Source organism: Moschus berezovskii, chromosome 6 (assembly GCF_049115385.1).
Source record: "Moschus berezovskii isolate FMDL1 chromosome 6, NW_MosBer_1.0, whole genome shotgun sequence".
In the NCBI taxonomy this organism is placed as follows: Eukaryota; Metazoa; Chordata; class Mammalia; order Artiodactyla; family Moschidae; genus Moschus; species Moschus berezovskii.
In genome coordinates, this window is record NC_142465.1 from 6,695,680 (window position 1) to 6,767,768 (window position 72,089).

Consider the following 72,089-nt stretch of genomic DNA (forward strand, 5'->3'; position numbering starts at 1 on the left):
TGGTTCATCTATTTTTCATTTCTGTATATTATCACATTGTATGAATATACAAAATTTAATTATCCATTATTCTGTTGATGCCTGTTTCATTCATTTCAATTTTTTGGCTGTTAAACTGAGTCTAGTGTTAACACATTTTTTGTCTTTTTCATGCCCATATGTACATATATTTCTGTTGAATTTATCTATGATTCTAATTTCTGGATTACAATATAATTTTGATTTTTTTAAAATAATGACCAGTCTTGGTGATTTTTAACAGTTGAACATTTTCTAAATATTTTCTTTCTTTTCAACTATATTTGTATAACTTTCAAAGATAGTACCATTACAAAATTATTGCAGTAATCTCTCTGTAATAATCAGCACAGGATTTTTTTTCAATTATATTGCTTTCTTCTAGACTCATTAATCTTTTTGGAAGCAAAAATATAACCCAGACTTGCACTTCCATCACAATACATCTGGATATGATGTGCCATACTCCTCACACTACTTCTTGTACAACCACCACACAACCAGAGTTTTGCTATCAAATACCATTCTTGAGTTTTTGCTCATATTTATGTTTGTTAATAGCACAATGTACATAGTACAGATAGAATTATACATACATCACTTTGATTCTTTTATAATCTGCTACAAAGTTGTAAGCTCTGCAATGGCAGGGATTTGATGGTATTTCTCCTCCAACTTTAGATCCCTAATGCCCAGAACAATGTATAGGACATAGTAGGCACTGAAAATAAATTGTTATTGAATGAGTGCATTCACGCCTGAATGCATGAATAAATGAGTGTCATTTACTCTTTGTGAAAAACTCTCTTTCCTCTTCACACTCCCACGTTGTTTAGCTCTTCACAATGCATCATTTATGTCTTAGCTTATGCATTGTCGACTGGCATTTCTTTTATAAACAAAACTTCAGAAAATTGCCCTTTCACTGTGTTTTGTGTGTGCCTGAGTGCCTGTGTGCTAAGTCGCCTCAGTCATGTCCAACTCTTTGCGACCCTATGGATTATAGCCCACCAGTGTCCTCTGTCCCCAATTTCCTAGCAAGAATACTGGGAAAGGATACTGCCTTCCAACAGGGGATCTTTCCAACCCAGGGGTCAAACCCACATTTCCTACAACTCCTGAATTGCAGGCAGATCCTTTACCACTGGGGCGGCACCAACTGTGCTTTACTTGTAATCAAGTCTTCCTTATTCTAATTTAGCATAATATGTAGGAATGTCTATCTTTTGTCACTATTTTATAAGCTCCTGTGATAAAATCTGTATTATGTTCACAAGAAAACCCCAGTTCCTGGAACAATTACTAAAATAAAGTAAAATAACATAAAAGTTTTTTTTTTCCTGACTTGGGTCTAGATATTTTCATTTAAAAAATTTAAAAACTGTCTTCATTTTTATTCAATATGTCATATGATTTATTAGTACATTAGTTCCAGATAATAAATATGAATTATTTCAAGCATGACAGTGTCAAAAGTAATTCATTATTTAAGAAGTAAGATGAAGATAAAGATGAAGAAAGTAGGAGAAAAGAAAGGACAGAAAAGGAAAGGAAAGGAAAAGTAAAAAAAAAAAAAAACAGGAAAAGAAGGAGAAAGAGGAAAAGAGACATTTGTAATGTAAAGATTAAAAACTACTTTCTTTATCTTTTTCTCATTTGTACTGACCTCAGTCTTCAGTATTTCTAATTTTCATGAATTTTTCACTCTAAAACTCCAACAATAGATTGTTATAAAATATCAAGGAAAATATTTTTAAGTATTTGTAATTCACCTCTAATGTCCAAAAGCCCTATTCACCTATACATTTCTGGAAAAAGGAATGGATACCCATTCCAGTATTCTTGCCTGGAGAATTCCATGGACAGAGGAGTCTGATGGGTTACAGCCCATGGGGTCACAAACAATTGGACAAGACTGAGAGACTAAGCACACAAATACTTTCTAAGATGTATATAGGACCCAGGATTATTCTTGTTATGTTTTCAAGGGTATTTCCTTAGAAACTGAGGGTAACAGCTACCTCTCTCCTGTGTAACCATCAAGATTCTTTTTTTTTTTTTTAAATGGCATTTTCTTGTCTACTGTAGATCCTCTTACATTTAAGGTGGCATCTGGTTCTCATTGTATCACTTGAAGTATAATAATTGGGACAAAAGGAAAGCAGTACAATTATTGGCTGTAAGTAAATAATATCTTTTGCTTCAGAAACTTCACTTCTGAATTTAGGATAATATTAGCAAATAAATGTATATAAAATATGTTCAGAGAGTGGTATATATAGGAGTTACAACTCTATCTGTATTATTTTAACAAAATAAGGTCTTAACTATAAATACGAGTGTGTTTAAAACAGTTAAAATAGTTTAAATATGATTGGACATACAGTTATTGCTACATTGGTCCCAAAATTTTAAAACTGATATAAAAAAAAATAGTCCTTTTGAATGAAATGTTGGTAGAAAGCACAGAAAAAAACAAAACAAAACAAAAATCAGTGGGTTAAAGAAAATTTTTACCTTCATACACACATTTTTACATGGTGGAAATATGATAGCAGTAATTTCACTCCAAAATATATATTAAAAAGTTGTTTGCTTTTCAAGTTAGGATGATGAACTGCTTTGTACGTATAACCTTGTAGAAAGTAGTTCATAGAGTATTTAATATTCTGATTTGGGGACAGCTTCCTTGGAAGACTATAATTTTAATAAATGTTTCTTTATAAAATTCTTTTTTTCTGAATAACACTGATTCAAAAACGGCTATTATTTTCTTAGAATTAATTTTAAAGCTTTGGAAGTGAATGAGTTTGCCTATAAGGATAATATTGTCATGAAACTGGCAAAGAGGCCAAGTGATTTTGCACTCAAGCAATTTGTATGTCACGTGATGCTCACAGAATTCTAAAATCCTTATTAAATAAGGGATGATATGGCCATTTGCAGCAGATAACAGTGCTGATTTCCAAATGGGAACTTCTCCAAATGAGGATAACTTCCCTTGAATAATTTAATTAATAATCGTGCACCCACAGTTAATCTATTAATTACTTGAACTGCTCCCAAACCAAATCATCAGCCATTATTTTAACTTAAATATGATTTCAGATTTACCTATTGGTATCTATTAAGGGAAAGGAAAAGTTTAATCATATAGCTTGGTGATTCTTAACTCATTAGCTAGTATACTCAGTGCATCAGTTACTAATGCGTTCAGCCAGAAATAATAGAACATGGAAGTTTATATGAGTCACCAAAAAGAAATCAGGAGACACAGAGTCCAGCAGTCATCCTGTGCAGCTCACGGGTACAAGTGGGACCCACAGTGTTTTCACTTTTTTCAATAGTGTGCAAACTTCTATTCCCATGTGTAATGGTCTCCAGATAGCTGTTGCTGTTCTAAATCCTACACTGAAGATACAGGTAGAAAACAATGACAAAAGAGGGCAAATAAATATTGAACCCAGATTGGGGGGGTGGGGAACTTTCTATAAATCCTCAGATTGCATTACATTGGTCAGAAGTGTGTCATATTCGTCCCCTATCTAAGTAAGTATGAAAAAGATAGCAACTTAGGCTCAGAATATTGTTGCACTATGCAAATCTGAAGCCACTCCAGTACTATTGCCTAGAAAATCCCATGGATGGAGGAGCCTGGTAGGCTGCAGTCCGTGGGGTCGCTAAGGGTCGGACACGACTGAGCGACTTTGCTTTCACTTTTCACTTTCACACATTGGAGAAGGAAATGGCAACCCACTCCAGTGTTCTTGCCTGGAGAATCCCAGGGACGGGGGAGCCTGGTGGGCTGCCATCTATGGGGTCGCGCAGAGTCGGACACGACTGAAGGGACTTAGCAGCAGCAGCAGCAGCATGCATATCTGAGGTTCTGTTAGTGAAGAAGAGTGAGAAATTGACACTGGACGACCATCCCAACATTATAAAATAAATATATTCTCTGGGTCACAATAAATTTGAATTGTAAAAAATACATCTCATTAAGAGGATTTTATTTTATGTTATATAGCATAAAAATAGTTCATATAAATTGATGGCATGCTACTTCAAACAAAGATATCAATTCTTTAAAAGTGCTAAATAATTAAAAGTAAACACTTTACACGATGTAAAATATTACTCCAGGTATACAAATGAGGACCTGAGACATAAAAACTGGCTCATATTACTCAGCTGCTATGTACTGAATCAGAGGATTAAAGTTAAGCATTAAATTTCCTAGCCTCAATGTTTTCTTCAGTACAATGGAGAAAATAATAGTAACACTAATAGTGATGTCAGTTCACTTGCTCAGTCGTGTCCGACTGTTTGTGACCCCATGGACTGCATCACTCCAGGCTTCCCTGTCCATCACCAATTCCCGGAGCTTACTCAAACTCATGTTTATTGAGTCAGTGATGCCATCAAACGATCTCACCCTCTGTCATCCCCTTCTCCTTCGGCCTTCAATCTTTCCCTGCATCAGGGTCTTTATGAATGAGTCAGTTTTTTGCATCAGGTGGCTAAAGGGTTGGAGTTTCAACTTCAGCGTCAGTCCTTCCAATGGATATTCAGGACTGATTTCCCTTAGGACTGGTGATTTGGATCTCCTTGCAGTCCAAGGGACTATCAAGAGTCTTCTCCAATGCCACAGTTCAAAAGCATAAATTCTTCAGTGCTCAGCTTTCCTTATAGACCAACTTTCACATCCATACATGACTACCGCAAAAACCATAGCTTTGACTAGACGGACCTCTGTTGGCAAAGAAATGTCTTTGCTTTTTACCAGGCTATCTAGGTTACTCATAGGTTTACTTCCAAGGAGCAAGCGTTTTTTAATTTCATGGCTACAATCACCATCTGCCGTGATTGTGGAGCCAGAAAAATAAAGTCAGCCACTGTTTCCACTGTTTCCCCATCTATTTGCCATGAAGTGATGGGACCAGATGCCATGATCTTAGTTTTCTGAATGTTGAGCTTTAAGCCAACTTTTTCACGCTTCTCGAAACTCTTTAGTTGTTCTTCACTTTTTGCCATAAGGGTGGTATCACCTGCGTATCTGAGGTTATTGATATTTCTCCCGGAAATCTTGATTCCAATTGTGCTTCATCCAACATCGGCATTTCGCATGATGTATTCAGCATGGATGGAGGAGCCTGGTAGGCTGCAGTCCGTGGGGTCGCTAAGGGTTGGACATGACTGAGGGACTTCACTTTCACTTTTCACTTTCACGCATTGGAGAAGGAAATAGCAACCCACTCCAGTGTTCTTGCCTGGAGAATCCCAAGGACGGGGGAGCCTGGTGGGCTGCCATCTATGGGGTCGCGCAGAGTCGGACACAACTGAAGGGACTTAGCAGCAACAGCAGCAGCATTCAGCATGTAAGTTAAATGAGCAGGGTGACAATATATAGACTTGACATACTCCTTTCCTGATTTGAAACCAGTCTGTTGTTCCATGTCAAGTTCTAACTGTTGCTTCTTGACTTGCATACAGATTTCTCTGCAGGCAGATAATGTGGTCTGGTATTTCCATCTCTTTAAGAACTGTCCACATTTTCCACAGAGTCAAAGGCTTTGACGTAGTCAATAAAGCAGAAGTAGATGTTTTTCTGGAACTCTTGCTTTTTCAATGATCCAATGGTGTTGGCAATTTTATCTCTGGTTCCTCTACCTTTTCTAAATCCAGCTTGAACATTAGGAAGCTCACAGTTCACTTAGTATTGAAGCCTGGCTTAGAGAATTTTGAACATTACTTTGCTAGCATGTGAGATGACTCCAGTTGTGTGGCAGTTTGGTCATTCTTTGGCATTACCCTTCTTTGGGATTGGAATGAAAACTCACCTTTTCCAGTCCTGTGGCCACTGCTGAGTTTTCCAGATTTGCTGGCATATTGAGTGCAGCACTTTCACAGCATCATCTTTCAGGATTTGAAATAGTTCAATTGGAATTCCATCACCTCCACTAGCTGTGTTCATGGTGATGCTTTCTAAGGCCCACTTGACTTTGCATCCCAGGATGTCTGCCTCTAGGTGAGTGATCACACCATCGTGATTATCTGGGACATGAAGATCTTTTTTGTACAGTTCTTCTGTGTTTTTTTGCCACCTCTTCTTAATATTATCTGTTTCTGTTAGGTCCACACCATTTCTGTACTTTATTGTGAGTTCTCAGTAAACTCCAGCTATGACAACTATTCAGCTGCTTTGTCAAATATTTTAAATAGTCTGAAAAAAACACAAGTGCCTAGATTAGCATTTCATATATATTCAGTTCTACTTTTAATCATTTAAAAGCATTTGTGCATACTAAATCATTTCAGTCATGTTTGACTCTATGACCCTAAGGACTGTAGCCCACCAGGCTCCTCTGTACATTGGATTCTCCAGGCAAGAATACTGCAGTGGGTTGCCATTTCATTCTCCAAGGGATCTTCCCGACCTGGGGATAGAATTGAGTTTCTTCTGTCTCCTGCATTGCAGGTGGGTTCTTTAACACAGGCATCATCTGGGAAGCTCTAGCCCAAAAGTATTGAAACTTTACAAAAGTATACTTGAAAACAGATTCATTAAAACATTAAGGTAGTTTAGATAAATGCACAGAGCAAAAAGACTACAGAAGTTGATTTTCCTAGTGATTATTTTTAAGTAAACTTTTTCTAAAAATTCTTGCTAAAGTACTGAAAAATACAAAGATATCCGTTTTAAAGCACTTTCATAAAAATATAAAAACTTTTATTTAATCTTCATGATAACTAGCAAAATAAACATTTCAATTGTTCCCATTTCTACTTTTTTTAGAAATCTTAAATTAAAACTCTGCATGATTAAATAATTGCCTAATTCAAAAACCTTTGAAACTGCCAGAGGAGTGACCAGAACCCAGTCTGCTATACTAAATTATGAATCCAGTGCTTTAAATATAATTTGCAGTAAAATCTGTAATGACATCTTACCTTCATATTCATGTTGATTCAGAAATAATATAACAAGAGCATTCATTCATATGTATAAAAATGAAAATGCTTTCTCTTTTTGCCTGAATAATTTTTGAATATTTTAATTGTTCATGTGAATACAGAATGCTTTTTGTACTACAAAATAATTTAGACTTTTAGCTTTTATGTGTTGAAAACAGCCTGACAAGAACAAGTCAATAGAAAATTAGCAAAATAATTGAAACTTAATTTAAATATTGCTTCTCCAATTGATTTGATGAATGGCCTCAGGAAAATTTATATCTGTTTCTTCATTTGTAAAATTGGAAGTAAAATGTTTACTTTCCTACCTCACGTGGGTATTATGTGAACTAATTAGTCAGGTGTAATTAGCAGGTACAGCATTTTCTGATTAGTGAGTTACTTCTATAGAACAGAGAATTCTGTTCTCTGTCAAGCTTATTAACATTTGCTAAAAAGTAATATTGACTGAGAAACAATACAGGCTTATTATAAGATATGTTAACATATTTAAAACTCATTTGCCAAAAGAAGTAAATTCTGAAGTTAGTTTGTTCTTGAGACAGAATATCCTAGTGCTTCTGGTGAGTTATGGAAAAATCACAGCCAAATTTCTCTGTTACAAATATTTGTAAGAAATCATGGGACATAGATTCTTGGCACTAAAATGGACTTTTTATTTCATCACATTCTACCATCATCTCATGTTTGAAACTTCTCTTTAATTTACCTGAAAAATCCATTTTTATTTTGACTATTTCCAGTGAACATGTTACTACATTTAAACATGAATAGTTGTTTTTATGACGTAAAAATACATTATCAAAATTGTACAAAATATAAATGCATAGCTCATAAGCTAAAGCTCAGTGAATCATTAAAAAGTGAATCACATGTAACATACTCTAATAACAAAAAAACTTTTAGCATCAAGCAAGTCTCTCTCAAACCCCTTCCCTATCCACATCATCTACAGTTTCCTTGAAGTACATTTTGTTGATAAAATACAAAATGCAATATTCAGTATATAGTAAACAGAGTTTCATTGTTTACCTAAAGTTTAAATGTACCTTGGCATCCTGTATTTCTGTTTTCTAAATTTGACATTTTAAAATACGGTCTCTTCTCCTTAATACTAACAACATAGCTTAGTTTGGCCTTCAAAAAGATAAACTTTATGTGAAATGAAATCAGTTTATTATGAATGTTTTTCTCTGTGATTTCTTTAGCTCTGCTTTGTGTGTGTGAGCTTTACCCATTGTTCATTTTTATTGCTATATTCTATTTGTCATCATTATAATGTTGATGGACATTTGAGTAGTATCAAATTTGAGCAATCAAAGTTAATGATGAAATTAATGTTCTTATCCTTAACTGTTGGTGCTCATGTGGATAATCTTTATGAAACTATAATTCTTTCACATCATCTAATTGCCATTCAAAATTCAAAATTCCTGAATTACCTCAAAAATGGCCTTTTACAGATGATTTGTTCAAGGCAGGTTTCAAAAAAGATACAACATTGCATTTTGTGGATATTTCCTTTATGCTCTTTTCTCCATTCTTGTTGTTTTGTGGTGAAATACATATAAAGTTAACATTTTAACCGTTGCAGGAATACAACTGAATGATATCAAATACCTTCCTAAGGTTGTACTACTATCACAACATCACTTTTTTTAAAACATATTTGGAAGTGAAATTGCTGGGTTAAGAAGATGCATATTGAATATAGAAATATCCAAAGAGCTATCCAGATCAATTAAACTAAAAACTGATTAATTAAAATTAAAATTTTAATTAATTAAAATTGATTTATTAATTAATGTTTTAATTAATATTTAATTAAAATATTAAAAATATTTTAATAGAAATATCCAAAGAGCTATCCAGATCAATTAAACTAAAAACTGATTTTCTGTAAAGGTAAAATTGACAAAGCTCTAGCTAATCCAGCAAAGGAAAAATAAGATTTAAATAAATAAAATCAGAAATGGCAGGGAGTTAGTGATGGTCATGTAAATGATGTTATATTTAAAATGGATAACCAACAAAGACCTACCATATAGCACATGGAACTCAGTTCAGTGTTACATGGCAGCCTGGATGGGAGGGGAGTTTGGAGAAAAATGGATACTTGCATATGTATGACCAAATTCCTTCAGTGTTCACCTGAAACTTGCAGGAAGAGGGACCCCTTCCAGGGCCCGAAACTGGGCTCTTGTCTAACACTCAGAAATGAATTGTCTGAGAAGACACATGTGCTGACAAAGCAAGAGATTTTATTGGGAAAGAGCACCCGGGTGGAGAGCAGTAGGGTAAGGGAACCCAAGAGAACTGCTCTGCCACTGCTCTGTCTTGGGTTTTATGGTGATGGGATTAGTTTCCGGGTGGTCTTTGACCAATCATTTTAATTTAGAGTCTTTCCTGGTGGCACACACATCGCTCAGCCAAGATGGATGCTAGCAAGAGGGATTCTAGGAAGTGGACAGATACGTGGTGTCTCTTTTGTGACATTTCCCAAACTCTTTTGGTTGGTGGTGGCTTATTAGTTCTGTATTCTTTATCAGGATCTCCTGTCATAAAACAACTCATGCAAATGGTTACTATGGTGCCTGGCCAGGGTGGATGGTTTCAATCAGTGTGCTTTCCCTAACAAGACTATCACAACTTTATTAATTGGCTATACCCCAATACAAAATAAAATTTTAACAAATCAGAAATGACAGAGGGAACAACAACTGATACAATAGGAAGGCATAGGATCATAAGAAACTACTCTGAACATTTATATGTCAACAAATAGATAATAAATAATAATGGATAAATTATTAGAACAACACAGTTTCCGATATTGGATCATGAAAAAATAGAATATATAAACAAACCAATAATGAATAAGGAGAGTGAATCAGTAATCAAAAACCCTGCAACAAAGCAAAGCCCAGACCAGATGGTTTCACTGGTGAATTCTAATAAATATTTAAAGAAGAATTAATGCCAACCCTTCACAAACTCTTCCAAAAAATTGAAGAAGAGCAATAATCCCAAGTCCATTTTATGAGGTCAGTATTACTCGGACACCAAAGTCAATTAAGGATACTGGTACCTGAAAGGGTTTCCCTGGTGGCTCAGATGGTAAAGAATCTGCCTGCAGCTTGGGGGAATCCCTTGAAGGAGGGCATGGCAAACCCACTCCAGTATTTATGACTAGAGAATCCCCTTGGATAGAGGAGCCTGGCGGGCTGCCGTCCATGGGGTTGCAGAGATTGACACAACTGAGCAACTAAGTGCAGCAGCACGTGAAAAGAAAACTTCAGGCAAATAGTGCTTATAAAGGTAGATACAAATATTCAAGAAAGAGGCAAAGCAAGTTCAATAAATATTGAAAGAACTTCATATTGTGATCAAAGGGACTTATCCTAGGAATGCAAGGATGTTTTAATACATAATAATTGTGATAAGTCACATTAGTAGAATTAATAGAATAAAATGTAAAAATGTGATCATCTCAACAGATGCAGAAAAAAGCATTTGACAAAATACAACTTTCTTTTATAATAAACACTCTGGACAAATTGGGTGTAGAAAGAACATACCTTAACATAATAAAGGCCATATATGATAAACCAACAACTAACATCATACTCAGTGGTGAAATGTTGGAAATTTCTCCTCTAATTTCAGGAAAACGACAAGGGTGCCCACTCCCACCACTCTTATTTAACATATTACTGAAAGCCCTACCCAGAGCAGACAGACAAGGCACAAAATTAAAAGGCATCCACATTGAAAATACAGAAGAAAAATTGCTTGTGAATGACAAGATCTTACAGAAATGTACAAAATGTACCTCGTTTTACTATTCCTTACTGCTCTTTGCAGATATTACCTTTTTACAACTTGAAAGTCTGTGGCAACCATGCACTGAGCAAGTCTACTGGCACTATTTTTCCAACACCTTTTGTTCACTTTTTGTCTCTGCCACATTTTGCTGCATGCTAAATTGCTTCAGTCATATCTGTCTCCGTGTGACCGTATGGACTATTACCTGCCAGGCTCCTTTGTCCATGGAACTCTCCAGGCAAGAATACTTTTGTGGATTGCCATTGTCTTCTCCAGGGGATCTTCCTGACCCATGGATTGAATCTTGGTCTTCTGCATTGCTGAAACACCAATACTTTGGCCACCTCAAAAGCTGACTCATTTGAAAAGACCCTGATGCTGGGAAAGACTGAGGGCAGGAAGAGAAGGGGACGATAGAGGATGAGATGGTTGGATGGCATCACCAACTCGATGAACATGAGTTTGGGTAAACTCCAGGAGTTGGAAATGGACAAGGAGGCTTGGAGTGCTGCTATTCATGGGGTCGCAAAGAGTCAGACACAACTGAGTGACTGAACTGAATTGAACTGAACTTCTGCATTGCAGGAAGATTTTTTTACCATCTGAGCACTCAGGGACCCCCTTCACATTTTGCTAATTTTCACAATATTTCCAACCGTCCATTGGCAAAAAGATTATGACTCACTGAAAGCCTTGTTGATGGTTATAGTATTTTTAGCAATAAAGTATTTTTTAAAATTATGCTGTATACATTTTTTAGATGTAATGATTTTGCATTCTTAGTAGACTACAGTATAGTATAAATGTAGTTAGTATATACACTGAGAAAACAACAACAAATAATGTGTGATTTGCTTTATTGTCATATTCACTTTACTGTAGTGGTCTGGAACCAAACCTGTGATATCTCCAAGGTATACTTACAGAAAATCCTAAGTGCTCAGTCACTTCAGTTGTATCTGACTCTTTTGACCCCATGGACTGTAACCTGCCAGTCTCCTCTGTTCATGGGATTCTCCAGGCAAGAATACTGGAGTGGGTTGCCATACCTTCCTCAAGGGGATCTTCCTGACCCAGGGATTAAACCCATGTCTCCTGCATCTCCTGCATTGGAGCTGGATCCTTTAGCACTGAGCCATGGGGAAAGCCCATAGAAAAACCTAAAGATGCCAGAACTAATTCACAGATTCAGAGAAGTTGCAGGATACAAAATCAACATACAGAAATTACTTGTGTATCTATACAGCTAATAACAACAAAACATCTGGAAAAGAAATAAAGTTTTAATATTTCCTCTTTTTTTAGATTTTATATATTTTACTAATTTTATCATTCCTATTGTATCAGCTAGGATTCCAGAAAAAGAAAATGTAGAATAGAAGTTGTGAGAATGCAATTATTGGGGTTAGTTCTGATCTAGTTGGGATTAGTTCTAATCTAAATTACTAATACAATGTTTATTAGCAGATAATATTTTCGTAGATGCACTCAACATTTGGAGGACTTCTTCCGTGCACTAGGATAAGGCCTTCAAGTTGCAGTTCTCCCGATGGGCTCCAACTCTCTGTACACTTTTATTATTCAGTCTCAGTCACGTTCCACTCTTTGTGCCCCCATGAACTGTAGCACGACAGGCTTCCCTGTCGTTCACCATCTCCCGGAGATTGCTCAAACTCATGTGAACTGAGTCGGTGATGCTCAGTTCAGGTCAGTCGCTCAGTCATGTCCGACTCTTTGCGACCCCATGAATCACAGCACGCCAGGCCTCCCTGTCCATCACCAACTCCCAGAGTTCACTCAAACTCACCTCCATTGAGTCAGTGATGCCATCCAGCCATCTCATTCTCTGTCGTTCACTTTCCTCCTGCCCCCAATCCCTCCCAGCATCAGACTCTTTTCCAGTGAGTCAACTCTTCACATGAGGTGGCCAAAGTTTTGGAGTTTCAGCCTCAGCATCAGTCCTTCCAATGAACACCCAATATTAATCTCCTTTAGAATGGACTGGTTGGATCTCCTTGCAGTCCAAGGGACTCTCAACAGTCTTCGCCAGCACCACAGTTCAAAAGCATCAATTTTTCAACGATCAGCTTTCTCCAGAGTCCAACTCTCACATCCATACATGACCACAGGAAAAACCATAGCCTTGACTAGACGGACCTTGGGTGGCAAAGTAATGTCTCTGCTTTTTAACACACTATCTAGGTTGGTCACAACTTTCCTTCCAAGGAGTAAGCGTCTTTTAATTTCATGGCTTCAATCAGCATCCGCAGTGATTTTGGAGCCCAAAAAAGTAAAGTCTAACACTCTTTCCACCATTTCCCCATCTATTTCCCATGAAGTGATGGGACCAGATGCCATGATCTTAGTTTTCTGAATGTTGAGCTTCAAGCCAACTTTTTCACTCTCCTCTTTCACTTTCATCAAGAGGTTTTTTAGTTCCTCTTCACTCTCTGCCATAAGGGTGGTGTCATCTGCATATCTGAGGTTATTGATATTTCTCCCAGCAATCTTGATTCCAGCCTGTGCTTCTTCCAGCCCAGCGTTCCTCATGATGTACTCTGCATATAAGTTAAATAAGCAGGGTGACAATATACAACCTTGACATACTCCTTTCCCTGTTTGGAACCAGTCTGTTGTTCCATGTCCAGTTCTAACTGTTGCTTCCTGACCTGCCTACAGGTTTCTCAAGAGGCAGGTCAGGTGGTCTGGTATTCCCATCTCTTTCAGAATTTTCCACAGTTTATTGTGATCCACACAGTCAAAGGCTTTGGCATAGTCAATGAAGCAGAAATTTTCTGGAACTCTCTTGCTTTTTCCATGATCCAGCGGATGTTGGCAATTTGATCTCTGGTTCCTCTGCTTTTTCGAAAACCAGCTTGAACATCTGGAAGTTCACGGTTCACATATTGCTGAAGCCTGGCAAGCCTGCCTGGAGAATTTTGAGCATGACTTTACTAGCGTGGGAGATGAGTGCAATTGTGCGGTAGTTTGAGCATTCTTTGGCATTGCCTTTCTTTGGGATTGGAATGAAGACTGACCTTTTCCAGTCCTGTGGCCACTGCTGAGTTTTCCGAATTTGCCGGCATATATCTGTACACTATTCCTATGAGCTAGATAAGCCCTCTGGGAAAACATTCGTGGCATGCTTTATGTCCACGATGCGCAAGACTCGTATCTTTTAAGGAACATTATCATAGCACTTATATCAAAAGTTCACTCAAAACTTGGCAGGTTTCTTCTTGTACCTTTAGTGGAACAGTCCCTTAATTCCCCTGTCTCTACTAGAGATGAAGGTAGCTTTGAAAATCTAAGAAAATACGTCACTTTCTGAAATGTAGTTAATTCAAGGTTCTTTGCTTCTTTAACTGTCTTTTGTTTGAAAAATATCTGCTATGTTAGCTTCCTCAGGTTGTTATCATTGTTCCAATGGAGGCATCTGTCTCTAATGACTTTGTACATCCTCATCACAAGCAAAACACTGAGAATATGTTTTAAAATATACAGATACTCTAACATAGTTTATTATTAAGAGAAAAGAGTAATTTAAAGAAAAGTATATTTCTAGATTTTAGAGACCACATCATATAAGACCCTTCATACATCCAAATATAAGTTTTCCGCTTTTGAGGTAAAAAAATCAAATGAAAATAACTATTTACACAATACCACATTAAAGGTGCATTTATTTATACAGTTATACCAATATTTTAAAGATAAAACAGTTTATAATCTTTATCATAGAGAAACAATGTGTTCTCAAATTATTATTGGTAAACTTCTATTTGGAAATTCTTATTGTACCCATGTGCATATAAGCCTCTTTTTTCATAATGAGTGTGCTATGTATATTACAATTATGGGTTGTCAATTGAAAATGCTATGATTTGATTAACTTATTCAAAACTTTCATGTAGAAATCAAGGTAATCTAAAGAGAACTCTTTACAGCCATGTGAATATTATCAGCCTAGATCCACCCATTTTCCTCAACCAGAAAGCACTTGAATGAAACAATGAAGTCATTCATTGCTGTTGGTTTGTACATTTTAGGGTGTCTAATGATATTAATAATACTGATCTGGAAAATATACAATATTGCATGAAAGAGACCATGCTTAGACTTAAAATTAAAATAATGATTTCAGATGATTGTTCAGACAATTCAATTGGAATAGAATAGACACTTTTCCCCTCAATTTAAATCTCTTATCCTTTGAGGGCAATATTTTTTATTAGAGGTTCTAAAAATACTTCAGATGGGGCTCTCTGTGGAGACAATTTTGCAATATAGTTCAATTAAGTGGCTGATCACATAAGAAACTGGATGTGAGAGTTGGACTGTGAAGAAAGCTGGTCGCCGAAGAATTATGCTTTTGAACTGTGGTGTTGGAGAAGACTCTTGAGAGTCCCTTGTACAGCAAGGAGATCCAACCAGTCCATTCTAAGGGAGATCGATCCTGGGTGTTCATTGGAAGGACTGATGCTAAAGCTGAGACTGAAATACTTTGGCCACCTCATGCGACGAGTTGACTCACCGGAAAAGACTCTGATGCTGGGAAGGGTTGGGGGCGGGAGGAGAAGGGGACGACCGAGGATGAGATGGCTGGATGGCATCACCGACTCTGTGGACTTGAGTCTGAGTGAACTCCGGGAGTTGGTGATGGACAGGGAGGCCTGGCGTGCTGTGATTCATGGGGTCGCGGAGAGTCGAAGACGACTGAGCGACTGAACTGAACTGAACTGAAGTCTAGATTCACTAAAAGACAAGATAAATGCCAGCTGCTTTCGGCCAGAAATCTACGACATTGAGTGGTGAAATGAATAAAGCACGATAACGTAAGTGGAATGAATGTTTCAAATATCACATTCTGTTGCTTAAAAAAGTATCCTGTGTATTCTCTCATGTTTTCTTTCTCTTGGTAATTGCACTGTGTACATAGCCTAATGTCTGGAACGAATTGTGTAGTTAACAAACATTTGTTGAGAAAATTATTAAGTCAATTAATTTATGTTTCATACTTTACTAATAGAAACTTATTTGCTTTTCTCAGGGTAAATCTTACTCTCCCCCAAATTATGTAGATGGACACAATATTTCTAGTGGGGAAGGAGGTGAGTTTAGGTAAATCTGAAACTATTGGATTTTGATAAAGATGAACTGAAGCCTTCTCAGTTTTAATTTCATAAGTAACTCTAACATTTATTGTTTTTAATAATGTCTCATTTGCCATTATTATTAATTATTCTTTCTTAAAATTTTTTTCTTGATTTTGGCTAATAAAATAATTTTGATTCATAATAATACATAAGAAGGAACAGTAAAACAAAAGAAAACAACAAAATTTTAATAATATACTTTGTGCAGATTTAAATATCGATAAACATTTTTGTTCAAGAAGCAATTTATCTAAACATTTTTACTATTTTATTGACCAGGCATTGTCATCTTTCTGTTTAAATAATTTTGAAGGAAAGAAAGACAAATTCTAAGCCATTAAAAGCATGCTATGGGCCATTAAAATCATCATGAAGAATTAAAATTCTGATGCTAAAAGGAAAAAAAAGACTAATCATTTTGGCCATTTGTAACATATTAAGAAAAAGCTGATTTGTCCTTAGGGATCAGGACAGTGCCTTTCACGTGGTCAACTGTCATCATATGTTTTATTATATGGGTTCTGTTCCTTTCCTTTCCATTGCTCAGTCATGTCTGACTCTTTGCGACCCCATGGACTGTAGTCTACCAGGCTTCTCGGTCCATGGGATTCTCCAGGCAAGAATACTGGAGTGTGTTACCGTTTCCTTCTCCAGGGGATCTTCCTGACCCAGGGATCGAACCCAGGTCTCCCGCATTGGAGGCAGATGCTTTAACCTCTGAGCCACCAGTTTATTATTATCTTAATTTACTATACCACTATTATCAATAGGATTATGTTCTTTGCATACATTATTTTATATTAGCAGGAGAAAAAAATAACAGAATTGCAGTTTATACGAATATGTGATATTGATTGTATAGTTACTGCTGATGTCTAATTTTCTTATCTTTTTTCTTTCCTGTGCCACTTAAAGGGTTTGTTATGCAATATTGCATTATATACTAGGTTTATTCATTCAAAAGCTGTGATAGCTTTCTATAGTCAAGAATAAATGGATATATGAATAAAAGAAAACACCTATTTGAAGATCAGTGGGAAAAATCACTAAGAGGGTTAAATTAGTCAGGTTCAAGGAATAGAAAAAGGCCAGTAGATGTTATACTGTAGCTAGTAAGATGCAGGGTAGCATGAGAGAAAAATAAATGAAATTAAAACAAAAACAAGAGTTTACAGCTAATCTTACTGCAATCAGAGCATATTAAACTGTAAACTTAGAAGCAATCCAAGTATGGCTTAAATTTAAATAAATAATTCCAACTGCTCTGTTGGACATTAATAATGGAACCTGGGAGACAAGTTAGGAGGATATTTTAGTCATTTCAGTGAAAGCTGCTGAGAGGCAGCAGTGAAGTTGGAAAGGTACAGTAGATTTTTTCTGAATGAGTCGACAGTACTTGATCACAGATTGAGTTAGAGTTTGAGGAAAAGAGAATAACCAAAGAACACTCACTGAAAACTCCATGAATTAAGTGCTTTATCATATTAGGAATTAGGTCAAGAAATACTGAATCATTTTGTCTTGAGCAACTGGATGGATGATACTTCTAGAGACTTGGATATGGAAGGCTGAGGAATTAAGAAGTTGAATCATTACCTTTATATTGTATTAATCAATTGCAAGATAACAATCATCACAAGTGCTGAGAATCTAGGATTATTCAATGTCTTTAATGTAATATACTTCGAATATACTATAAAGACATTTTCATCTGCACAATAAAGAAACTTGATTAACTTAGACAATTTCCAGAGCACATCTTGCCAAGATGTATTTGAAACACAAATTAATGGACAACTTGATGCTCATTGTTGAAAACCTACTTACACAGTGTATCTAGTGCATTTGCAAGCTTAGGATAATAAGTTATTCATCATAAATTAAAGCATTTGGGCACAATGGGCTTTTAAGTATGATTAATTTAAATGCTGCTCTTTTCAAAAATTACTTATATTTACTTTGTTCCTCTAAACAAAGATCAAAGAACATTAAATTTATAAAATTAAAGGGAAAGATTGAAAAAATTCTTTTCAACATTTGAGGAAATTTTGGTTATGAAAATTTTATTTGCTACTGAAGATGACATGATTTGTTTTGTGCTATTGTTTTAAATTAAAAATAAGGTTGAGAAGTACAAAACACCTACCCACAAAACAAAAAATAGACATACAATGTGTTGTTTTCCATTACACATTTATTACAGATGTAACGTGTGGTGGTGGTGGTATCATTGTCAAGTCATGTCCGACTCTTGCAACCTCATGGACTGTAGTCCACTCGGCTCCTCTGTCCATGGGATTTCCCGGGAAAGAATACTGGAGTGGCTGCCATTTCTTTCTCCAGGGGATCTTCTTGACCCAGGGATTGAACCCTGGTTTTCTTGCATTGCAGGCAGCTTCTTTATCAGTGAGCGACCAGGGAAGCCCTAATATAATATGTACTACACAGGAAAAACACACATTACATGCCTGATTTTTTGTATTATAGTGTATCACTATCACCTCTCAAATTAAATACTAATTTTATTGATTATCTTCTACTGATAATGTCAGTCTCCATTATATTTAAATGATTAATCCTTATGATTAAATAATTGCATTACAATATCACTGAGTATGATACCATATTAATATTAAAGTGCTGTTAATATTATTAAATATTTGGGGTCAAATATGGATTTCAAAAGAAATAATTATGTTCTTTTTCATTAATTTATCACTTAATCATAAATTTTATGTGCATATGCAACCTCTTTCATTACTTGACTCCTGAGGTATTAGCCTTTTTCAATCAAATAAATGTATTTAAGAAATGCAAATTAAAACAATAATAGTTTGTCACATCTCTGATTAGTGAAATACGAGTTCACCGATAAAAATTTGCAAATTATAGAACTGTTATATTCTAGCTGCTACTAGTGTGTTCTGGAATCATGTGTTACCATATGATTAATTTTCTATATAGTGAATATTGACAAAATATACTTTAATGCAAAATTATATTCTACATTCAGGATCTCAAGGGGGCAAAAAAGTAAAAGTGGCTAATCTATTGAATTATAAAACTGTAGGAAAAGACTCTTGGAATTGAATTTTTATTATCAACTGGTTGAATGGAAAAACTTTAGTTTATAATTCAGTTTCCTAGAATTCTCACACTTTTGGAAAGACTTACTGAATGTAACTTTCCCCAAATACTTCCATTATAAACAGAAGTACATCACTGATGTCTCAGTGGAAAGCACAGACACACACACACTCACAAAATAATAGAGACCCAAAAATAATATTCAGACCGTGTGTATAGACTGTTCCACAGGGAGGAAAAGTGAATGTTTAAAGAGAATGAATTGTAGTAAAATGGGGAAGATGTAAATCTAATGAAAAGATGATTACTGGGAGTGAATGGTGCCAGTTCTACCTTGAACTTAGAAGCAGCTCTTATAAAAGAGCTTTACTGAAGTAATTGGAAATGGAAGCTTTTATATAATAGCTCTCATTCCCCATTTCTCAAGAACTTCCCCATACACTTATTGAGCGGGGACGCCTCAACACTTAAAGAAACAGCACAAGGAAGTGCTTAGAAAAGTGTTAGAAACATTCAACTAGGTGCTGGGTGCAGCTGAGTCAAGGAGCTGGTTATTCACACTTCAGAGAGACTAACTGCTTAGTATTTTATAAATACAGTCTCAGTGAAAACTCCAGAGGTAAGGGCTATATTTTATTAGGTTATAGAATGGAGAAATGAAATAATTTGATCATAATTGTTGATTGTCTCAGTGGTGGAAGTTTTACAGTCTCTCTCTGACTCACCCCAAAGTCTGGATCTCAACCACTTCTTTATCCTGTCATGTTATGATTAATTTCCACTATCTACAAAAGGTCAGCTTTTCAAAAGATGTAGATATGTAAAACAAGCAGGATAACACTGAGAGGAGAGAAAAGCAGTGGAAATGAGCTATGCTAACAGTGAAGATAGGAACAATATTGTAGTTTTGGAAAGGTGACAGAGATAAGATTAACGATTAGGAAGTTTGAGAATGGTGAAGAGCAAGCATCTTGAAAACAAATAGAGTAAGTCTATGCAGAATGGGAGTAGGCAGAATGCTAATTAGACTTCATTGTATATTAACATGTACATGTTTTTGAAGAGGTACTTCTGGCTTTCACTTCTGCATGTCAAGAGTTTGGAAGTTGCCACTCCATCCTAAAAACAAGTAAAAAGCCATAAGACTGAAAAATCAACAGCTTGTCCTGGATCCATAAGAGATGGGAGGGGAGGACTCAGGACAACCTGCTGCCTCTAAGACTGGAGAGAGAGACAGGCAAGTATGTGGAGTCTCGGCTTATTAGAGCAGAGATTTACAAGCAGAAACCTCTGCAGGAACCGGTGCCAGGGTAGGGAGACTGGAACTGGAACTGACAAATTGCTGGGGGCTCAATATAGACAACTCTATCTATATGTCACCAGCAAAGCTCATTGACAATTCCCAAGAAATTCAAATAGAATCTGGGTATAAAATAAAGTGCAACTTTTTTCCCCCCTTTGTGCTTTGTCTAGTTCCACTTGCTCATAGGGTACTGTGTGCAGAGGTCTTGTCCCAGGTACTTCAAACCAGAGTTCCCACTGCAAAATGCTTGTTACCTCCAATGGCTAAACTGATGATTCACCTTAGTGGGTCATTCACAGAAGAGCCACACAGCACATGGAATTCAACATGGTGGCAGCAGACCACGTGCAGAGAAGCTGCATGTGACACTGCAAGATCTGGCACGTGAGCTGCACAGCTGCCTGTCATCCCTGAGGACTCCACTCTCTCCCCGCTGACTACATCCCTAGAAAGCAGCCCTGCCACTGGCCTATCTGGGAGATGCCATACTCTAGAGCACACAGTTTGACCTTCTCCATTCTTTGATCTAAGAATAAAGATTTTCTTTGCTTCAGAATTGAACTTGGTCTTATACCGTTGGCTAGAAAACTGACATAGACAAGACACTTTTGTGAAAATCCCAGAATCTAGAGATGAGGCTGAAGCACATACCTGGACCACAGAGACCTAGAAGGAACAGAAGAAGGGTAAGAAGAGTGGATTCACACTGATCACATCCCTGCTCCCATAGACCAGCATGGTGCTGTACTGAGAGACCCCTCCTGATCATACTGTTTCTCCAGTAGGAAAGGAGAGCCAATATCTAGCTTCTGCAGCATCGTGGGACACTTCCTGAGAGGCCCTGTTGGGTCTTACTATATGGGAATCACTAAGGGAAACTTCCTAGTGGTTAAGAACACACCTGCCAATGCAAGAGACATTAAGATTCAGGTTTAACCTCTGGGTGGGGAAGATCCCTTGGAGGAGGGCATAGCAACTTACTCCAGTATACTTGCTAGGAAAATTCCAAGGGCAGAGGAACCCGATGGGCTACAGTCCATAGGGTCACAAAGAGTTGGACAGAACTGAAGTGTCTTAGCACACATACTCGCAAGGAAATCTTTAGGGCTGGACCACAAGTGCACAGAGATTGATAAGGTGGCGGGACTTATAGTAACCAGCACTCAAGTTTTGGGCAGTCATTTATACAGGCAGTGGCTCCCATGAAGAGATGCCAGCTAACAGCTCTATTCATTTTAAGAGGGCAGCTGATGGTCTTATTTGGACAGGGAGCTCAGTTGGCAGTTCTGATTGGCTTGGGTCCCCAACATAGGGACCAATCTTGCTAGGTAGCTGATTTTACAACCCTGCCAGGGCAGGGAAGCAAATTTAGAGCCTGGACCAACTGCTGAGCATAACTTTCACCCTCGCCCTCCAGGAAGTCTGGCCTCAGATGCCTGGCAACCTCAGAGCATAACTTATAGACCATCAGAGTAGAGAAGCAAATCAGCAGCCCTAAGAATCTGCTGAGTATAGCTCCCAGGTCTGCTCAAGCAGGAAGTCTGGTCTGAGACCCTGGGCAGTCTCAAATACATCCTTCAGCCCACCCAGGCAGGAAAGCAAAGTCACAGCCCTGCTGAATTGCTGAATATGCTCTTCAGTACTTCCCAATTAGGAAGCCTGGCCATAGAAGACAAGTAGCAATGAAGCCAACCCTACAACCATCCCAGGCCCATCTGTTGAGCATTACCTCTGGCTCACCTGATCAGAAAACCTGACCAGTAAACCTGACCAGTGACCTCAGATAGTTTCAGAGTCCAGTCAATGATACTGCCCAGACACAGAGCCCAGCCTATAGCATGTTCAATTGCTGAGTGCAGTCTGCATCCTTGCCCAGGCAGGAAATTCAGCCAGAGACCCCTCCCAAATCACAGAGGATAGCCTATAGTCCTACACAACCTGGACAGTTACCCAGTCCAACTGGAAACAGATGCAGTCCCATCCAACTGTGGGGTACAGCTGAAAGTCCCACCTAAATCAGAAACAGCACAGTAAAGACAGAAATTTGCACAACTGCAGGAGCCTTGCTAAATTCAGAGCGAAGATGGCAGTTCTGCTTCCAAGCAGCAGCACCATCTGGAATACAGAGATCTCACCTGAACAGGAACCCAGGTTAAAGACTTGGCCAATAATGGAGTCCAACTCATGGCACTGCCCTGAAGGGTAAGGCAGCTTGCAGCCCCATAGGAACAAAGGTAATTGCAGAGCCCCACTTGTGTCCACACCTGACCACAGAGCATGCCTGGCAGTTCTACTTGAGCACAGAATATAACTGGCAGGCTCATCCAACCATGAGGCCAAAACAGTGACACCCCCAACCTCAGAGCATGAGCAATGATGCCACCTAACTAGAGTTTCTGGCAGCAGTACCATCTTGCCTGTGGATACTACCAGCTAACTTGTTCAGAATCCCAAGCTAGGCTGAATGATAAAGATCTTTCCCTGCTAAGATGAACTTGTGTAAACTATAGAAGAGGACTCTGCATCCTCACATGCACCAACATCAATGCAAAAATACACTGATCACAAAAAATCTGGTATACATAATGCCACCATAGGAATTCAATAAAGTTTCAATAAATGATCACAGACATTCATTCAAGTGTTAGTCACTCAGTCATGTCCAACTCTTTATGACCCCATGGACTGTAGCCTGCCAGGCTCTGTCCATGTGATTTCCCAGGCAACATCATCATAAGGAAATTAGTATCTATGAACTGATAAATAATTCAAGGCAATCCTATTAAAGAAATTCAGCCAACTACAAAAAAAAAAAAAGACTAAACATGACTAAACAACATTTAAAATGTATAAAGAACATGAAAATTTTGAAAGGAAAATACTTTTTAAAAAGCAATATTCTAGATTTGAAGAATATAGTGACTGAACTGAAGAATTTAATAGAAATCTCCAAAGGCTTCTGTGGCCCAGTGGTAAAGAATCTGCCGGCTAACGCAAGAGACTAAGAGACACAGGTTTGATCCCTGGGTTGGGAAGATTCCCTGGAGAAGGAAATGGCAACCCACTCCAGTATTTTTGCCTGGAGATTCCATGGAGAGAGGGACCTGGTGGGGCACAGTCGATGGGGACACAACTCAGTAACGGAACACATCAAACATCCAGAGGCATATCAGGTCCAAACAAGGCTGCTCAACTACATCATCCCTATTCAACATAACTAGAAGTTCTAGTTGGAGAAAGCACTGGAAACCCACTCCAGTGTTCTTGCCTGGAGAATCTCAGGGATGGGGGAGCCTGGTGGGCTGCCATCTATGGGGTCACACAGAGTTGGACAGGACTGATGTGACTTAGCAGCAGCAGAAGTTCTAGTTAGAGCAATTAGGCAAGACAATTTTTAAAAAGGCGTCCAAATCAGAAAGGAAGAAGTAAAATTGTCTCTGCCTGCAGGTGATAGGATCTTACATACAGAAAATTCTAAAGACTAGGCCAAAAAACTGTTAGAACTAATGAATGAATTTAGCATTGATACATGCTACAAGATCAACATTCAAAAATCAGTTACATTTCTGTATATTAACAAGAAACTATTTGAAAAGAAATAAAATAATTTGATTTACAGTGGTATCATAAACTAAAAACACTTAAGAAAAAACTTAATGAAAGACTTGAATAATCTATGCACAGGAATTTATAAGGCATTGGTGAAAGAAATTGAAGAATATATCAATTAATAGAAGGTTGTCCCATGTTAAATAGATTTGAATAATTAATATTGCTAAAATGTGCATACTATCCTTGGACAGCAAGATCAAACTAGTCCATCCTAAAGGAAATCTATCCTGAATACTCACTGGAAGGACTGATCCTGAAGCTGAAGCTCCAAAAACTTTGGCCACCTGATGCGAAGAGATGACTCACAGGACAGACCTTGATGGTGGGAAAGACTGAAGGGAAGAGGATAAGGGAGTGGCAGAGGACGAGATGGTTGGATGGCATCACCGACTCAACGGACATGAGTTTGAGCAAGCCCCAAGAGATAGACAAGGACAGGGAAGCCTGAAGTGCTGCAGTGCTTGGGGTCACAAAGAGGTGGACACAACTTAGTGACTGAACAGTAACAGCAATATATCACTTTTTTATTAATAGAGCTGCAAAAATATAAAAAATAAGATTTTCCTTTTGTCAAATAAAGTATACTTATCTTTCTACCACATATATAATATTTATTAAAATGGTAATTTATTAAAGTTATTTATTAAAGTACTTAAGGTAATAATAACTTATTACCTTAAGTTATTTTAATATTTGGATCATTCTTATATCAATATTTTCAGTGAAACTCCCTGTTGAGCTTTCTTTTCTATACCAGAATTCTGCTGCCAGATTTCAGAATATTCAAAACTGAAGACTAGAACAGCTACTGATATTCAAATTTTCTAAGAAAAGGAATGCTTGTTAGATAAATTCTGTTCACTTGCATTAATATAATAATTTCAAACAAAATCCATTAGTGTCTTACCATTTTTACTGAAGCATATAAAATCTCACTATCAATTTCTTGATTGAATTTTCCACACTTCCTGACAATTGCCTTTTGTCATTTAAATACTTATTGTGAAAAGGCAAAGAACAAAGTTAATTTAGCATCTAATTCTGAGTGGATCTGATCAGTGTTATGGTAATAGTCCAGTTAAATAAGGTGAGGTGTATAGGGTTTATTAAGTTCTAATTCCAGAATGTAAGCACTCTTGTAAAAGAAACATAATTTGATGTTTCTGACACTAGTTGCATGGTTGAGAACACATTTATAAAGACACTCATTTCTTAGAATGTGCATTTAGATAGAATAATCCCAACCTGCCCATTTGATGGTTTAGCTGTGCCTCATTAAAAATGTCAGCTAGTGCAGAAGCCAAATGGGTTTCTCTGCCACTAACAGTTATGGAAAGTTTACAAGTATATCTAAATATGATTCATTTTGCCTCAATATAGGCACTACTGGTTTCACTACTGGTTTAAGCAAGACTTAAAATTTTAGTGAAATAGACTTTTTGAGTGCTTAAAAGATGTTTGTGTGTGTGTGTGCATTCACATGTATGTAGTGGTAGAATGTTGTGGCAAGTTAAAGTCTAATATTTATTTGTTCAAAACATTATAAAATGAAAGAAGTACTTCATTTTTTCCCCTACATAGATTTGGACATTTTAAATAAACAATCTAGTAATTAAATTCTTATTTGCATTAAGAAATATTTATTATGTAAATAAACACCTATCTATATTCTAAAATCTATGAAGAATTATTTTTTAGCTTGTAGCAACGTAAACATAAGCATCTCCTTCAAGTGACTACTATAATTACATTAATTTATTATAGTCAATAGATTAAGTTGTTTAATATTTAGTGTTCTACACTTTGTAATTATCATGCAATCAACATACTTACATCTATTAACCATAATTTAAGGAAGTAGTGTGTCATCACTCTTGTCAGATTTAATTTGATGAAATTTACTTCATTCTTATTAATTTACTTAGGAAAGGATTTCTGTGGTACACAATGAGATGAAAATATGATGAAGAAAAAAAATTATTTCATGTGGGTATACACATCAGAGGGATAATAGTTTACAAAAAAATAGAAGGGAAAATATGGTCATAATATTAAAATCCTTTTTACTTCAAATTAAACATTTTTCTAGCTTTTGATATAGAGATAGTAATCACAAAGCACTATTATTATTTTTTTAATATTAGTTAAGACCAGATTTCCTTTTTTCTTTTTTTGGATTTCTAACCTTTTGAACTTGGAGCTACCTGAATTCTATACCAATTGAGCCACTGATACCGCAGGTGGCTCAGTGGTAAAAATTCACCTGCCAAGGCAGGAGATGAGGAGACACAGGTTCAATCCCTGGGTTGGGAAGATCCCCTGAATTAGGAAATGGCAACCCGCTCCCATATTTTTGACTAGAAAATCCCATGGACAGAGGAGCCTGGTGGGCTACAGTCCCTGGGATCTCAGAGTCAGACACGACTGAGTGACCAAGCACATATACAACCTTTAGACTTTATCAGAATTTACATACTTGTAAAGGATAAAATTGCTACCTTAAAATTCTGGATCTAAGCAAGATACTCTTATGTGTGAGATTTAAAATAAAAACAATTTTGTGACAAAGGCTGAAGCAAATTATACCATTCACATCCATTTTTCTTAAAAAACAATGTTGCTATTAATACAGTATTTTAGCCAAAGGAAACATAAATTTATGAATGTGAGAAATGAAATATATTTTAAGAATAAAGTCTTTAAAATATATTTGAATCTCAACAATGGCTGAAAATGCACATGTGAAATTTAATGCAAAAAATAAGACATTAAGAAAGTGAAGCATTTATTTAAAAAAAAGGAAAGCATAATATCTGTATTAACATCTCCATCATATTAAGGAGAAGGGAAAACACCCAATAAAAGTGTGCTGAAGTCATTACTGCTATGGAAAAGTAGGTGCTAATAGCATTATTAATATCAAAAATTAATTTAGGTTAATATATGGATGTTAAATATCTAAGAGCTTAAAGGAGTACTCTTAACAGAGGCTGTAATATTTTTCTAGGGCTGCCAAAACAAACTGCCGCAAACTTAATGGCTTAAGCCAGGGATCTCAAATCTCTGGGGTTTAATGCCTGATGATTTGAGGTGCAGCTGATAAAATAATAATAGAAAGAAAATGTACAGTGAATGCTGAATCATCCCCAAACCATCCCCTCCACCCCGGTCCTTGAAAAGACTGTCTTCCACGAAACCAGTCTCTGCTGCCAAAGAGCTGGGGACCACTGGGCAAAAGATTCCTGTTCTCGCATATTCTAGACCAGATGGTAAAGAGTCTGCCTGCCAGTGCAAGAGACACAGGAGACTCAAGTTCCATTCCTGGGTTGGGAAGGTCGCTTGGAGAAGGGAATGGCTACCTACTGCAGTATTCTCACCTGGAGAATTCCATGGACAGAGGAGCCTGGTGGGCTACAGCCCATGGGGTCTCAAAGAGTTGGACACAACTGAATGGCTAAAACTTAACACTTTCATTCTGGAGGCCAAAGTCTAACATCAAAATGTTGGCAACTTGGTATCTTTGTAGGGCTATTCTGGGCTTGAAGATGACTGCCCTCACTATGTAGCCAGGAGCAGTCTGTTCTCTGTGTGCACACAGAGGTGTCTCTCCAGAGACTGAATCTTCTCTTCATACAAGGACACCAGTCCCATTGGGTTCAGTTCAGTTCAATTGCTCAGTCGTGTCCGACTCTCTGTGACCACATGAATCACAGTATGCCAGGAATCCGAGTCAATCACCAACTCCTGGAGTTCACTCAAACTAATGTCCATCGAGGCGGTGATGACATCCAGCCATCTCATTCTCTGTTATCCCCTCTCCTCCTGCCCCGAACATTTCCCAGCATAAGAGTCTTTTCCTGTGAGTCAACTCATCGCATGAGGTGGCCAAAGTATTGCAGTTTCAGCTTTAGTATCAGTCCTTCCAATGAACACCAAGGATTGATCTCCTTTAGAATGGACTAGCTGGATCTCCTTTCAGTCAAAGGAACTCTCAAGAGTCTTCTCCAACACCACAGTTCAAAAGCATCAATTCTTCGGCCATCAGCTTTCTTCATAGTCCAACTCTCACATCCATACATGACCATGGGAAAAACCATAGCCTTAACTAGATGGACCTTGGTTGGCAAAGTAATGTCTCTGCTTTTTAATATACTATCTAGGTTGGTCATAACTTTCCTTACAAGGAGTAAGCGTCTTTTAATTTCATAGCTGCAATGAGCATCTGCAGTGATTTTGGAGCCCCCAAAAATAAAGTCTGACACTATTTCCATTGTTTCCCCAACTATTTCACATGAAGTGATGGGACCAGATGCCATGATCTTTGTTTTCTGAATGTTGAGCTTCAAGCCAACCTTTTCATTCTCCTCTTTCACTTTCATCAAGAGGCCTTTGAGTTCCTCTTCACTTTCTGCCATAAGGGTGGTGTCATCTGCATATCTGAGGTTATTGATATTTCTCCCAGAAACCTTGATTCCGGTTTGTGCTTCTTGCAGCCCAGCGTTCCTCATGATGTACTCTGCATATAAGTTAAATAAGCAAGGTGACAATATACAGCCTTGACATACTCCCTTTCCTATTTGGAACCAGTCTGTTGTTCCATGTCCAGTTCTGACTGTTGCTTCCTGATCTGCATACAGGTTTCTCAAGAGGCAGGTCAGGTGGTCTGGGATTCCCATCTCTTTCAGAATTTTCCACAGTTTATTGTGATCCACACAGTCAAAGGCTTTGGCATAGTCAATGAAGCAGAAATAGATGTTTTTCTGGAACTCTCTTATTTTCTCCATGATCCAGCGGATGTAGGCAATTTGATCTCTGGTGCCTCTGCCCTTTCGAAAACCTGCTTGAACATCTGGGAGTTCATGGTTCACATATTGCTGAAGCCTGGCATGGAGAATTTTGAGCATGACTTTACTAGCGTGTGAGATGAGTGCAATTGTGCGGTAGTTTGAGCATTCTTTGGCATTCCCTTTCTTTGGGATTGGAATGAAGACTGACCTTTTCCAGTCCTGTGGCCACTGGTGAGTTTTCCAAATTTGCTGGCATAATGAGTGCAGCACTTTCACAGCATCATCTTTCAAGATTTGAAATAGCTCAACTGGAATTCTATCACCTCCACTAGCTTTGTTCGTCGTGATGCTTTCTAAGGCCCACTTGACTTCACATTCCAAGATGTCTGGCTCTAGGTCAGTGATCACGTTATCGTGACTATCTTTATCATGAAGATCTTTTTTGTACAGTTCTTCTGTGTATTCTTGCCACCTCTTCTTAATATCTTCTGCTTCTGTAAGGTCCATACCATTTCTGTCCTTTATCGAGCCCATCTTTGCATGAAATGTTCCCTTGGAATCTCTAATTTTCTTGAAGAGATCTCTTGTTTTTCCTAGTCTGTTGCTTTCCTCTATTTCTTTGCACTGTTCGCTGAGGAAGGTTTTCTTATCTCTCCTTGCTATTCTTTAGAACTCTGCATTCAGATGCTTATATCTTTCCTTTTCTCCTTTGTTTTTTGCTTGTCTTCTTTTCACAGCTATTTGTAAGGCCTCCTCAGACAGCCATTTTGCTTTTTTGCCTTTCTTTTCCATGGGGATGATCTTGGTCCCTGTCTCCTGTACAATGTCATGAACCTCCGTACAGAGTTCATCTGGCACTCCATCTATAATCTAGTCCCTTAATTCTATTTCTCACTTCCACTGTATAATCATAAGGGATTTGATTTAGGTCATATCTGAATGGTCTAGTGGTTTTCCCTACCTTCTTCAATTGAAGTCTGAATTTGGCAATAAGGAGTTCATGATCTGAGCCACAGTCAGATCCTGGTCTTGTTTTTGCTAACTGTATACAGCTTCTCTATCTTTGGCTGCAAAGAATATAATCAATCTGATTTCGGTGTTGACCATCTGGTGATGTCCATGTGTGGAGTCTTCTCTTGTGTTGTTGGAAGAGGGTGTTTGCTATGACCAGTGCGTTCTCTTAACAAAACTCTATTAGCCTTTGCCCTGCTTCATTCTGTGCTCCAAGGCCAAATTTGTCTGTTACTCCAGGTGTTTCTTGACTTCCTACTTTTACATTCCAGTCCCCTATAATGAAAAGGACATCTTTTTTGGGTGTTAGTTCTAAAAGGTCTTGTAGGTCTTCATAGAACCGTTCAACTTCGGCTTCTTCAGTGTTACTGGTTGGGGCATAGACTTGGATTACTGTAATAGTGAATGGTTTGCCTTGGAAACGAACAGAAATCATTCTGTTGTTTTTAAGATTGCATCCAAGTACTGCATTTCGGACTGTTTTGTTGACCATGATGGCTACTCAATTTCTACTCCTGCCCACAGTAGTAGATATAATGGTCATCTGAGTTAAATTCACCCATTCCAGTCCATTTTAGTTCACTGATTCCTAGAATGTCGATGTTCACTCTTGCCATCTCCTGTTTGACCACTTCCAATTTGCCTCGATTCATGGACCTAACATTCCAGGTTCCTATGCAATATTGGTCTTTTCAGCACTGGACCTTGCTTCTATCACCAGTCACATCCACACCTGGGTATTGGTTTTGCTTAACTGATCTCCAGTAGCATACTGGGCACCTACCGACCTGGGGAATTCCTCATACAGTATCCTATCATTTTGCCCTTTGATACTGTTCATGGGGTTCTCAAGGCAAGCATACTGAAGTGGTTTGCCATTCCCTTCTCCAGTGGACCACATTTGGCTGTGGTCCATGTGATCAGATCAACTAGTTTCCTGTGATTATGATTTCAGTGTGTCTGCCCTCTGATGCCCCCTCGCAATACCTACCGTCTTAGTTGGGTTTCTCTTACCTTGGCCGTGGGATATCTCTTCACAGCTGCTCCAAGGAAGCACAGCCGCTGCACCTTACCTTGGACGAGGGGTATCTCCTCAAGGCTGCCCCTCCTGACCTTGAACGTGGAGTAGCTCCTCTCGGCCCACCTGCGCCCACGCAGCCACCGCCTATTGGACATGGGGTAGCTCCTCTTGGGCGCCGGCCCTGGCCTCAGGCTTGGGGTAGCTCCTTACGGCCGTGCCTCTCTGCGTGGTCAGTTGTGCCGGGGGCCAGTGTCTCTCGCGTCTGCGCCGCCGGGTTAAGGCTCACTTTAAAGGCTTCATTTTAACTTAATCACTTCTTTAAAAGCTCTCTCTCTAAATATAGTCATATTTTGACATAATAGGAGTTAAGGCTTCAACATCTGAATTTGGGGGACAGGGAACATGGTTTAGCCCATAAATAGGGCTAGAACTTACATTCTACAAGGGGAAAAGGTATACATAAAAAGTGAAAAAAGAAAGTAAAAAATATTATATGTTGAAAGAGATAGCAGACAAATAAGTAAATAAAATCAATGGTCATAGTAAAACAAATCTCGATAGTCAAAGCTGTGGTTTCTCTAGTAGCCATGTACCAATGTGATGGTTGGACCATAAAGAAGGCTAAGCGCTGAAGAATTGATGCTTGTGAATTTTGGTGCTGGAGAAAACTCTTGAGAGTCCCTTGGACTGCAGGAATATCAAACCAGTCAATCCTAAAGGAAATCAACCCTGAATACTCATTGGAAGAACTGATGCTCCAATGCTTTTGGCCTCTGATAGGAAGAGCTGACTCAGTGGAAAAGACCCTGATGCTGGGAAAGATTGAAAGCAGAAGGAGAAGAGAGCAGCAGAGGATGAGATTGGACCTAAATCTGAGCAGACTCCAGGAGATAGTGAAGAACGGGGAAGCCTGGCATGATCCAGTCCATGGGGTTGCAAAGAGTCGGATACAACTTGGTGACTGAACAACAGATAAATGTAAATAGATAGAATTTCTCAATTTATAGGAGGAAAAAGTCATTCAAAATTAGATTGAAAAATATATCATCAAAACACAGAAACTTAAAATAACATGCCCACACCAAATAATACAAAAAAGATAAAAATCAAGGAATGGAAACCATGGGAGAACACACTTAATAACTTTCAAAGTTAATAATTAATATATAGCAAGAAGAAATTAGATATAATAGAAAATAAATGTGCCACCAATAATGAAGTGTGACTAAATGTGCTTTTAAAGCAAGAAGAGATAAATTCAAATGCAAGTGGACAGGATAAAAACTTTCATTATAATATCAAATCCATCATGGGAAACACAAGCATATATGGTAAAATCAAAATAAAGGTATATAACAATAGCATTTCAGGGGCTGTTTTTGGCAAAATACTATACAAAGTGATTTAGATAGATAATGTAATCTGAGTTTTAATTTCTATGTAATGCATACAGAATGGTGCAGAAACATTCACTGCCTGCCACAGAGCATTAGGTTCGTTACTGCTGATATGCTTACAGTATATATAATATTATATATTTTTATTATTTTATGAAATCACCCTTCTCTCCCCTCCACAAATAATTATGTAAATTTTATTATTTTATTAAATTTCCCTCATCCTTCACACACACATACACACACACAAATGTTAATGTATACTTTCCAAGAATTAAGTAGGATTATCTTAAAAGAGAAGTGCTATCGTAAATGTGTTTTGAAATTATAGGATTTTGCTTTTTCCATAAAGGTACACAATCAGAGCTATCAAAATATAATTTTTACATGGAATTGAGGCATCCTTTTATTTATTTATTTATTTTGTCCCTTTTGGCTTTTCCATCATATTCATTGTGGAATGAAGCTAAAATTTTCTTTCACTGACAATTCTTCCTAAACCATACACATGTCAGGGTATGAGTAATTTTGCACTTTGTATTCCATTTATACAAGTTGAAAAAAATTGGAAGAGAAAGAATCACAATAAATAGAAAAAAAATCTTCAAACACACACACACTGAATGGAATAATCACATCCATGTAAATATTTCAACTTTAGGCCTATATACAATTTTAGTTCCTATACTATCTCCCAGGCTACATGGATGACTCGACATTGAGTTTCTTTCAAATATTTCTTAATACTGAAGAATGAGACAAATGTTTCTTTGAAGAACCTGTATATTATCATATGTGAAAAGAATTGCCAGTCCAGGTTTGACGCATGGTACAGGATGCTCGGGGCTGGTGCATGGGGATGACCCAGAGGAAGGATAAGGGAAGGAGGGAGGTGGGAGGGGGGTTCAAGAAGGGGAACACATGTACACCTGGGGCGGATTCATGTCAGTGTATGGCAAAACCAACCAATATAATATTGTAAAGTAATTAGCCTCCAATAAAAAAAAAAAAGAACCTGTACCACACTTACACCAACTCTATAGATAAGACAACATCATGCAACAGTCATCCGTCTCTTTATAATACTTTTCACCCATTAAAAAAAGACTGTTTCTAAAATATATTAATATCTACCTTATCAAACATGTTAACATTCAGTTTACAATATTAGTGAACATAATATTGACTCTCAAAAAGACATGTAAATCTGAAACATTCAGGAAGACTAAAGTATAGATAATAATTTTCCACACAGCAAAACCAAAAGCAAAGACCAAAAAAATTAGTCAGGCATTGAAGATAGCCTAATATGTATCTTCTAATAATATATATGTAAATAATTGGAATATATTATATTTTAATAAGCTTTGAATATGAGAATGTTTAGATTCGTAAAAAAGTAGCAAAGATAACACAAAGATTTAAATACACCCAGGACCTAGTATTTACTATTATTCACATCTCATATTAATATGGAAAATGAATCACAATTAAGGAAATACTATTGACACATTATAATTCACTAAGTTCATACTTTATGTCCAGAGGATTTTTGCATGTTTGTTTATAATAAGCTTTTTATTTTAGAGTAGTTTAGATTCATAAAAGAGTGGCAAAAGTAAAACAAAGATTTAAATACACATATACATAGTACAGTTCTAACTGTTGCTTCCTGACCTGCATCCAGGTTTCTCAAGAGGCAGGTCAGGTGGTCTGGTATTCCCATTTATTTCAGAATTTTCCACAGTTTATAGTGATCCACACAGTCAAAGGCTTTGGATAGTCAATGAAGCAGAAATAGATATTTTTCTGGAACTCTCTTGCTTTCTCCATGATCAAACGGACTGGTTCAAATAGGAAAAGGAGTACGTCAAGGCTGTATATGGTCACCCTGCTTATTTAACTTATATGCAGAGTACATCATGAGGAACGCTGGGCTAGAAGAAGCATAAGCTGGAATCAAGATTGCTGGGAGAAATATCAATAACCTCAGACATGCAGATGACACCACCCTTATGGCAGAAAGTGAAGAGGAACTCAAAAGCCTCTTGATGAAAGTGAAAGAGGAGAGTGAAAAGGTTGGCTTGAAGCTCAACATTCAGAAAACAAAGATCATGGCATCTGGTCTCAACACTTCATGTGAAATAGTTGGGGAAACAGTGGAAACAGTGTCAGACTTTATTTTTGGGGGCTCCAAAATCACTGCGGATGCTGATTGCAGTCACGAAATTAAAAGACGCTTACTCCTTGGAAGGAAAGTTATGACCAACCTAGATAGTATATTAAAAAGCAGAGACATTACTTTGCCAACCAAGGTCCATCGGTTTTTCCAGTGGTCATGTATGGATGTGAGAGTTGGACTGTGAAGAAAGCTGAGTGCTTTTGAACTGTGGTGCTGGAGAAGACTCTTGAGAGTCCCTTGGACTGCAAGGAGATCCAACCAGTCCATTCTAAAGGAGATCAATCATGGGTGTTCATTGGAAGGACTGATGCTAAAGCTGAAACTCCAAAATTTTGGCTACCTCATGCGATGAGCTGACTCACAGGAAAAGACTCTGACACTGGGAAGGATTGGGGGCAGGAGGAGAAGGCGACGACAGAGAATGAGATGGCTGGATAGCATCACCGACTCGATGGACATGAGTTTGGGTGAACTCCAGGAGTTGGTGATGGACAGGGAGGCCTGGCATGCTGTGATTAATGGGTTCGCAAAGAGTCAGACACGACTGAGCAACTGAACTGAACTGAACTGATACCTAGTATCAGAGAAGGCAATGGCAAGCCACTCCAGTACTATTGCCTAGAAAATCCCATGGATGGAGGAGACTGGTAGGCTGCAGTCCATGGGGTTGCTAAGAGTCAGACATGACTGAGCGACTTCACTTTCACTTTTACTTTCACACATTGGAGAAGGAAATGGCAACCCACTCCATATTCTTGCCGTGAAGATCTTTTTTGTACGTTTTTCTGTGTATTCTTGCCACCTCTTCTTAATATCTTCTGCTTGTGTTAGGTCCATACCATTTCTGTCCTTTATCGAGCCCATCCTTGCATGAAATGTTCCCTTGATATCTCTAATTTTCTTGAAAAGATCTCTTGTTTTTCCTATTCTGTTGTTTTCCTCTATTTCTTTGCATTGATCACTGAGGAAGGCTTTCTTATCTCTCCTTGCTATCGTTTGGAACTCTGCATTCAGATGTTTAATCTTTCCTTTTCTCCTGTGCCTTTCACGTCTCTTCTTTTCACAGCTATTTGTAAGGCCTCCTCAGACAGCCATTTTGCTTTTTTGCATTTCTTTTCCATGGGGATGATCCTGGTGCCTGTCTCCTGTACAATGTCACGAACCTCCGTACAGAGTTCATCAGGCACTCTATCTATCAGATCTAGTCCCTTAAATCTATTTCTCACTTCCACTGTATAATCATAAGGGATTTGATTGAGGTCATATTTGAATGGTCTAGTGGTTTTCCCTACTTTCTTCAATTTCAGTCTGAATTTGGCAATAAGGAGTTCATGATCTGAGCCACAGTCAGCACCTGGTCTTGTTTTTGCTAATTGTATAGAGCTTCTCCATCTTTGGCTGCAAAGAATATAATCAATCTGATTTCGGTGTTGACCATCTGGTGATGTCCATGTGTAGAGTCCTCTCTTGTGTTGTTGGAAGAGGGTGTTTGCTATGATCAGTGCATTCTCTTGGCAAAACTCTATTAGGCTTTACCCTGCTTCATATCGTGCTCCAAGGCCAAATTTGCCTGTTACTCCAGGTGTTTCTTGATTTCCTACTTTTACATTCCAGTCCCCTATAATGAAAAGGACATCTTTTTTGGGTGTTAGTTCTAAAAGGTCTTGTAGGTCTTCATAGAACCGTTCAACCTCGGCTTCTTCAGCATTACTGGTTGGGGCATAGACTTGAATTACTGTAGTATTGAATGGTTTGCCTTGGAAACGAACAGAAATCATTCTGTCATTTTAAAGATTGCATCCAAGTACTGCATTTTGGAATCTTTTGTTGACCATGATGGCTACTCCATTTCTTCTAAGGGATTCCTGCCCACAGTAGTAGATATAATGTTCATCTGAGTTAAATTCACCCATTCTAGTCCTACTGAGCAACTTCACTTTCAATTTTCACTTTCCACTTTCACACATTGGAGAAGGAAAGGGCAACCCACCCCAGTGTTCTTGCCAGGAGAATCCCAGGGACGGGGGAGCCTGATGGGCTTCCATATATGGGGTCACACAGAGTCGGACACGACTGAAGTGACTTAGCAGCAGCAGTCCATTTTAGTTCACTGATTCCTAGAATGTCAATGTTCACTCTTGCCATCTCCTGTTTGACCACTTCCAATGTGCCTTGATTCATGGACCTAACATTCCAGGTTCCTATTTTCATGAAGAAGATAATCACGATGGCATGATCACTCACCTGGAACCAGACATCTTGGAATGTGAAGTCAAGTGGGCCTTAGAGAGCATCACTACAAAGAAAGCTAGTGGAAGTGATGGAATTCCAACTGAGCTATTTCAAATCCTGAAAGATGGTGCTGTGAAAGTGCTGCACTCAATATGCCAGCAAATTTGGAAAACTCAGCAGTGGCCACAGGACTGCAAAAGGTCAGTCTTCATTCCAATCCCAAAGAAAGGGAATGCCAAAGAATGCTCAAACTGCCTCACAATTGAACTCGTCTCACACGCTAGTAAAGGCATGCTCAAAATTCTCCAAGCCATGCTTCAGCCATATGTGATCCGAGAACTTCCAGATGTTCAAGCAGGTTTTCGAAAAGGCAGAGGCACCAGAGATCAAATTGCCAACATCTGCTGGATCATGGAAAAAGCAAGAGAGTTCCAGAAAAACATCTATTTCTGCTTCATTGACTATGCCAAAGCTTTTGACTGTGTGGATCACAATAAACTGTGGAACATTCTGAAATAAATGGGAATACCAGACCACCTGACCTGCCTCTTGAGAAATCTGTATGCAGGTCAGGAAGCAACAGTTAGAACTTGACATGGAACAACAGACTGGTTCCAAACAGGAAAAAGAGTATGTCAAGGTTGTATATTGTCACCCTGCTTATTTAACTTATATGCAGAGTACATCATGAGGAACACTGGTCTGGAAGAAGCACAAGCTGGAATCACGATTGCAGTGAGAAATATCAATAACCTCAGATATGCAGATGACACCACCCTTATGGCAGAAAGTGAAGAGGAACTCAAAGGCCTCTTGATAAAAGTGAAAGAGGAGAGTGAAAATGTTGGCTTGAAGCTCAACATTCAGAAAACAAAGATCATGGCATCTGGTCCCATCACTTCATGGGAAATAGATGGGGAAACAGTGGAAACAGTGTCAGACTTTATTTTTTGGGGCTCCAAAATCACTGCAGATGCTGATTGCAGCCATGAAATTAAAAGACGCTTACTCCTTGGAAGGAAAGTTATGACCAGCCTAGATAGCATATTAAAAAGCAGAGACATTACTTTGCCAACCTAGGTCCATCTAATTAAGGCTATGGTTTTTCCCGTGGTCATGTATGGATGTGAGAGTTGGACTCTGAAGAAAGCTGATCACCAAAGAATTGATGCTTTTAAACTGTGGTGCTGGAGAAAACTGTTGAGAGTCCCTTGGACTGCAAGGAGATCCAACCAGTCCATTCTAAAGGAGATCAATCCTGGGTGTTCATTGGAAGGACTGATGCTAAAGCTGAAACTGCAATACTTTGGCCACCTCATGTGACGAGTTGACTCACTGGAAAAACGTCTGATGCTAGGAAGAATTGGGGGTGGGAGGAGACGGGAACGACAGAGAATGAGATGACTGGATGGCATCACCGACCCGATGGAGATGAGTTTGGGTGAACTCCAGGAGTTGGTGATGGACAAGGAGGCCTGGCCTGCTGTGATTCATGGGGTCGCAGAGAGTCGGACACGACTGAGCGACTGAACTGAACTGAACTGAACTGAACCAGTGTTCTTGCCTGGATAATCCCAGGGATTTTGGAGCCTTCTGGGCTTCTGTCTATGGGGTCACATAGAGTCGGACACAACTGAAGTGACTTAGCAGCAGCATGATTATTATTCGCTATTATTCACATCTCACATTAATATGACAAATGAATCACAACTAATGAAATACTATCAATACATTATCATTAACTCAAGTTCATACTTTATCCACAGGCTTTTTGCTTATTTGTTTCTTTCAACAGAATGTTATTCTGTGCCAGGATCCTACTAGAAATAGCACATTATATTCAGTCATCATGTCCATGTAACAGGTTTCAATTTTTTTTTTTTTTTTAACAGTGTGAGGAATCTTTACCAGGAAATTTGCAGAATGTCTTTCATTCAGAAGTTTTCTGATATCTTTATCATGATTACAATGGAGTTATATGGTATTTGGGGAGGTAAATCACAGAATGAAGTGCCATGCTCATTGTATCATATCAAGGTTACATATTATCAGCTTTGTGGAGTTTAACCTTCATCAACTGGTTTAAAGTAGTGTCTTTCAGGGTTCTCCACTGTAATATTAATCTGATTTTCTTCTTTTCAAACTGTGCGTTTTGAAGGTCACTCGGTACAGTTCAGTTCAGTCACTCAGTCGTGTCCGACTCTTTGCAACCCCATGAATCACAGCACGCCAGGCCTCCCTGTCTATCACCAACTCCAGGAGTTCACTCAAACTCACGTCCATCGAGTCGGTGATGCCATCCAGCCATCTCATTCTCTGTCGTCCCCTTACCCTCCTGCCCCCAATCCCTCCCAGCTTCAGAGTCTTTTCCAGTGAGTCAACTCGTCGCATGAGGTGGCCAAAGTATTGGAGTTTCAGCTTCAGTATCCGTCCTTCCAATGAACACCCAGGACTGATCTCCTTTAGGATGGACTGGTTGGATCTCCTTGCAGTCCAAGGGATTACATGCAAACGATATTTAAGGGGTTGAAAGTTATGCTCCACTTTCTTACTGGTGAATTATTTATGTAAATCATTTGTGATTTTTCCAAATGGAATATTTGTCTATTCTCTCCCATTTATTAAAGTATCCAACAACTACTCTATATTAGTATTTATTAATGGATTTTTATCTATTTTGTTCTATAATTCATAATTCATTTATGGGGGTGTTCCCTGGTGGTTTAGTGGTAAAGAACCCACCTGCTAATGCAGGAGATGTGAATTTGATCATTGGGTCAAGAAGATCCCTTGAAGAAGGAAATAGCAACCCACTCCAGTGTTCTTTCCTGGGAAATCCCATGGACAGAGGAACTGGGTAGGCTACAGTTCATAGCGTTGTAAAAGAGTTAGACATGACTTAGTGACTAAATAACAATACAGAACAAAAATACACCCAGAGATCAAATTGCCAAAATCTGTTGGATCATAGAAAAAAAAACAAACAAGAAAATTCCAGAAAAACATCTACTTCTGTTTCACTGACTATGCTAAAGACTTTGACTGTATGGACCACCAAATACTGTAGAAAATTCTTAAAGAGATGGTAATACCAGACCACCTTACCTGCCTCCTGAGTAATCTGTATGCTTGTCAAGGAGCAATAGTTAGAACAAGACATGGAACAACAGACTGGTTCCAAATTAGGAAAGGAGTATGTCAAGGTTTTATATTCTCACTCTGCAGAGTACATACATCATGCAAAATGCCACGTTAAATGAAGCACAAGCTAGAATCAAGATTACAGGGAGAAATATCAATAACCTTAGACATGCAGATGATACCACTCTTAATGGCAGAAAGTGAAGAGGAACTCAAGAGCCTCTTGATGAAAGCAAAGAGTTCAGTTGTTCAACCATGTCTGATTCTTTGCGACCCCATGGACTGCAGCAAGCCAGAACCTTCTCTCCATCATCAACTCCCAGAGTTTATTCAAACTCATGTCCATTGAGTCGGTGATGCTGTCCAACCATCTCATCCACTGTCATCCTTTTCTCCTCTCTCCTTCAATCTTTCCCAGCATCAGGGTCTTTCACAACGAGTTAGTTTTTTGCATTAGGTGGCTAAAGTATTGGAATTTCAGCCTCAGCATCAGTCCTTCCAATGAATATTCAGGATTGATTTCCTTTAGGATGGACTGGTTGGATCTCCTTGCTGTCCAAATGACTCTCAAGAGTCTTCTCCAACACCACAGTTCAAAAGCATCAATTCTTCGGTGCTCAGCTTTCTTTACAGTCCAATTTTCACATCCATACATGACTACTGGAAAAACCAAAGCTTTGACTAGATAGACCTTTATGTATCTGCTTTTTAATATGCTGTCTAGGTTGGTCATAACTTTTCTTCCAAGGTGAAAGCATCTTTTACTTTCATGGATGCAGTCACCATCTGCAGTGATTTTGGAGTCCCAATAAATAAAGTCTCTCACTGCTTCCATTGCTTCCCCATCTATTTGCCATGAAGTGATGGGACCAGATGCCATGATCTTAGTTTTCTGAATGTTGAGTTTTAAGACAAATTTCACTCTCCTCTTTTATGTTCATCAAGAGGCTCTTTAGTTCCTCTTCACTTTCTGCCATAAGGGTGGTGTCATCTGCATATCTGAGGTTATTGATATTTCTCCCTGCAATCTTGATTCCAGCTTGTGCCTCATCCAGCCCAGCGTTTCTCATGATGCACTCTGCATATATGTTAAATAAGCAGGGTTACAATACACAGCTTTGACATACTCTTTTCCCGATTTGGAACCAGTCTGTTGTTCCATGTCCAGTTCTAACTGTTCCTTCCTGACCTGCATACAGCTTTCTTAGGAGGCAGGTTTGGTGGTCTGGTATTTCCATTTCTTGAAGAATTTTCCACATTTTGTTGTGATCCACACAATCAAAGGCTTTGGCATAGTCAGTAAAGCAGAGGTAAATGTTTTTCTGGAACTCTCACTTTTTCAGTGATCCAACAGATGTTGGGAATTTGACCTCTGCTTTCTCTGTCTTTTCTAAATCCAACTGAGGAAAGTGAAAAAGCTCAGAAAGATTGAAGGTGGGAGGAAAAAGGGTGACATGGTTGGATGGCATCACTGACTCGATGGACACGAGTTTGAGCAAGCTCTGGGAATTGGTGATGGACCAGGGTAGTCTGGCATGCTGCAGTCCACGGGGTCGCAAAGAGTCGGACATGAGTGAGCAACTGAATTGAACTGAACAACATTTTGTTGATATTTCAATAAAATACTGCTTTATTTTTGTTGAAATGTTCTAGCGCTCGCTGTTGGGAGCTCTTTGTTTGTGTGTCTATTTGTGATACTATACTTAGCGTAGGTTTTTTTTTTGGGGGGGAGCAGATCCTTTTTGTCCTGGTACTACAAGATAATCAAGGGTCCTATTCAGTGTTTCCTGGACCAGTTTTAAAATCTGATAATTTCTAAAGTGTCCTGGTCATTTTTACTGGAGAATGGTATTAGAAGACAAACTCAGCTGACACCACTCTTATGGCAGAATGTGAAGAGGGACTACAGAGCCTCCTGATGAAAGTGAAATAGAGTGAAAAAGCTGGCTTAAAACTCAACATTCCAAAAACAAGGATCACACATCCAGTCCCATCACTTCATGGCAAATAGATGGGGAAACAGTGGAAACAGTGACAGACTTTATTTTCTTGAGCTCCAAAATCACTGCAGATGATGACTGAAGCCATCAAATTAAAAGACACCTGATCCTTGAAAGAAAAGCTATGACAATTCTAAACAGCATATTAAAAAGCAGAGACATTCCCAACAAAGGTCTGTCTAGTCAAAGCTGTGATCTTTCCAGTAGTCATGTACGTATGTGACAGTTGGACCATAAAGAAAACTGAGCGCCAAAGAATTCATGCTTTTGAACTGTTGTGTTGGAGAAGATTCTTCAGATTCCTTTGCACAACAAGATCAAAGCAGTCAATCCTAAAGGAAATCAATCCTGAATACTCACTGGATGGACTGATGCTGAAGCTGAAACTCCAATACTTTGGCCACCTGATGCAAAAAATGGACTCATTAGGAAAAAACCCTGATTCTGGGAATGATTGAAGGCAGGAGGAGAGGGAATGACAGAGAATGAGATTGGATGGCATCACTGACTCGATGGGCATGAGTTTGAATAGGTTCCGGGAGATGGTCATGGAGAGGTAAGTCTGGTGTGCTGCAGTCCATGTGGTCGCAAAGAGCCAACATGATGAGCAACTGAATTGATTGATGCTTATTGATACTTAGGTGTCTTTGCTCTAAGGCTCTCTCCAGCTGAGAGAGCAAGGAAAAGTTAAATGTGTATACTAATTTATGCATGTATATAAATTCATAAATAACTACATATATAATTATCTGTATTTATATTAAGTGAAAATGTGATCACATTGGTGGCTCAGACTCTAATCCATTACCACATAAATCATGCTAGTTTACTCCCTTTATCTCTAAATCCCTATTCCAAAAGTGAGAAATCTGACCCATACCACCCATCATTTAAAACTGTTCAATGATAGTGTGCATATATGTGCACATGTGTGTCTGTGTGTTTTCAAATTTGTTATCCTATATTTCTATGGGATACAATATTGTTAATGAGAGTGCAGTTCTAACTTTATCATTCATTTTACTGTATTAAAATTAATATTAAAATTTTAATTCTTCTGTTTTATTTTGCATTTTATCCTGGGTTCCCTTGACTTCTTAAATAATTTTTAAAATTTGCCTACATTTAAGGTCAGTCTTTGTGCTGTAAAGTTCTATGATTTCTAACCAATACATGGAGTCATGCATCCACCATTATAGTGTTATACAAAACAGTGTTACAACTCTAGAATCTCCTGTGTGTTTAGCTGTTCAATGCCCACTGTTTCCTTCTCTCTTTTTACTTGGAAAACACAGTTTTATTTATTGCTTCTATAGTTTTGACTTTTCCAGATTGTCAAATCAGTGAAGTCATTTATTGTCTTTTCTTTTTAGAACTGTTTTTTTTTCATTTAACAATATATATTTTGGTTTCCTCCATGTCTTTTCATTTCTTGATAACTTATTCCCTTCCATTGCCAAACAGGATTCCATTGTATGGATGTACTTCAGTTTGTTCATTCATATATTGAAAGAAATCTTGGTAGTTTCTGATATGTTTAGAAGCAATGCAAAGGACATCACGGTTTTGTTCCCAATTGGAGGAAGAAAATGTTTAGTTTCTCACCATTAAGTATGATGTTAGCTATAGGTTTTGTAGATCTTCTTTGTCAAGTCGAGGAAGGTCCTCTCTATTCCTAGTTTCAATTTTTGTTACGAATGAGTTTAGAATTATATCAAATATTTGTTTCTTTTTAAATCTTTGGTGCCAATTTATTTGATCATATATTTGTTTTCCTTTACCCTGTTGATGTAATAAATTTTATCAGTTTCAGTGTTGAAATAGCTGTGCATATATGAAAAACTCAGTTGATTGTAGCATATAACTTTTTAAAAAATATTTGTGGATTAGGCTAATTTTTTGTTGAAAATTTTTTGCATCATTGTCCAGTAGAGATTTGTAGCTTTATTTTATTGTCTTATTATATAATTTTGATATTAATGTTGACTTCACAAAATGATTTAGTTATATGCCCCTTTCCTCTATTTTCTGGAAGAATTTTGGAAGAATAGTAAAATTTATTCCTGAAAGTCAGTGGAAATCACCAATGAAATTATTTGAGTCTGATGTTTTCTTACAGAAGGTTATTCATTTCCAATTTAAATTCTAAATAGATATACGGCTATTTGTATTAACTATTTTTCCTTGTATGAGTTTTGATATTTTGTGTCGTACAAAGAAATGACCCATTTCATGTAAGTTATTCCATTTATTATCAGAAAGTTGTTCATAGTTTTATTTTAATATCCATGACATCAGTAGTGATGAGTCCTCTGAGATTGGTAATGTGTACATCTTTGCTTTTTTCTTGGTTTTCTGAAAGTTTGTCAGTTTTACTGATTTTTTTTTTTTTTCAAAAGAACAAGCATTTCGTTAGATCAATTTTCTCAACTGTTTTCCTTTTTCTCAATTCCATTGATTTCTGCTGAGGTTTTTATTTATTTTCTTCTGCTTGATTTAAGCATGTGTATCTCTCATTTTCCTAGGGAGAAAGCTTAGTATTGATTTTAGGTCTTTCTTCTTTCCAAATACATATATTATTTGGTGTTATAAATCTCCCCTCTAAAGCACTGCACTAACTGCATCTCACACATTATAATGTTGCATTTTATTTTTATTTAGTTCAATATTTTAAATTTCTTTTGAGACTTTTTAAAGTCATTTTCTTAGTCATTGTCCTTCATTTTTTGTCTTCATATAGCAGCATACTATTTCACATATGATGCGGGGACCTTTAACATTATTTCCAATTCTTCATTTTCATCCCCTTGCTATTTCTGTCATTCATTTAACTTAAACATATGTCATCATCAACCAATGCATTTTTATTGCTATCTCTTTACACAGTAATATTTTACACCAATATTTAATTTACCCTCATTTTTCCTCCCTTTTCTAACATCTTAATTTTCTTTATATAAATCCAAGCTTGTTTCTGTCTGTCCAAAGAACTTATTTTTACATTTCCCTACTAGTCACAAGATCCTTCAGTTTTGTTTTCATTTTTCAAAGAGGAAGTCTTTATTTCTCATTTACTTTTGAAGGCTGATTTGTTGTATATACAATTCTAAGTTTCTTCATTTTTTTCTTCCAGCTCTCTTCTCTGCTTGGATGGTTTCTGACAAGAAGTTAATTCATGTTCTTAGACTTACTTGATTATAGGAAACCTGTTTTTCCTCCAGCTTTAGTTTTGTTGTTTTTTTTTTTTTAATTTGGTTTCCTGAAGTTTGATAGGATACACAGAGGGTTTACTGTTTGTTTATTTTGTTTTATTGGAAGTGCATTTTTTATGTTCCCTTAGATGGTTTGGGGTCCGTCATTAATTTTAGAAAATTCTCTATTTAACTACAAATATCCTATCCAGAACTTTTCACTTATTTCTCTATTTTCTCATTCTGATTTTCCAATTATGCATATGTCATACTTTCGAAATTGTCCCATAGTTCTTGGATGCTGTGTCCATTTATTTATCTGTTTTTCATTCCTTCTGTTCACTTCAACTTATGAAATTTCTGTTGCCTTATTTTCAAGAGTTCTATCTATCTGTTACCTATCTGTCCATCTATCTACTTCTTTCCTGTTCAAGTAAGAAACTGTTACTCTGACTAGAATAAAAGAGGTTGTGTAGAATTGCCTGTGAATGCTCTTTGTGAATTATTATCAAAGGTCACTTAAGAACAGTTCCTCCCTCTCCAGAAGTGCTTGTCATTTGGCTTCATAACACAGCCTACTCCTACAGAACTCAATAATTTATAGCACTTAACTATCTGTCATACATAATGAGAAAAGATTTTTTAATATATTTGATAACAATTCAACAAGTTGTCAAACTGTATTATCAGCTCCATTAAAATTCAATCAGACATAATAAATGAGATGATTGATTAATTTCAACATATGTTGACTGTAGTTTGACCTCCTCTGGAGAAAAGGAAATATATATATGTGTGTGTGTATATATATATATATATATATATATATATATATACGTTTATAGAAAGAGAAGATACACACACTTTTTTTTTTTAGGAAGAAGTTTTATTTTGTCAAGAGCAAATGTGCCTGGTAACTCTGTTTTTCAATTGTTGTAAATACAGTAATATATTTCTTAACATGGATTATTCATTAACATTTTCAGATCTCTTGTATATTTTCCCTAAGTGTGACAGGCTAGATTTCTCATCCATGACATAAGTAAATAAAACTTGCTTTGAATAGCTATAAAATAAGTATCTTACATGAATATGAGGTTTCATCACAGAGTCAAATGGGTCACATGACCCATGTTTTTATGAAAATGAAGGATTTCCCAGGTTGCACTAGTGAAAATTACAAGTAAATTTTTTTGGCTATAAGTGTAAATATTTTTTATCTCAAGGGGAAAAACCAGCTTTAAAAAATCACAAAGGAAATGGTTTAATTTCTGGAGACTGCATGGCTTCACTTTAGGACATAATTGCTAGTTATCAGGTTTCTTTGGGGGAAATTTTTAAGTTTTTTTTTTTTTTGCTTACATAAAGATAGCATTGTGAGATTCTACTCCTGTCTTTAAAGGTGAGATAACACCTATCCCTAAATAAAATATTTTCTGTTAGATTCCAATGAAACACTATTATGAATGTCAGAAGATTAGGATTTAAATTCAAATTCTTATACTTTCAATTTGCTTAACTTTCATCAAATTATTTTATGTTTCTGAGCATTAGTTTTCTTATCAGTAATCCTGTTTAAGTAAACCGTACATATTACTCTTATAAATATTAATCACAATTTTACACATGAATCAACTTTCTAAACTTTAAAGGGCTATGCAAATGCAAAATAAAATTATAACAATAATATTGTCATTGGTCTCATAGGGTTCATAAATCATAAGCATAATTGTATATCCAAAATATACTTGTCAGTTACATAAAACCATTTATATACAAAGTACAATTAATAAGATTTTTTTGTAACACTTTCTTATATCTCCCATCCCTGCAGGGCAAGACTACAACATTATATCCAATGTCAAATGTTGATATCACACAAAATAAATACTTCCTTCATACAAATTTTATAAAATGTGAAACTGTTTAACATGAATGACTAACTTAAGTAAGACAAGCTCCTGAGGCTTTACATAGATTTATGTAAGATTTATAACCTTGCAAATTAATTTATGCTATTACCACTTTAATTTTACAGATGCAGAAACCAAGGAATAAAAAGATTAAGTGACTACTTTAGTATCCTCTAAGTTAAAAAGTAAAAAATTCAACAAGAAACTCTGATTCTGGGATCCACAGTTTGAAACAATATACTATACCACCTTTAAAATCTAGACTGAAGTATGGAACCAAAGTGAGATACTCAGATTTTAACTATTATTATTTTTTTTATTTCTAAAGGATTATTTTTAGCCATTCAGGCTAAATGGCATGCTATGTCACTAATGGGAAAAAAATGTCAGAGCTACAGGAATAACAGTTGAGAGGCTGGAATATGGGCTAAATGTTTACATGACTGTTGTCGAGTAATTCTTAAAATATTATAGCTATTTTAACCTCCTCTGATTGAAAAAAGGATAAATTTTAAAAATCAAGTAAATCCTTATAGCTAGTGACTAAAGTGCTGCTGCTGAGTCACTTCAGTCCTGTCCGACTCTGTGCGACCCCATAGACGGAAGCCCACCAGGCTCCCCTGTCCCTGGGATTCTCCAGGCAAGAACACTGGAGTGGGTTGCCATTTCCTTCTCCAAAGTGTGAAAGTGAAAAGTGAAAGTGAAGTCGCTCAGTCATGTCTGACTCGTAGCAACCCCATGGACTGCAGCCTACCAGGCTCCTCCGTCCATGGGATTTTCTAGGCAAGAGTACTGGAGTGGCTTGCCATTGCCAGTACTGGAGTGGCCATTGCCTTCTCCATATAGTGAGTAAAGTAGTTGGGGTTTAAGCCAATGTTTAGACTTCATGTAACCACTACACCATCATAACAATTTTAAAGATATTTCTTTTAAAAGAGGCAATCATCTTTTGGTTACATATTATAATTTACCACTTAGATTAAATATTGCTGCTGCTGCTGAGTCACTTCAGTCGTGTCCGACTCTGTGCGACCCCAAAGACAGAAGCCCACCAGGCTCCCCCTTCCCTGGGATTCTCCAGGCAAGAACACTGGAGTGGGTTGCCATTTCCTTCTCCATTAAATAGAGATTAAATATTGAACTCTATTATAAAGACAATTTTCAAAGAAAAATTATTAGGTACCTTTAAAGTTAAGTATTGTGTTTTGAAGGAAAGCTAAAGAATTTACAATCTTTTCTAAATCTGGGCATTATAGGTTGATGTTTGGTTTTGAGATTTAAAGTAGAAAAACATAGATCCACTATTCTTTATTCTGCCTAAGACAGAGGACTGTTGTGAGTAGGGTACATGATATCAAATTTATGAATGCATATTTAACATTTTAGAGTGATCTAAAATAATTCGCCGTGACTGAAGAATGAAGAATAGTAAGGTTTAACAAAGATTTTGTTAGAAGATTAGGAACCAATTGCTTTCATTAAGAGAAAGCAATGCTGTAACTTAATCAAATGCATATTATTGAAGAGTAGTTAAAAGCTGCATGGCAACTGACATTGAGAAACTAACTTGAAATCAGAGTCACAGATATAGCAACAATATAGTCTTATCAAGGAGATTGTCAATAGGGCAAAAAAGGCTTTTTGGTGATTAAAAAAAAAACTATTAAAAATTGTATAGGACCATTTTGGCCACAGGAAAGAAAAAGGTCAGTTTTCATTCCAATCCCAAAGAAAGGCAATGCCAAAGAATGGTCAAACTACTGAACAATTGTACTCATTTTACATGCTAGTAAGGTAATGCTCAAAATTCTCCTAGCCAGGCTTCAACAGTATATGAACTATGCATTTACAGATGTTCAAGTTGCATTTAGAAAAGGAAGAGGAACCAGAAATCAAATGGCCAACATCCGTTGGATCATCAAAAAGCAAGAGAGTATCAGAAAAGCATCTACTTCTTCTTTATTGACTACACCAAAGCCTTTGACAGCGTAGATCACAACAAACTGTAGAAAATTCTTCAAGAGATGGGATTACCAGACCACCAGACCTGCCTCCTGAGAAATCTGTATGCAGGTCAGGAAGCAACAGTTAGAACTGGACATGGAACAATAAACTGGTTTCAAATCAGGAAAAGAGTACGTCAAGGTTGTACATTGTCACCCTGCTTATTTAACCTATATGCAAAGTACATCATGAGAAATGCTGGGCTGGATGAAGCATAAGCTGGAATCAAGATTGCCTGGAGAAATAATAATAACCTCAGATATGCAGATGATATCACCCTTATGGCAGAAAGCAAGAACTAAAGAGTCTCTTGATGAAAGTGAAAGAGGAGAGTGAAAAGTTGGCTTAAAACTCAACATTCAGAAAACTAAGATCATGGCATTCAGTCCCATCACTTCATGGCAAATTGATGGGAAAACAATGGAAACAGTGAGAGACTTTATTTTGGGGGGCTCCAAAATCACTGCAGATGGTGACTGCAGACCATGAAGTTAAAAGACATTTTCTTTTTGGAAGAAAGGCTATGACCAACCTAGACAGCATAATAAAAAAGCAGAGACATTACTTTGCCAAGAAAGGTCCATCTAGTCAAAGTTATGGTTTTTCCACTAGTCACATATGGATGTGAGAATTGGGCTATAAAGAAACATGAGCACCAAAGAATTGATGTTTTTGAACTGTGGTGTTAGAGAAGACTCTTGAGAGTCCCTTGGACAGCAAGGAGATCAAACCAGTCCATCCTAAAAGAAATCAGTCCTGAATAGTCATTGGAAGGTCTGATGCTGAATCTGAAACTCCAATAATTTGACCACCTAATGCAAAGAGCTGACTCATTTGAAAAGACCCTGATGCTGGGAAAGTTTGAAGACAGGAGGAATACGGGACTTCAGATGATGAGATGGCTGGATGGCATCGCAAACTTAATGATCATCAGTTTGAGCAAGCTCTGGGCATTGGTGATGGACAGGAAAGTCTGGTGTGCTTCAGTACATTGGGTTGCAAAGAGTTGGACATGACTGAGAGACTGAACTGAACTGAAAAATGGTACAAATTAACCTATTTACAAAACAGAAATAGAGTCACAGACGTCAAAAACAAATTTATGGTTACCAAGGGGGAAGAGATAAATTGGGAGATTGGGACTGACATATACACACTGCTATATATAAAATATGTAACTAATCAGAACCTACTGTATAGCATAAAGAACTCTACCTAATAATCTTAATGACCTATATGGGAATAAAATCTAAAAAAGAATGAACATATGTGTATGTGCAACTGATTCACTTTATTGTACAGCAGAAAGCGACATAACACTGTAAATCAACTGTGTGTGTGTGTGTGTTTGTGTCTGTGTGTGCTCAGTCATGTCCAGTGTTTTGTGACCCCATGGAGCCTGCCAGGCTTCTCTGTCCATGGAATTTTCCAAGCGAGAATACTAGAGTTAGTTGCCATTTCCTACTCCAGGGGATCTTCCCAACTCAGGGATTGAACCTGGGTCGCTTGTGTCTCTTGTTTTGACAGGAGGATTCTTTACCACTGCTGCCATCTGTGAAGCCCCTACTCCAATAAACTTAATTAAAATAAACAAAAATCACTACCATATGTTATTCTGAGGAAAGGGATTCTAAGATCATACTTAAAAAAAAAACATATCTTTAAGTTGATTCTTCTTCAAATACTATCTGACTCAGCAGTATCTCCCATGGATTACTCTTTTCAACTGGAATAATCCATAAGAAGCATTTACAGTTTGTTCCAAAAATCATTCAATGAAAATTATTTCAATCACTTAATGTAGCCTTTGTATTATTCAAGATTTTAGTTAAAAACAAATAGAAATTAAAATAAAGATCAAAACAAACTGACACACATTCCCTTCCAGCCCGTTAGTACTTCTACCAATCATTATGAAAAACGCGTACCCAGTTAGCTATTGTTCCTTAACTCTGGATTTTCAAATGAGAAATTTGTAGAGGAGACCTAAGACTAAAAATTGATGGCCTAGCCTAAAGCAGTTCTACCTCAGAGAACCTCCAAAACAAGAGAGAGCAATAAATGAGAAATTGGGAGTTGATGGTTATGAAGCATGAGTATGGTAGGGGATAACTCAGTTCAGAGACCATGAAGGAGCCATGCTCAAAACAGATACCTGCACTCTTCTAGCAAATGTTTCTGGGTGCTGTGGTGGGGTATTTGCATAGAATTCTGGGAACTAGATGCTAGAATCATGATGACTGTTCCCTCAAATGAGGTAGATACTTCTGTTCACTTCCTAACAGTAACAACAACAAAGTCAATTATTCACAGCAGCTGCTTAATCATTCTGTACTTTTCTGAACTGAAATCTCCTGTGAGACCCCCAAAGATATTCTCATACTAATGGCGTGCTATGATTCATGGGGTCGCAAAGAGTCGGACACGACTGAGCGACTGAACTGAACTGAACTGAATCTTGATGTTATGCCTGTATATGTTAAGTTACATGACAAGGAGAATTTTGCAGATAAAATTAAGTTTATGGGACATGAATTGGAAAGTTATCCGGATAATCTGGGTAGATTAAAAGTGATTCTGACTTTTAAAATTAGAAGAAAGCTTCAGTCAGAGAGATGACACTAAAAAAGAGGAATAACAATTATTTATTTTTAAATGAATTTTTGTTGGAATAGTTGGTTCACAGATGGCAGCAGCGGGTAAACAATCCTCCTGCCAATGTAATGTGAGTGGAACTCAATGCACCATTGCTGGATATGAAAATGGAGGGATGAGACCACAAACCAAGGAATACAACAGTTTGAAAATTGTGCACTGCCTGCAGATACCAAGAAAACTATGACCATGGTCATTTCCAACAGTAAGGAACTTAGGTCTGGCACCAGCAATCTGAATAAACAAGAAAGTCAGTTCCTTCCCTAGAATTTCCAGAAAGCAATGTAACCCTGCTGTCCACCTTGGTTTTAGCATCGCGGAACTCAGTCTAGACTCTGGCCTACAGAACTTCAAATGAATAAACCTGCGCTACTGTCAGCCACTAAGTTTGCGATAATTTGCTGAAGCAAAACACAAACAAGGAAACAAACAAGAAACCATACACACACACACACACAAACAAAACTTTGTATAGGCTTTTTATAATGTGTACATACCTGTGTATCATGACTGATCAATTATGTATTACACTGCTTGATGCTCCAGTATATGAGAAGAGGAAACCAGAGTCTTCGCATTCCTCTTCCTCTATACTTCTCTCTCCTGCTCTTAGCATTGGTCCATACATTCACAAATTAAAGTAAGAAGCAGCTTTAGTTTTATTATAGAATTTTAAATTTCCATTCTTTCACATTTACATTACTGATAAACTTAAAACATTTACAGGCAACTCTATAATTCTATTACAATACTCTATGTCTCATCTATGGATCATTGTGTAAAAACTGGAAGCCCAAGAATATACATTATTTATAATGCTTTGACAATGTGAACGTGATTCACTGCTAAACCAAGAATTCCATCTATAGAGTAGCAGAAAATCTCTTCAACTATATATATATGTGCTCAATGTCAAATGAATTTACTTAAATTTAACTAAGTAATTAAGTACTTTAACAGGTATTTATCAAGTGCTCACTATATAACAGGCTATCTATCAGAAAATAAAAGCCATAAGCCACATTCACTTAGAATGTGACAATTATTTCATATCTTAATTTACTTCATATAAAAACAGCACATTACTTTTCTGGGTGTTTTATTCTTTCTTATCCAATTAAATTTCATTTTCGTTTTGTTAGACAAAACATATACCATGTCACCATATCACTAAGAACTTTCAGCTTTTGGTGATACAATTCAAGGACTTTTCTAATGTCCTTTCGTTTTTGGTGGAAGAAAGCTAAGCTCATCCAAACACTAAAATAAAAGTTATATGTGTCCGTACTCCACACAGTATACTCAAGGGTAGCAACCACATTCTGGAAACCCAAGCTCAACTTCATTGGCATTAGGTGTAACTATACTGACTTAACTTTGGCATACTAGATGCTGAATGTCAAAAGTAATGGAGGTGTATTTGTGTGTAAGTGTGTTTGTGTGTGTGTGTATGAGACAGAAAGGACAAAAAAGAAAGAGAATACAGATGAATTTATTAGGTCACTATTGAATTCAGGAAATATGTAGGTTTTGAAAAATTCTTTGGAAAGATGGTGAAATAAATTGTGACATTAGTAACAGTATAAGCAATTTAACTTTTGTTTATAGTGTACAGAACCACAACAGATTTTTGTAAGTTAAATTTGTATCCTGTAAGTTTACTGAATTTATTAATTAGTTCCAGCATATTTTGGCGTCTTTAAGCTTTTCTATGTATAAGATCATGCCATCTACAAAGAGATGATTTTATTTCTTCCTTTCTGAATCGGATGAATCTTATTTCTTTGTTTGCCTAACTCTCCTCTGATTTTATAATTTTAAGTACTTTGCATTTGTGATCAGAAATTCTTTCTACTGTTTGATCAAATCTGTTATTGATATACTTCATTGTAATTTTCATTTCATTCATTGTATTCTTCAACTCCAGAATTTTTTTCATTCTTTTTATGATTTCTATCTTTTCATAGAAATTCTCATTTTGTCCTTGTTTGGTTTTTCTGATTTATTTTCAGTACCTACTTGTGTTCTTTTGGAGCTTGCTGAGATTCCTTAAAATAATGGTTTTGAGTTTTTTGTCAGGTAATTTATAGATCTCCATTACTTTAGATCCATCATTGGGAAATTATGATGTTCTCTTGGTTATGTCATATTTCCTGGTCCTTGAAATCTTAGGTTGCTGTCTTCACATTTAAAGAAACAGTCATCTCTTCCAGTCTTACTGATTTTCCCTTGGGAGAGAAATTACCTTCACCAACCAGGCTAGCTAGAGATTGTGACCATCTCTCAGGCCTCTTCTACGGATTCACTTATCTCACAACACTTACTTCCTTTGGGAGAATTCTTAAGGTTGTATGTTTTTTCTCAATCCCCCAAGTCCAGCCTAGGTTCAGAGGCTTTTGTTTGCTGGGGTAAGGCCTTTAAATTCTTAATTTTTTGTGCCTTCACCTGATCTCACAGAGTGAGCTGGCTTTCTGCATATATTCAGGAGCCATCTGCCAAGACTCAACATATCCACAGTGGTGGATTGAAGTCTTCCATGGGTGGGAGGTGGAATGGTGGGTGAAACACTCATAGCATTTACAGTTTCTATAGCCTAATAGTGGGGCCCACAGGCAAGCAGTTTGTGGTTAAGCTCCCTGATTGGGTTCATGATGCGTTTAGTAGAATCCACAGCTGTTTTCCAAGCCTGGTTCTTCTTCTGCTGCTGCTGCTGCTGTTAAGTCACTTCAGTCGTGTCCAACTCTGTGTGACCCCATAGACGGAAGCCCACCAGTCTCCCCCATCCCTGGGATTCTCCAGGCAAGAACACTGGAGTGGGTTGCCATCTCCTTCTCCAACGTGTGAAAGTGAAAAGTGAAAGTGAAGTTGCTCAGTCGTGTCCGACCCTTAGCGACCCCACGGACTGCAGCCTACCAGGCTCCTCCATCCATGGGATTTTCTAGGCAAGAGTACTGGAGTGGCTTGCCATTGCCTTCTCTGCTGGTTCTTCTAGACTCTTTCAATTCACAGCCATGCTATTCATGACTTGCCTCATAATTCTTTTTTTTTTTTTGCATTTATTTATTTATTTTGCACTGTGCTGGGTCTTCACTGTTGTCCAGGCTTTTCTCTAGTTGCTGTGAGCATGGGCTACTCTTCACTTCTTTTCACAATGGTGGCTTTTCTTCTTGTGGATCACAGGCTTTATGACATGTGGGTTTCAGTAGCTGTGGCATGTGGGCTCAGCTTTTGTGGTTCCTGAGCTCAAGAACACAGAATTAGTAATTGTGGCACATGGGCTTATTTGTTCCCTGGCATGTGGAATCTTCATGGACCAGGGATCAAACCCTTGTCTCAAACATACTGGCTGATGGATTCTTCACTACTGATCCACCAGGGAAGCCTCACCTCATTATTTTCGTTGAGGAAAGTAAAACATGACCTCTTGACCAGAACCCCACGTGTCTGGGTTGCTGAGCTTTCACTGGCTCCTCTGTCACTTTCCCACATGGGAGAAAGCACAGGCTTGACACTAAATTGTGCTGCTCTGAAGGACAAATGCCATGAGTAAAGGGGAACCGTTCTTCTGGCCCTCTTCAATGTGTCTATTCTCTGACTTTTTTGCCCCATCAATGTGCTGGAACTTCTCTTCCAAAATCCCAGTCTCCCACTGAGGTACTCTTGTTTGTGGGTGGTAGTGAAAAATCAATGTTCTGAGAGGAAATGATAGTAGAAAACTCATATTCTACCATCTTGATGATGACACTTCTCCATCAAAACATTTTTTTTTTCAATATTTAGTCTGCTATACTTCTTGCAAGCATGAGCTTTGTCTAATTTGTTTTTCTGTTACATAATAGGCAATGATATATTTTCTTAGCAAATTACATCACAGGTAGGCAATGATGATATAAATTGATGGGTAGATGCTCTGAGGTACTCTAGCACATGGGCTCTAATAATTTCTGCATAAAATTTTTGCGAGACATGGAGAAGAGCATCTTTCATCTCCACAAACACGGAGAGAAAACAACCATCTCCGGTGTTCTTGAGGTCTCTGAGTATAATTTCTAAACTATCTCATATATTTAAAAAGTTAAGCATAAATTTCTTTTGAATAAAAAATCTGTCTGTTCGATGAAACAATTGGAGAATTCAGAAATTACTCAACTGAAGATCATATTTTCACTTCCATATATACCTAGATAAATGTACAAGCTTCATAAAATAGGCCCCTGAGTCTCATTTTTCTTTATCTAGTTTATAAACTGAAATGAGATGATACAAATGGGATTTTAAACATTTATAAAACTTATAAGTGACGGGGCATATTTCAGTTCTGAAGCAGTTGTTACCAGACTTGCATTTTTGTGTCATTTATTCCACATACCAGAAATTTTTACTTTAATAAAATTACTTAGCATATTTTCTCAATCGTCAGTGACATATTTCTATTTCCAAAGGGAATATATATAATTTCTAAGTACATCTTATGTAACAGTATTTAGTTTTGTTTTCATTGATGCTATAGTTTAGTTATAGTCCTCTTAAAAATTCTAAGGCATCTTAGATTCCAGAAAATATATTACACCATTCATTGTTTTCACAGATATTTATTCAGTATCTACTCAGATCTAGACTCTGTGGAAGCACTAGATATATAACAATTGATAAGACAAATATTATGTCTGTTCATTGTGGTAGAGAAAAGTATCATTGTCACCCAAACTAGAGACTTTTATATTTGAGTATTTTATTTCTATGTATCCTATTTAAAGAATTGATTCTGATTGCTCTTATTCCACATATTTTTATTTTAAATCTAATTTACATATAGTTTGAAAGATTGCTTAGGAGCAATTGACTGCACTTTGCATTTTAACCAATTGCCCTGAGATTTCAAGGTATCTTATTTTAGTGATACAACTCTGAGTTTTTACATTTTGACACATTCCACCATGTTCTTTACAACATAATTTCTTATAGTTCCAGAATGTCTGGCTCTTAGCAACCTTCTATGGTTCCTTTATCTTTTATGGTAAATTCCCCTTTAGATTTTCCAGGGCCTATACTTACCATCCAGATCATATCAATGTATCAGTTTATGTTCTAATGAAACTGGATCTCAACAGCGGTATAGTGAAGTTCTTGTAATGTTTCCTCCCAGGGCACTCATTGAACCTTACACAGATTGGGCCACCTCATCCCGGTGATCTTAAAATTATCCAATAATGAGGAAGAATAGAAGGTAGGTTTCCCCATTCCAGCTTCCTCCAGAAGAACAGAGGCTCTAAGGCCAGTACAATATCAAAATTGGTAAACTACTCTTGGGGCACAGGCCCTAACTCATAAAAATATTTATTGTTGTCTAGTCACTAAGTCGTGTCCAGCTCTATGTGACCCCATAGACTGCCTGTAGTTAATCTGCCAGGCTCCTCTGACCATGAGATTTCAAGGCAAGACTACTGAAGTGTGTTGCCATTTCCTACTCCAGGGGATCTTCCCAACCTAGGGATCAAACACTTATCTCCTTGAATTAGCAGGAGAATTCTTTACCATTAAGCCAGGGCAAAACTTCTGACTTAATGTCAATCAGTCTAGTCTACACTTCTTACATTTGCATACCTAAAAGTTATCATTCAAATTATTATGTGCAGGATGATTATGCTACTAGAAATAATATCTTTGAAAAGTTTAAATGTAAATTTTTCTTTCTAGAAGTAATTAAAAGCAATAAATATGTACTCTCCCCTCAATACCAGCTGAAGCACATTTGTGTAATAGAAGTTGTTTTGTGTAGAAATAAAACAACTATGCTGCTCATATCATTTCAGGGAATGATTTGTGAAGGGGATGCCACACTTGAGTACAGAAAATGAATAAAGCATAACCATGAATAGTCAGGATTGGGAAATTGTTACAAACACCATGCAAGAACTTCTAATACCCACTGAAGCTGGCAAAGTTACAGAGTTCAGGGAGTGTGATTATTGAAAAATGATGCTAGGCTTATTAAAAGTGTTCAGATCATGAAATCCTTGGATTTAAAGATATGATTTTCATTTTTATTATGAAATCAATGAAAAATGGCAAATATCTTAAATATAGAAAAGAAAGGGTTGAATTTGATTTTTTAGAATCCTACCTCTATAGTACATGAGCAGACTAGATGCTAGAAAATAATAGAGGCAATGAGATAAACTTAGGAGGATGTTTATATTTTTATGGTGTATCTTCACATTAAATGTCTTTCTCAGGTTTGTCTACAGTGAATGACTCTGGAATTGTGATTGTTGGAAATGGTCTGACTTCCTAAACCAATGTGATAATCTCTGCCAAAAAATTATGATTAAAGCAGAGGAATGGAAAAGATTCCTTCCTTCTCCCTCACTGGCCATATTTTTATCAGACTTATTTGCTGTGTATATTGCACATAGCTCACTTTGTAAAGGTAAAATATTTTTGTTAATAAAAAATAAGCCAAAGAAGCTTAACATCCTTTGCATGTAAAGCAAATGTATGATCACTGACTGGAAATTATTAAGGGACTGGGGAATAGACATCAAAGTCTATCAAATGAAACAAATAGCCCTTAAATAAAGGTAGTGAAGATGATCAGAGGAAATCAGTATATCATTGCTATCTGTAATACAAGATTTCCTAAGGTCAGCACCCCACTTCTTTGGAGAGTCAAAGTTATTTCATTTTAGTTTCATCACTTATTAATTACATTCAAGGTGGATTCTGTATCCATCTATATTACCATATCTCTGTCCACCTTTCCTAAAAAGTGTTCTAATCTTCTGAGCCTGGCTCATGAAATTATACTAATAAATAAAACATTGAGGACACAGCCTCACCTCAGCACATCATGAAGTTTGTCTATGTGGAAGATATGGGAATCCTGGTCAAAAACAGAACTGTCAGAGAGATAACTTAAGTAAAAGTGATAAGACTGATGATTTTGTAGGATATGGGTACCATATATTTGGGTACATGATGCTAGAATTTGTGATAGTCTAGAAACAGAAAATATAAAACTGAAAGATAGCCAAGATTAGGTCATTATTGTATGAGAAAAATTGTGAGCTGGGGATATCATAAGCTGTTTTTTTAATCTTAACATTTCTAGAACCAGCTCTATAGTCTCCTTTGTAACAATGTGCTTATTATAATGGCAATTCACTTTAGTATTCTTGCCTAGGAAACCCTATGGACAGAGGAGTCTTGTGGGTTACAGCTTATGGGGTTGCAAAAGCCGAATAGGAATTAGCAACTAAATCACAAGTACAACTTATAAAATGAGGTAGAGTAAATATCTCCTATACTCTTTCATCCCAGAATCATGTAAATCTATATTATAGCTCAGGGAAAAATGTATTTCTTTTTAAGACTTCAGATATGCATTTATATGTAAATATTTAGGCAGACTAAAAGCATGAACATAAAAAGGCATATATGTAATAAAGAAAAACATTTCAAATGAATGACAGAGAAATAAAATAAGAATATAAAAAGAATAATTATCAGGAAAGCACACAATGAAACATATAAGATAAGATGATATTAGATGCAACTGGGATCTATACAGGGTCAGAAACTATAGCATGTTTAGGATAGATTTATAAAATATCTGACTATTCAGTTCAGTTCAGTTCAGATTAGTCGCTCAGTCATGTCCAACTCTTTGCGACCCCATGAATCACAGCATGCCAGGCCTCCATGTCCATCACCAACTCCCGGAGTTCACTCAAACTCAAGTCCATCGAGTCGGTGATGCCATCCAGCCATCTCATTCTCTGTCATCCCCTTCTTCTCCTTCCCCTAATCCCTCCCAGCATCAGAGTCTTTTCCAGTGAGTCAACTCTTTGAATGAGGTGGCCAAAATATTGGAGTTTCAGCTTCAAAATCAGTCCTTCCAATGAACACCCAGGACTGATCTCCTTTAGAATGGGCTGGTTGGATCTCCTTGCAGTCCAAGGGACTCTCAAGGGTCTTCTCCAACACCACAGTTCAAAAGCATCAATTCTTCGGTGATCAGCTTTCTTCACAGTCCAACTTTCACATCCATATATGACCACTGGAAAACTGTAGCCTTAACTAGACGGACCTTTGTTGGCAAAGTGATGTCTCTGTTTTTTAATATGCTATCTAGGTTGGTCATAACTTTCCTTCCAAGGAGGAAGCATCTTTTAATTTCATGGCTGCAATCAGCATCCTCAGTGATTTTGGAGCTCAAAAATATAAAATCTGACACTGTTTCTACTGTTTCCCCATCTATTTCCCATTAAGTAGTGGGACCAGATGCCATGATCTTAGTTTTCTGAATGTTGAGCTTTAAGCCAACTTTTTCACTCTCCTCTTTCACTTCCATCAAGATGTTTTTGAGTTCCTCTTCACTTTCTGCCATACGGGTGGTGTCATCTGCATGTCTGAGGTTATTGATATTTCTCCCTGCAATCTTGATTCCAGCTTGTGCTTCTTCCAGCCCAGCGTTCCTCATGATGTACTCTGCATATAAGTTAAATAAGCAGGGTGACAATATACAACCATGACATACTCTTTTTCCTATTTGGAACCAGTCTGTTGTTCCATGTCCAGTTCTAACTGTTGCTTCCTGACCTGCATACAGGTTTCTTAAGAGGCAAGTCAGGTTGTCTGGTATTCCCATCTCTTTCAGAATTTTCCATAGTTTATTGTGATCCACACAGTCAAAGGCTTTGGCATAGTCAATAAAGCAGAAATAGATGTTCTTCTGGAACTCTCTTGCTTTTTCGATGATCCAGCGGATGTCGGCAATTTGATCTCTTCTTCCTCTGCCTTTTTTAAAACCAGCTTGAACATCTGGAAGTTCACGGTCACGTATTGCTAAAGCCTGGCTTGGAGAATTTTGAGCATGACTTTACTAGTGTGTGAGATGAGTGCAATTGTGCGGTAGTTTGAGCATTCTTTGGCATTCCCTTTCTTTGGGATTGGAATGAAGACTGACCTTTTCCAGTTCTGTGGCCACTGCTGAATTTTCCAAATTTGCAGGCATATTGAGTGCAGCACTTTCACAGCATCATCTTTCAGGATTTGAAATAGCTCAACTGGAATTCCATCACCTCCACTAGCTTTGTTTGTAGTGATGCTTCCTAAGGCCCACTTGATTTCACATTCCAAGACATCTGGCTCCCGGTAAGTGATCACACCATCATGATTATCTCGGTTGTGAAGATTTTTTTGTACAGTTCTGTGTATTCTTGCCACCTCCTCTTAATGTCTTCTGCTTCTGTTAGGTCCATACCATTTCTGTTCTTTATCTAGCCCATCTTTGCATTTAATGTTCCTTTTTATCTCTAATTTTCTTGAAGAGATCTCTAGTCTTTCCTATTCTGTTGTTTTCTGCTATTTCTTTGCCTTGATCACTGAGGAAGGCTTTCTTATTTCTCCTTGTTATTCTTTGGAACTCTTCATTCCAATGCTTATATCTTTCCTTTTCTCCTTTGTTTTTCACTTCTTTTCTTTTCACAGCTATTTGTAAGGCCTCCTCAGACAGCCATTTTGTTTTTTGCATTTCTTTTCCATGGGGATGTTCTTGATCCCTGTCTCCTGTACAATGTCCCGAACCTCCATTCATAGTTCATCGGGCAATCTATCTATCAGATCTAGTCCCTTAAATCTATTTCTCACTTCCACTGTATAATCATAAAGGATTTGATTTAGATCATATCTGAATGGTCTAGTGGTTTTCCCTACTTTCTTCAATTTAAGTCTGACTATTAGGACTGATGAAATCTATTGAAGAGATAATCTTATACTTTTAACAATAACAATTTACAGTAAATCGAAGCCCTATCATTTTTAGATAATATCGATTACCAGATAAAACTGCTCAATTTTCATCTTTGTTTCATCCATGACAATGTACAGGTATACAGAGAATAAAGAAGATGACCAATAAGTGAATGAATAGATAAAGAAGAAAGAAAATAAAGCTAATGCCATCGGAAACCCAGGTTCCTTTCAGTCTTACTCTGTCAGTTTAGCTATCTTTACTGTGATGCGGAAGAATGGTGTCCATCATAGCTCCAGGCATGCTACTCAACTAAATATCAATCAATGAAGAATTACACCATAGAGATCCAACCAGTCCATTCTAGAGGAGATCAATCCTGGGAGTTCATTGTAAGGACTGATGCTAAAGCTGAAACTCCAATACTTTGGCCACCTCATGCGACAAGTTGACTCACTGGAAAAGACTTTGATGCTGGGAGGGATTGGGGGCAGGAGGAGACGGGGACGACAGAGAATGAGATGGCTGGATGGCATCACTAGCTTTATGGACATGAGTTTTTGTGAACTACGGGAGTTGGTGATGGACAAGGAGGCCTGGCGTGCTGTGATTCATTGGATTGCAAAGAATCAGACACGACTGAGTGACTGAACTGAACTGAACTGAATCTCTTTATGCTTAAAAGAAAAAATCCCAGATTCCAGCAGACTTGTTCTCAAAAAAGCTTTTCAGACTGCACCGCATCATTGACTCATATATAAACATATCATTGTTAAGGATAATGGAATTGTTATGACTGGTTGTCTATGGTTGTTTAGAAAAGGAAGGACTGCCCAAATATAATCACAAGATTACTACCAGTAAGGAAGGATAGACGTGACTAGCACCCACAGCCAGTTTATCACAGTCATGTGCCAGCCAGCCAGTCTTTAGCATTTCAGTCCAGCAGATGAATTATTAAAGATTAAATAAAATGCACATTTTCTTCTCTTTAAAAATGTAACATCTTTGGAACAAATCAAAATGTACACAACAGTACAAAAGTATATGCAGTGGTAATATATATTTATGAATCAATTTAATTGTAAAAATCAGCCACCAAAATATCTAGTATATTAACTAAATTAATTTTACCAATATATTTTGCTTAAGTCAATATTTAAAATGTCTTATTTCAACATGTAATTAGATTTTAAAAATATTGCTGATATATTCCTTTTCACATACTAAGTCTTTGAAATTCAGCATGTATTTATACTTAAGCCATATTTTAACTTCAAGTATTCTCTTGAAGCATTTAAAACACATTTCAGTTTTAAGTGTTCAAAAGACATGTGCAGGGCATGTGTAGCTAATGGTTGCCACATTGGAGAAACCAGCAGATGTCTGAGAACCATGGCTTTTGTAACAACATATCAATTGGCTATTTCTCTCTTTAATTCTCAGGAATTGTATGCAAGTGTTAAGAATGATTTATGTATATTCAGGAGAATTTAACAAAGAGTCTTCTCCTCCTAGAAGTGAATATAAGCAAAACATTCTCTGACATGAATTGTACCAATGTTTTCTTAGATCAGTCTCCCAAGGCAATAGAAATAAAAAACAAACAAAGAAAGGCAAATGGGGCTTAATAAAATATAAGCTTTTGCACAGCAAAGGAAACCATAAACAAGTTGAAAATGCAGCCTACAGACTGGGAGAAAATATTTTAAAATGATGTGATTAACAAAGGCTTAATTTCCAAAACATAAAACAGCTCATATAATTCAACAATAAAAAACCAAACAATCCAATGAAAAAATGGACAAAAGACCTAAATAGATATTTCTCCAAAGAAGACATACAAATAGCCAACAGGCATGAGATAAGATGTTCAACACGGCTAATTATTAGAGAAATGCAAATTTAAATACAATGGTGTATCACCTTACACCAGTCAGAACAACCAACATTAAAAAGTCTACAAACAACAAATGGTGGAGAAGATGTGGGAAAAAGGGAACCCTTTTATACTGTGGTAGAAATATAAATTGAGGTAGCTGCTATGGGAAACAGTATGAACTCCTCAGAAAACTAAAAATAAAATTGCCATATGATCCAGCAAAACTTGCCTCGTGGCTCAGATGGTATAGCATCTGCCTACAGTGTAGGAGACCCGGGTTCGATCCCTGGAGAAGGAAATGGCAACCCATGAACAGTGGAGCCTCTTAGACTACAATCATGGGGTCACAAAGTGTTGAACACGACTGAGCGATTTCACTTTTCCAGCAAAACTACTCCAGGGCATATAACCCCCTAACCCCATAATTTGAAAAGATAGATGCACCCTTATGTTCATAGTAGTACTATCTACAGTCGTGAAGACAAACGAAGCAAACTAAATGTCCATTGACAGGTGAATGGAGAAAGAGGATGTAGTTCCTAAATATAATTGAATACTACTTACCTATCAAAAAGGAGATAATGCCATTTGAGGAAACATGGATGGACCTAGAGATTATAGTAATAAGTGATGTAAGTCAGAAAGAAAAAGACAGATACCACATGATAACACTTCTTTGTAGAATCTAAAATACAACACAGATCAACATATCTACCAAAGAAGAACAAACTCACAGATATAGAAAACAGACAGAGTTTTTCAAGAGGTGGGTGGATAGGGGAGAGAAAGATCGGGAATTTAGGATTAGCAGAGGCAAACTTTTGTATATAGGATGGATAAACCATAAGGTCCTACTATATTGCCCAGGGAATGATAGTCAATATCCTGTGAGAAACCATAATGGAAAAAATATGAAAAAGAATATATATATATATATATATATATATGCACATCTGAGTCACTTTGCTTTATAGAAGAAATTAATAAAACACTGAAAATAAGCTATACTCTAATAAAATTTAAAAATAATAAAAATAAATTATAAAGGGTCTTCTAGAACAGCTACTTCTAAGCTACTTCTGACCTGAGTGATCTTAGACAAATTATCTTTACAGGTGTCTGTCACTTCATGAGTATAATAAGGATAACAATCTAGCCTAGTAACACTGTTATCAAATTGCTAAAAACATTAACAAAGTGATCATATTTTGTACATAGCATCATGACCAGCACAAGGGAGCTCAATAAATATTAGCTATAATTATGAAATTGGTAGAATTAAGTGTTGAAAGTAGATAAGTAATTGTTGGTTTTATATTTCCCATTCTTTCAATAAAAGGATGTTATTTTGTTTGCATGTTCATAACAGATATTCTGATTTTATGGCTTACAAATGATAAATTTAAATAGGTTGCTGTTAATATTAAAAATATTTGGTGAATAACTAATACATAATTTGGAAAACATAAGTTTGTATTCTGTCTAAATTTATTCTTAATTTATAAGTCGTAGGATAGCCAGCAAATACCTTGCAGACAACTACTTTTTTTTTTTTTTTGGTTGAAAAGTGAACAGATTAAAAAAAAATCACATATTTCTCAGTACCCTTTTAATTTACTAAATATACCAGCTATGTAATAATTACATGATATTAAAATGTTTCCGCTGAATTCTATGCAATATAGCACATAGAAAAGGAAGGGGGAAAGGCATGTTTCAACCAGATGCTGCTGTTGCTGTTAAGTCGCTTCAGTCGTGTCCGACTCTGTGCGACCCCATAGATGGCAGCCCACCAGGCTCCTCCATCCCTGGGATTCTCCAGACAAGAACACTGGAGTGGGTTGCCATTTCCTTCTCCAATGCATGAAAGTGAAAAGTGAAAAGTGAAAGTGAAGTCGCTCAGTCATATCCGACTCTTCACGACCCCATTGATTACAGCCTACCAGCTCCTCCACCCATGGGATTTTCCAGGTGAGAGTACTGGAGTGGGGTGCTATCACCTTCTCGTTCAACTAGATAAACCCAACTAATTAGCTAAAATCAAACTTGAAAAATTAAATCTTTGAAAGTAGGAAATCTTATTATATTATTAAATGCTTTGTAGGTTCTATTACTAAAAGAATAATATAGTCACAATCTATCTTTTTTTTTTTTCCATGATATGCCTCTTGGAAGCACGTTGTTGTTGTTCAGTCCTTCAGTCGTGTACGACTCTTTGTGACCCCATGGGCTGCAGAATGCCAGGCTTCCCTGTCCTTCACCATCTCCCAGAGCCTGCTCAAACCCATGGCCATTGAGTTGGTGATGCTATCCAACCATCTCATCCTCTGTCGTTCCCTTCTCCTCCTGCCCTCAGTCTTTCCCAGATTCAGGCTCTTTTCCAATGAGTCGACTGTTTGCGTAAGGTGGCCATCAGTTCAGTTCAGTTCAGTCACTCAGTAGTGTCCGACTCTTTGTGACCCCATGAATCACAGCATGCCAGGCCTCCCTGTCCATCACCAACTCCCGGAGTTCACTCAGACTCATGTCCAGCGAGTCGGTGATGCCATCCAGCCATCTCATTCTCTGTCATCCCCGTCTCCTCCCACCCCCAATCCCTCCCAGCATCAGACTCTTTTCCAGTGAGTCAACTCGTCACGTGAGGTGGCCAAAGTATTGGAGTTTCAGCTTTAGCATCAGTCCTTCCAATGAACACCCAGGATTGATCTCCTTTAGAATGGCCGTAATATAACTCAAAAATATTTTGTTGTTGTTTTTGTTTTTTACTTTTCCATTTCCAGAAGAAAAAGTGTGGCAGATGAAATAAATCTGACTACATACAGTTAGAAAATTTAAAGTAATCAAATTCATAAATCTTCCTGTCACTATATTAAAATTTACTAACTGAACAATTAGCATTTTGCAAAAAAAATACACTACGAAATATTTTGACAGTGATGTTTTATATCAATCATCAAATGCATGTCTTTAAAGACCTATTTAGGGGAGTAACGTATTCATTTACCGCAAGAAGATTCTCCATATTCTGTTCAAAACTCTTTTTTGGAAAAAATTAGGTGTTGTCACAAGCATAAGAATACACTGCTGGTGGTAATGGTTTAGTGTCCATTTAGTGTCATTCATGTCTGACTCTTGTGACGCCATGGACTGTAGCCCACCAGGCTCTTCTTTCCATGGGATTTCCCAGGAAGAATACTGGAGTGGGTTCTTGAATGCATATGTTAATATGGTGGGAACTCCATGGTGGAATTAATAGAGATACAATTGTAATAAGCCTAACCCATGGGACTTTACCTATTTGTTATAGCAAGCACTTACCAGTGAACCACTTAAAATAATCAGTATAAAATTTAGAAACATTTTAAAGAATTTGATAGTTGATACTTCAAAATGAGGTAAGTAATATAAGAAAGACATGATATGGTATTTCTTCAAATTCAATTTGGAGGTGTTTATTTTCTAATGTCACACATAAAAAAAAGGATCTGTATTTTTTCAATCCTTATAGCATTTAGACATCTTAATCTGATGCTGTTCATTATGCAGAAAATGAGCCATGTATAGATTTGTGCCTGATTGACCATGAACAAATTAAAGAAACTACTTTAGGCCTCTCAAAAGCATTAAGGCTATTAAGTCCGAAATAGGCCACAGAGAATAAAGGTCCCCTGCAAAGTCATTTTCAAGCCTCTGAAGGAGTTTTGGGTTAGGCTGGCCCCAGAAAAATTAACAAGGAAACTAAGATCAAGGGCAAGACAAGCCAGCAAATGATGCAAAGACAAGACATTCTATTTTTTTTTACACTACTGATCTGTCCTCCTATGAGTTTACAAAGAAAATTTTCTGTTTTTCTTAAATATACATAGTAGAAAGAGAAATCCAAGAGTTTACACACATATTTTCAGAAGTCTGGCAGAACATTTTATGATTATGTGAGACTCGAAGAGACCAATTTAAAGCCACTCATGATCGTCATTAACAACAGAAAATGCATGATATTAATTATTTTTTTCAATTTAGCTCCAAATATAAAGAGATTAAAAAATGTTACTTAAATGCCATTTCCTTTTGATAAATTTTTAAACTATTCTTTTCGTCCGTTATATCCGCTATAATTCAGTTCAGTTCAGTCACTCAGTCAAGTCTGACTCTTTGCAACCCCATGAATCACAGCATGCCAGACTTCCCTGTCCATCACCAACTCCCGGAGTTCACTCAAACTCCTATCCATCAAGTCGGGGATGCCATCCAGCCATCTCATTCTCTGCTGTCCCCGTCTCCTTCCACCCCCAATCCTTCCTAGCATCAGAGTCTTTTCCAGTGAGTCAACTCGTCGCATGAGGTGGCCAAAGTATTGTAGTTTCAGCTTTAGCATCAGTCCCTCCAACGAACACCCAGGATTGATCTCCTTTAGAATGGACTGGTTGGATCTCCTTGCAGTCCAAGGGACACTCAAGAGTCTTCTCCAACACCACAGTTCAAAAGCATCAATTCTTCGGCGATCAGCTTTCTTCACAGTCCAACTCTCACATCCATACATGACCACGGGAAAAAACATAGCCTTGACTAGACGGACCTTGGTTGACAAAGTAATGTCTCTGCTTTTTAATATGCTATCTAGGTTGGTCATAACTTTCCTTCCAAGGAGTAAGCGTCTTTTAATTTCTTGGCTGCAATCAGCATCTGCAGTGACTTTGGAGCCAAAAAAAAAAATAAAGTCTGACACTGTTTCCACTATTTCCCCGTCTATTCCCCATGAAGTGATGGGACCAGATGCCATGATCTTCGTTTTCTGAATGTTGAGCTTCAAGCCAACCTTTTCAATCTCCTCTTTCACTTCCATCAAGAGGTTTTTGAGTTCCTCTTCACTTTCTGCCATAAGGGTGGTGTCATCTGCATATCTGAGATTACTGATATTTCTCCTGGCAATCTTGATTCCAGCTTGTGCTTCTTCCAGCCCAGCATTCCTCATGATGTATTCTGCATATAAGTTAAATAAGCAGGGTGACAATTTACAACCTTGATGTACTCCTTTTCCTATATGGAACCAGTCTGTTGTTCTATGTCCAGTTCTCACTGTTGCTTCTTGACCTGCACACAGGTTTCTTAAGAGGCAAGTCAGGTGGTCTGGTATTCCCATCTCTTTCAGAATGTTCCACAGTTTATTGTGATACACACAGCCATGCCGTGAGGGGCCACCCAAGACGGACGGGTCATGGTGGAGAGGTCTGACAGCATGTGGTCCACTGGAGAAGGGAATGGCAAACCACTTCAGTATACTTGCCTTGAGAACCCCATGAACAGTATCAAAAGGCAAAATGATAGGATACTGAATGAGAAATTCCCCAGGTCAGTAGGTGCCCAGTATGCTACTGGAGATCAGTGGAGAAATAACTCCAGAAAGAATGAAGGGATAGAGCCAAAGCAAAATAAATACCCAGTTGTGGATGTGACTGGTGATAGAAGCAAGGTCCAGTGATGTAAAGAGCAATATTGCATAGGAACCTGGAATATTAGGTCCATGAATCAAGGCAAATTGGAAGAGGTCAAACAGGAGATGGCAAGAGTGAATGTAGACATTCGAGAAATCAGTGAACTAAAATGGACTGGAATGGGTGAATTTAACTCAGATGGCCATTATATCTACTACTGTGGGCAGGAATCCCTTAGAAGAAATGGAGTAGCCATCATGGTCAACAAAAGAGTCCAAAATGCAGTAACTGGATGAAATCTCAAAAACGACAGAATGATCTCTGTTCGTTTCCAAGGCAAACCATCCAATATTACAGTAATCCAAGTCTATGCCCCAACCAGTAATACCGAAGAAGCCGAGGTTGAATGGTTCTATGAAGACCTACAAGACCTTTTAGAACTAACACCCAAAAAAGATGTCCTTTTCATTATAGGGGACTGGAATGCAAAAGTAGGAAGTCAAAAAACACCTGGAGTGACAGGCAAATTTGGCCTTGGAGCACGAAATGAAGCAGGGCAAAGGTTAATAGAGTTTTGTCAAGATAACGCACTGGTCATAGCAAACACCCTCTTCCAACAACACAAGAGAAGACTCTACACATGGACATCACCAGATGGTCAACACCGAAATCAGATTGATTATGTTCTTTGCAGCCAAAGATGGAGACACTCTATACAGTTAGCAAAAATAAGACCAGGAGCTGACTGTGGGTCAGATCATGAACTCCTTATTGCCAAATGCAGACTGAAATTGAAGAAAGTAGTGAAAACCACTAGACCATTCAGATATGACCTAAATCACATCCCTTATGATTATACAGTGGAAGTAAGAAATAAATTTAAGGGTCTAGATCTGATAGAGTGCCTGATGAACTCTGTACGGAGGTTTGTGACATTGTACAGGAGACAGGGACCAAGACCATCCCCATGGAATAGAAATGCAAAACAGCAAAATGGCTGTCTGAGGAGGCCTTACAAATAGCTGTGAAAAGAAGAGAAGCGAAAAGCAAAGAAGAAAAGGAAAGATATAAGCATCTGAATGCAGAGTTCTAAAGAATAGCAAGGAGAGATAAGAAAGCCTTCCACTATAATTGTACACATTATATTTGTATGTATTTAGCATATTATTCGGAGAAGGCAATTGCAAGCCACTCCAGTACTCTTGCCTAGAAAATCCCATGGATAGAGCAGCCTGGTAGGCTGCAGTCCATGGGGTCTCTAAGGGTCGGACATGACTGAGCGATTTCACTTTCACTTTTCACTTTCACACATTGGAGAAGGAAATGGCAACCCACTCCAGTGTTCTTGCCTGGAGAATCCCAGGGACGGGGGAGCCTGGTGGGCTTTCGTCTAAGGGGTCACACAGAGTCGGTACGACTGAAGTGACTTAGCAGCAGCAGTAGCAGCATATTATTAATAAAATTAAGTTTATTAATTATTTATTAACTATGGGTGTGATTTAGATCTAAGCTGAGTAGATTTAGTTTATTTCCGGGCTACTTGAGTTGATAGTACACTGAGCTACAAGAAAAGTAATTTAAAATCTACTAGTGAAGTCCTTGATCAAATGGCCTGTGATTTTGAAGTCATTAGGGAGAAAGTTAATAAATTTGTTAGTGATTATTAAACCTACATGAGTATGAGATATTAGTTAACCCCAAATAAAATTATTTAGTGTTTGGGTTTCCTCATACACTGCCTAATTATTTGTTTCAAATTTTCAATATGATCTTTCTAGTTTTCCATATAACCTATTGTTTTCTTTGCTTTCCTGTGATCATTAATTTCATTGTCAAAACAAGGATTTTTAGATAATTTTCAAACAACTTTCACACATTATTTTAAATATTCCATACAATACCTACATGCAGTAGACAGAGTAGGCTTACTGTCTTATTTATTCGCTGATAATGAAAATGAGGCTTAATAAATCTGGTAAAAAGCCCATGCCTATCTAGTAGAACATTTAGAATCAATTAAAATTGCTTTCATTTTAAACCTTGAGCTTCTTTTTCACCACGTTTATATATAGCACTTATATACAATTCCTGCCTTATTTTAAAAGATATAAGGAATTTGGCTTTATTTTTACCTTTGTGAGATATTCATAGCTTCAAGATTGCAACAATGTAATCAGAGTAAAAATGTAAAAATCACAGTTTAAGAAAAAATATTGTTTGGATTATTGTTTCTTGCTCCACTTTTAAAATGCATTAGTCTCATCAAGACCATAAAAACAAGATAGATATACAATAGGTGTGTTGTTTTTTAGTTGTGTGCAAAAGTGTCCAACTCTTTTGCGACCCTGTGGAATGAAGTCTGCCAAAGCTCCTCTATCCATGGGATTTCCCAGGCAAGAATACTGGAGTGGGTTGCCATTTCCTTCTACAGAGGATCTTTCTGACCCAAGGATCAAGCCCACATCTCCTGCATTGCAGGTGGAATATCATACAATATGTGTAATATATAGTAAGTAAAGATCATAATAAAGTTGTGTTTGGAAGACTTTGACTTCCTGAAGAAGAATACAGAATTGAAGTTTCAGTTCAGTTCAGTCACTCAGTCGTGTCCGACTCTTTGCGACCCCATGAATCACAGCACACCAAGCCTCCCTGTCTATCACCAACTCCCAGAGTTCATCCAAACTCATGTGCATCGAGTCGGTGATGCCATTCAGCCATCTCATCCTCTTTTGTCCCCTTCTCCACCTGCCCCCAATCCCTCCCAGCATAGAATCTTTTCCAATAAGTCAACTCTTCACATGAGGTGGCCAAAGTACTGGAGTTTCAGGCTCAGCATCAGTCCTTCCAATGAACACCCAGGACTGGTCTCCTTCAGGATGGACTGGTTGGATCTCCTTGCAGTCCAAAGGACTCCCAAGAGTCTTCTCTTGTGGCTTTTATATCCTTAAGTTTGGACATTGAATTGACCTTTTATTTGAATATGGGTCTAATTTATTTGCTCTTTCATTTTCTATAAAATTGTTGATTTAAGAGTTCATTACTCTTAATGTGCATCAAAATAAAAATTTGAACAATTATTTCATTCTAAAAATAAGAAAAAAATAATACCATTTTAACATTCATGGTTACTGAACAGGCTATTTCATCTTTCAATCTGAAGTTTCTAACCCTATGTACCAAATTTTTATCATTTTTTTTCATTTAGACATATAATGCATAAAATCACAAAAATTTAAAATCACATATCATGACATATTTAGAGATGTACAAAAAACAATAAATATTATTATATTCTTTCCAAAACTAAGAATTATTAATTAAGAAGTACTTTCAAATTGAAAATTAATATCAAATATTCAATATTTGATATTCATATTTTATTCATTTTAAGTATGCCATATTATTCATAAATATTTATATTTTACATGTGCCTATGCACCTGTAGTATTTGTATATGTAGGAAGACATTTAAAAACTTAAATGATTGTTTTAAATCTCTTCAACTTAACAT